Raw genomic sequence first — 72089 nt, forward strand, 5'->3', positions numbered from 1 at the left:
ATGATCTTTCCATTTGGACTGTTTTTTTCTCCTTCTTCTCATTTAATATGTACTCTCTGATTGCCATCTTTCACGTGCCCATTGATTTAGCTCTCACTTTCACACTATTGGATTTGTAAAAAAATGTTCTGGACTCGAAACCTGTACTTTAAGAGGCTCGTGAGAAATTATTCTACTGCCCTGGGGACACTGAAATGGAACAGGTTTAAAAATGGTTTAGAAATCTCACTTCCTGTTTCAATCTCTATGTCTGCTGACAGCAACACTGAGCACCTACTAATTCAGAACAGATGCTTAAGACTCATCCTTGAGTTCTCACTTGCCACCACAACCCCTGCCCAGCTGCCTTTTCCCATATTGAAACAATAATTGAGTTCTAAAACATTTTCTCATAGATCTTCTCTTAATCTATAGGTTTTCTATGGTTTCAATTTCCTGTGAACAGTTACCTAAACCAATGGAAAGATTAACCATTTTCACTGTTGGCAATGTTCTTTTTTTCTTATTTTAAGTGTGTGCTAAAACACGGGACAACCTACATAATTTTTCTAAAACATGATATCACTTCACATTTTTAAAAATATGCACATAAATTGTGTTTTATTCAATATGGTACTGAATTTTTTTAGTAAAAATAAAACATACTTTACAGTCTGGGTTAAAGTCTACTTTTCTATATAACTTACTACTTTTTTACTCTTTCCCACTCTGTTACATACCTACATCTAAGATCTGGCTGCTGCAAATGTTTGCCTTTTTCCAAATGAATATGTTATAATTTTGTAAGAATAATCTGCTGGAAGTTACTATATTCAGACATTATTCTAAGCACTTTAAATGTTTTAATAAATTTCTATCATCACTACAACTTCTTGAGGCAGCAACTATTATTTTTTCTAATATTACAGATGTTAATAACTTGCCCATGGACACAAAGCAAGAAAGTCTTAGCCTGAGAGTTTGCACCTACTAGGCTGTTTCCAGTCTCCCTACCCTTAGACACCTTGCTAAACTTTACCTTACTGACAGGAATGACCAACATTTTGGTGTCTCTGGGCCACAATGGAAGAAAAGTTACTTTGGGCCACACATTAAATACACAAACACTAATGAAAACTGATGAGAGGGGGGGAAAGGGTCTTTAGTAAATTTACAATTTTGTGTTGGGCCATATTCCGAGCCATCCTGGGCTGCATTTGGCCACAGGTTGGACAACACTGACTGCTCTATTTTTTGCATCGAGAATTTTTTAACCTCCTTTTCCCATTCCTGTAAGCCTTCTTTGTCTCTCTAGCAAACTCCTTGCCATTCCTTAAAACCTATTCAAATTACATTCCCTTCTCTAGGCCAGCTTGTTCATACAGCAAACAAATCTAATTTCTTTCCTGTATCTGGGTATATGAAAATATTATAGTTTATTCAACTATATATCCTGGATTTTCCAGGACAGCAATGTTACTAATATGCCATTCTTTTGTCTGAACACATGTCCAAATTTTGCTGGGAACACACAGCCATCATAAATAAAGCATTATGGCATAGCTTAACTATTAATATTAATGTATATATTTTTCTCCTCTGCCATTGATGAGATTCTTAAGCATGAACGTTCCATTTTATTCATACTGCTCTCCTTAAGGCATAATGCAAGATAAAATCTCAAAATTTCACAACCGATTTGAAATGAAATAAGTATTTATGATAAATAAGAAACTATTTAATTTTTATAATTCCAGGATGAAAAAAGGAGGAATGGCAGGTCCTTGAAAAATGTCATTTTGTTCAATGCCGTTTTGTTATAACATTGATGAAGTGATGTAGAAACCTGACCCTTGTTTATATTAATTGGCCTGTGGTAAATTGTTTTCATCACACTCTGTTTTGTTTATAATTGCTGAACCTACCAATGGCATTAAGTGAGGACTTACTGTATCTTATCAACTGTGAAGTGGCATGAGAAAAGTACTGTACAACTGAGTAAATGCAATCTTCATAAGGTAGTACATATATTTCCAAGTAGCTGAGAAAGAGTAGTTATTATAGCCCTGGCTGGTGTAGTTCAGTGAATTGAGTGTGGGCCTGCGAACTAGACGATCGTGGTTCGATTCCCAGTCAGGGCACATGCCTGGGTTGCAGGCCAGTTCCCGGCAGGGGCAAGTTCCCAACAGGGGATGCATGAGAAGCAACCATACATTGATGTTTCTCTTCCTCTCTCCTCCCCTTCCCCTCTAAAAGATAAATAAATAAAATTTAAAAAAAGAGTAGTTATTCTAAATTGCATACCCTATCAGGATTCTTAGGTTTTATTCCCAGAAGTGGAATTACTGGACCAAAATGACAGCATGGATGAATCGGTAGAATATTACAGTAAGTGAAAAAAGCCAGTCAGGGAAAGACACATATCATATGGTCTCACTTATATGTGGAGTCCAATGAACAAAACAGACTAGTACACAAAATGGAAACAGACACAGATACACAGAACAGACTGACAGCTGTAAGAGTGGAGAGAGGGAGACCTGGAGGGAAGAAGGTAAACTGATTCGTCAAAGAACGTATTGGGTTGGCCATAAAATCCATATTTTTTCTGTAAAATAAAACACATGTATTTAATTTTCACCAATAACTTTACTTATTTGGATATTTTGAGTATGTCAGCTGTCTCTCACATGGTAGAATGTTGATCATCTTCAATCGATGATCAACTTCATCTGGTCTACCTGACGAAGGAGCATCATCCAGCGAGAAATCTCCAGCAGGAAAGTTTGCAAACTACTTCTGACGCATTCTATCAGTCACAGCATTCTCCTCATACACTGCACATTTTTTTTGCATGTTGGTTTCATTTTTACCTTTCTTAAAATAATATAGCATAATATGCCAAAAATGTGTAGTTTCTTCTCTTCCGCCTTCAATGTAAAAATGGCTACACAAAGACTTAATTTTGATGTTTATTTTACATGTATGCTGATATGACAGCTGTCACAACATGATCTGACAAAATTGTTTTGAGTAAAAATAAAGATAACAAAGCACTACCAGAGCCATCTTATGGAAAACAACAAACAAACTTTTTGGTCAGTCCCATATATACATATGAGGAGCCGACAAACAAGGACAACAGTGTGAGGAATGGCTGACAGCAGGGGCTGGGTGGACACAGGGCAAAGGGAGGACCGTCAGGACAACTGTAACAACATAAACAATAACACATAATTTAAAAGATAAAACATTGAAATGTATATATTTTATCATAATACACTCACTGATCTACAAAATGAATTGATTTTGAAAAGTAGAATTTTCAGAGGTGTTACATATAACACCCATATAAAACCCATATAAAACTATGAAAACTAGTTGTAGGAAATACTAAGGCTAGAAACTCAAAATGTTCTGTACAAACAGCCTAGTAATATATTATTTCAATCACAAATTTTATGCATTTGTGTATTTTCACTTTCTAGTCCTCTATAGAGTTGTAGGGGAAAAATCTTATTGGCATTAATTACAAAGCTGTATAACTGACAGTCTTAAACATTCCTTCATAACAAAAAAATCTTAAAGGCAATATGAATATTATAATCTGAAGTAATGCAAGTTGCTTTAGGCAAATGACTTGTTTTTGCTAAGTGAGAGGTTCCAGCCAGGACTTTTGTTTGTTTTTACAGGACATGATTGCATCATCTTTCTTCAGAAAATTATGTTGATATTTGCAGAACTCAGCCAGGATGAAGAATTTTCATATGAAGTTCAAAGAGAGCTACCACTTGTCTAAGGTAGCATAATAGGAATCTCCAAGGTAAATTGCAAGTCAAAGGGTTTACATACATTTCAGATTCTATGACACAATCTGTACGAAGCAAGATAAGTGTACTCAGTTTCTTACAGCAACTTACCTCTATAAGTTATTTTCTGAGTGGTCCTACATTCTATATTACCTGCCTTCATGATACCATGTACAGGGGATAGGTGATATAGTGTGAACACAATAAGATAGTTTGAGCAATTTTATTCCTTACAAACAGTATCACCTCATCAACAATGTTTTCTTCCATGAGCAAATTACTCCCTTAGGTAATGGATGTAGTATTCATTGAAAAATCCATACCCTTTGAAATTCGCTGTTTGACTTGGAGACTTAAGGCACAAACATTTGGCAAATTAAATTCAAATGTTAATGACAGTAATACAAGGTAGTAGGCGATGTTCACTACTTAGGCTGAATAGAATGTAAGAGTTAACAGCAGTTAAGAGAAGAGAGTAGAGCACCAGCAGTTTAAGGTAGTTTGCTCCATGTTGATCGGTGCATATGTGTGAGATATAAAATATATATTATGTTTGCTTATATGTGTGTGTTCTAGGTCAGTTCCTTTCAATTTAACTCAGCATTTCTTCATTACCAAATGTATGTTAGATATGTTGACTGAAATGCGAAGTGAGGCGGGGAAAGGAAAGACTGAGGAATAATGTAAAACAGCTCACCTAATTGTTAGGTAGATGTTTGAATGGATAGATAGACAGGTAGATAGATACATACATGGATAGATGTGAGAATGGAGGAAAGAAGGAAGGGAAGATAAAGTCTCCTCTTCATTTAGTTTCAGAAAATAAATGAAAACCAATGATTGAAAGCCAAAAAGCCAGATAAAAATTAAATTTCTTCACTTTGATTAATTGGTATCATCCAACCACAAGGCATCATGAAGTTCCTATTTCATTTGTGTCTAGTTCAGCCTTTGTCCAAGTTTCTTCATCTTGCCATCTTATTAGCATTGTACATATAAGTCTCCTTCACAGCCAATTTTCTCAAATGTGTGTATCTTTTTTAGAAAGGAAAAAAATAGTGAAGCATAATATCTAGTAGAAGTTAACCGATTTTTTCTTAAGTTCTAACTTTTTTATTTGTATCTTCTAGTGAAGGGTCTGAGCAAGAAATAGTCCTTGAAATAACATAAGAACCTTTCTAACATTCAGTTTTCCATAATGAGCGTAACTGACTCTGTTGTAAAAATAGTTGTTTAAACTAGAAAGCCTCTCCTTGCTCTATGTCTTGGGTTTCATGTAAAAATGATAAAAATATACCTTTCCATCTTTTATATTCAGAATTATTGTTTTTTGATATAAACAAATAGAAGCAGTCAAAAGCATTTAGACTCAGATCTTTAATTGAAAGCATGTGCGGCTTTGGGCAACTAACTGTCGTCTTTCCTTTTTATCTGTAACCTTATGTATAATAAAATAAAGTAAAAAAATCTCACCTACTCTATTAATTTAATTATGTCTGTAAATAAGTGTTAAGTATTGATCATATTTTCTTCAGTCTTTTCAAGTTCATATCAAGACCATATTATGTATGCAAGGTATAAACTATGAGTCATATCATCTTCGACTTCCTCTTTGCTTTCAACAATGTGTGTGATATTTCTTCAAGGTGTTACTTGACAATGTGAGGACAGAGTATTTTAGCCAAATACCTGTGGAGAAGGTGATTATGTCTTGTGCCTTCAAGATGGTGCCAACAAACTTATCATCCATCTTAATTTCTCAAGACATGCTTATCTGCTTAATTCCCTGTGGCATGAAGGAGAGATGAAGAATCTATGCTTTAAATGAGCTTGACAATATACACCTTTTAGACTTGAGTATTTTTTTTTAAAAAGGAGAGAAAGGAAGAAAAAGATAAAAACTCATATTTAAATAGCCATTTGAGAGTTCCCTTTACAAATCACAACAGCTAAGATTTCAAGAAGAGCTTTAATGCACCACCAGAGGTCAAAACAATCTGCTATATGAATATTCTCTTGCCCCTTTAAGACAAACATTTTTATAACTTTGTTAATATTATTTTCACAATCACTTGTTAAGTCTGTGCCAACTAGTAGCTTTTTAGAAAATTAAATTACAATAGCCACTAGAATACTGAGGAACAGAAGTATGAGAATATTTTAAGTTATACTACTACTTTAAAGACTAAATGTTGTTTATCCTTTACTTAGAAAACACATGCCATTTTAGATGTCATATTCTTAAGGTACCTAGAAATATAAAAATATCTAAATTAATTAGTGTCAAGAATAACAGAAGTAACTACAATCACCAAAATGCACTATTATAAAACATATAAATGCATTTTAATAAAAGAAATTGGAGGTTAATGTATATTTTACCTAAAACCAACTTCTTAGTAATTTTTGTTTTATAGCATGGTGAATTTATTTAGTGCAAAATATTTAGGTTCATCATCTGTTCCAGATGTTCACATAGTTTTACTGTGCTATAATTTACATGTAGTACGTGATTGATGGATTATTATGTTAGAATCTGGAAGATACACAAAGAAGAAATAACATTTCTTTTTCTGATATAATGTAATATAAAATCTCCTTTTCCACATATAATCTATGTCAATCATATGTATTACATATATATATATATATAATCAATGTCATGAAATCAAAAAGTTAATAATATTTTTAAAGCAGCTTAATTTTCATGAGATATTTACTATCATTATATATCTATTTAAACCATTAAAAATATGTCTAGGGCTTTTTTTTTTTTATAAAGTTTTTTTTTTTTTAAGATTTTATTTATTTATTTATCTTTAGAGGGGAAGGAGAGACGGAGAGAAACATCAATGTATGGTTGCCTTTCGTGCGTCCCCTGCTGGGAGTTGGCCTGCAAGGAACCAGCCTGCAACTCAGGCATGTGCCCTGACTGGGAATCGAACTGCGATTGTCTGGTTCGCAGGCCCGCGCTCAATCCACTGAGCTACGCCAGCCAGGGCTATGTCTAGGGCTTTTTATTATTCTTATTAAATAGAGTAGTGGATTGGTGATATTTATATTGCTCAGCAATTAGAGAAGAATTGTTTATCTACATCTGGCCTCTGTTTTGAGTCCAAATTATGGAAATTACCATTCTCATAGCATTCTAGCATTAGACATAGACAAAGTAGTTGTCTTTCCTTGCTTCCTAATTTGTGTAATGGATCTGTATGCAAACAAAAGTAGTTTAAAAAGCAGCATACTAGGCAAAATTAGCTCCTTAAGTTTTAAGGGTCAGATTTATAATACACGGGTTTCTTTCATAACTTTTGTAAATTAAATGGGCCTCACCAACCACTACTGATGAAGTCTTAGGACCATTTTATTTATTTATTTATTTATTTATCTATTTATTTATTTTTAAAGTTCTTTTTTTTAAAGATTTTATTTATTTATCTTTAGAGGGGAAAGGAAGGAGAGAAGGGGAGAAGTATCAATATATGGTTGCCTCTCGTGAGTTCCCCGCTGGGAACTGGCCTGCAACCCAGGCATGTGCCCTGACTGGGAATTGAACCACGATTGTCTGGTTCGCAGGCCCGCACTCAATCCACTGAGCTACACCAGCCAGGGCTTAGGACCATTTTATTACTGAAATAAGGCTTTGACATAGAAAATTATCTAAAAGATATTTTCCCTTTCTTGGGTGACAATTTGTGCACTCTGAACAGACTCTTATTTTCTTGCTCTATCTGAAGAAGTATATTGATTTTGTAGTTTGTTTTATAAACAAACTACAAAAGAGTCTTCTATTGTCACATTCCTGAACTTGTATTTGGGCATAATTTTTATTGACGGTAAAAAAATTAATATAAAAAGAGATTGAAAGATGTGTTTTAACCTGCAGTCCAAAGGTATGTATAGTATTGATTCTTTTATTTTGAAGCATAACCTTGTTACATAGATCAAGTATGTTTTTATTTTTTAATATTTAATATCAGCCACATTATGAGATCTATTTCTCATAGGAGGAAATACTACATCAACTAGAATATAATTCCAAATATCTTATAGTTAGTGTCTAATTCCACCTTGTAAAAATTTAGATTGAAACGGAAAGTGAATAGATGGTTGAAAATAAACTGTAGCATTTTTGGAAGATGAGACCACTTGAGGGGTAAAGGATGAATTGGCATCATTTTCATAACCTAGCTTCATTTCTGAGCATATAATACATTTTTAATATTGTATTAAACAGTTTAATTAAATGTTAATTTATTTCTCATGTTGCACATTCTTGTCATGAATAGCAATACTTTAAAAAATGATAAGGGATGTATTTATATGACACTGAACTGCTCGGGAAATGTATCACTCTTCATGTTGGTAGTATTACATTTTGTACTCCCATTTATAATATCAAAATAATGTATCTTGATTAATGTTAGTATAATGAGCCAACTGAAGAAATATGATTTTAAGTTATTATTTAATGTTATCATTTGGGAAGGTTACAATCCAGTGCTATTAATTTTCTCATAATTTGAAGGAATTAAAATATAATTTTGAAAGATAAGTATAAATGGCATGGTATAAATTTGCTATAAGATGGTTATAATTTTTCTCACTTGTGGTAAATTTAATATTAATGGGAGCTTTCAATACAACAGCTCGGGCAGGTGAGGATCAGTGTTATTCTTAGAAGAGTCACTGAATAATCATCTTCTAAAACAAGGGCGTCCAGTGGTGTTTGAATCTAAAAAGTCATCAAGCTGTCTACTTTTCACCCCAGCTTATTCTCTATTCTCCTTTCTGAAGTTCCAGTATATAATATCTTACTGGAAATTCTTGGTAGCAGATGTGTTTAAGAAATCACAGTCTCCCTAAATATATACATGGGACATACTCAATTAAACTAAAGTTTTTTTTTTCTGCAGGACATGCCTTAGGGAATTCTGAAACTATTTTATGTGTATATGAAGAAGAACAAATAGGTAAATGTTGCAGATAATGCGAACTGTGTTTGTCATTGTGGGAGAAAGGATAAATATTACAAATATTACTTATAATTATTTTATTATTTATTTTAAAATAAGTAATAAAAAAAGAGAGCTAATAATCCCTTTGATGATGATAATCAGGAGTAGCAGCATGCAATATATATCTATAGACATACATTAATATGGATATACACTAGCATACAATGCGCACATATGTATCTATGCTTGATCCACTGAAAGAGCCAAGATCAATGATACCCCAGGAACAATGAGTGCAACTAGTTTAGAGATTATAGTTTCTAATGACCATCCTGTGATTTAAAAAACTGGGCCTAGAGAAGTATATGATTCCAGAGCTACTGCAGTAAAATTATAAGGTTAGATAACATCACCTTTTGGTGCCCAAAACACAGAAGTGTTTCATAAAAAGTGAGATCTTATCAAAAGGACAAAGGAGCCAATGTGAAGAAACTCCTAAAGACCAAGCTGAAACAATTTAATCAATGAAATAAGTAACTATAGCTGAATAATAACTCTCTAAGTTCATACTTATTGGAAATAACCACTGAATAATAAATGTGGAGAGAAGGGAGAGCTCTTCATTATAAAATAATTCAAATTTTAAAATGTAGCTGTAATGAAGTAAATATCAAATTAGTATTAAGCAGACATCAAATTAATTATTATTTCAGGCAACCTTCGGCCATCGATGGTAAAATCAGTGAGTGAATTTTAAAAATAAGATCTCTGCATAGTCATAATGCATCTCCCCCAAATTAATCTTAATTATAAAAAAATAATAGCAACTATACAGCAGAGAAACTAGCAGACAACAGTTTCAGAACATTATCAAGGTTAACATCACCTGTAGTGGACATATCGAGATCTTGGACCATCTGACTTGGTGAACTGAAAAGGACATGCCATCACTTCTGTTGTATTCTTGTCAAAAATGCAGAACTTTAATGAAATCAGAAAATAGCAGACACATTCAAACTGGTATTCAAACTGGAAGGTATTTTATTACTCCCTTTCAAATTTTTAAGAATCATGAGAAGGGAAGAATGACTGGGAACAAGCATAGGTTGGAAACTAAGGAGACAAAATTTTATTCCATAAAAGAATTTCTTTATACCTTGAAGAACTATTTAATCAACTTAAATTTTCAATGATGGTATTGAGTTTATTTAAGTAAATCCTCTGAATATGGGTTGAATTTTGTTCAAAAATAGTTGGAAATCTTTAATCAAAGTATTCATCAAATGCAACTTGAGGACAATTCAGCTATCACAGCTTTTAGGGAAACGTAAGTATTGATAGTCTTGCGAACAGTCAGGTGCTGTGCAGGGGTGTCAAACTCACTTTCACCAGGGGCCACATCAGCCTAGCGGTTGCCTTCAAAGGACTGAATGTATTTTAGGACTGTGTAAATATAACTACTCCTCAACAGTTAACTGAGAGCTTAGTGCTGCCACCAGGTAGAAACAAGGTACAAGGCCAAATAAAACAAGGTGGAGGGCTGGATTCAGCCCATGGCTGAAGTTCCAGTATATACCACTTGTGCTGTGTTTGCCACTTGTGCTGTGATATACCTCTGTAAAATGCAAGGGAGCTAAACACATGGAATGGAGAACTCGAAAGGTATTCAAGATTGAACGCGATATTACAAAATGACATTTGGAATGTCTCAACTTCTGGTAAAAATATTTTGATGAAATTTCTATTTTGTGAATTAATAAATTTATATTCTGTGGCAGAACTGAATGAAATTGAGAAGGCTCCACTTAAATGGGACAAAATATAAATAGTCAGAGAAAACAGATTTATGAGATATGTCTTTTAAGAACACTTGTTGAAGAAAGGTACTCTGAATGGAAACCAAAAGTGAATAGGAAAATAAATAATTGCACTGAAATATTTATACATTAATATAAAACAAAATAAACAAGCAGAACAGAAACAGATTCATAGATACATAGAATGTTTTGTTGGTTGCCAGATAGGAGGAATGTTGGAGGGATGGGAGAAAAATAGTGAAGGGATTAAGAAGTAAAAATTCACAGTGACAGAATAGTTGTGGGGATATAAGTACTGTAGAGGCAATAGAGTGGCCAAAGCAAATATGAGCATGACCCATGGACATGGACAATGGTGTAAGGCTTGTCTGAGGGAGTTGGGTAGCTGGGTAGAGGGGGACAAAAGGGGAAGAATTAGGACAACTGAAGTAGCATAAATAATAAACTATAATTAAAAATAAATAAAATAAAAATAATATAAAACAATTAGAATTCATATTATAAATAGTATAAACTAATATATTATAAATATTATACAGATATTAGCACAATATTTATTTTCACAAGATATATTCTGAGCTCACTGAGTACCTCAGCATCTGCAGAGTCTTTATGAGTTAAAACTATAATTGTCAGTAGAGAAAATTCAACTAATGGTGCCTATAATAGCAAAGTTAGTAACCATAAAATTCAACTTTAAATAAGACTGCAAGCAATTATATAAAGCAAATATGAATGTATTAAAAAATGTGCCTTCAGAGCAATATAGTACTAGTGAAATGGTATTAGGAAAAGATACAATGAAGTAATTCAGTGACTATGCATCAAAATTATTGTACTTCTTATATTACTTTTAATGTTTGATTAGCAAATATATTTTGTTTTATTTTTAAAACAAAATATATTTGCTAGTCAAGCATTATGTATCAGCACATGTGAGATTAGCATTAAACAAATAACTACATGTATAAATAGAGACACTATGTATATTTGTTGAATTAAAATATAATCTCTAAATTTCCATGTGTATTTATTTTGTATCAAGTTTTATTTGTAATGCTATTTCAACAGTGTACTCAAATTTCCCCCAAGTGGCACCTCCTTACCAAATCATTAATAGATATTTAAATAATATGGTAGAAGAAAGGTAGTGGATAGCTACATATCACTTATGCATGCTGAGCATCCCCTCTTTTAGAAATATCATCCATATAGATCTATTCCTTTTTAAGGGTGCATAGCCTGATTGAACTGCCATATTTATTTCAAACATTTCTGCCTATTTCAGAGACAGAAATGTTACCACCAGCTTTCTTTACCATCTTTTTTTAAAAATATTTTATTTATTTACCTTTAGAGGGGAAGGAAAGGAGAGAGGAAGAGAAACATCAATGTATGGTTGCTTCTCCTGCATCCTCTGCTGGGAACTGGCCCCTGCCGGGAACTGGCCTGCAACCCAGGCATGTGCCCTGACTGGGAATCGAACCGCGATGGTCTGGTTCGCAGGCCCGCGCTCAATCCACTGAGCTACGCCAGCCAGGGCTCTTTCCCATCTTTTTGGCCTTTCTCTGAAGTAAACAGGGTCAAATTTTATTTGTCACCTGATTACTATGAGGATTCTGATCAATACCTTGCAGTGGCATTCTGAGTCCTTAAGATATCAGCTCACACATCCAAATAACCACAGGTCACTAAGCAAGGCCTGGAACACTGTGCATTTGCACTGTAAAACAGGTATTTCCTGAAAGCCACACACTGTTGCATTATTTGCCTCTTTAAGTACTGGAACCACTAATTTAGAATGATAAATTAGAATATGGATTTCCAGAGCAAGGTTGAGATCGAAGGAGATTTGCAGTATCAGGTTAAGGACTGCAACACTCTTGCATAAAAAAAAAAAAAAAAGTCTGAGCTTCCTAGATCTAAAGAAGTTATCTGATACTATAAAGTAGGATACTAAGGGGTTGCTCAAAGATATAATTGGAAGAAACATGAAAGAAATTTCTTGGGAAATGAAAAAGTGTTATATCTTATTTGGAGTCATGATTGCTTAAGTGAATACACTTACAAAGGCTCATCAGTCGCATGCATAAGATGTGCACATTTCATCCTGAGTACTGGTAATTTTTTTCCTAATAACAAAATACAATAAAGCCTCTTTGAAAATTCCAGAAATTAAACAACCATCAAAAACTTGAAAGATGTGGTGATAATGATTCCTACGGCACTTCCATTTAATTCTTCAATAAAATAAGTATCGGAGAGTAATTATCAGAAATAACATTTATATCAGAATTACTATTTTACTAAGCAAAGTATTCCAGTCTCTAGCACTTAATATGCAGTTATGCCAAAGCAAAATAATCTAGTTTCTAGCATCTTTTCCTTTGGAAATAGATCCCCTCCTTGTCTGGTAAAATTCAACTTCAGGAGGATATTTTTTTCACCTGAAATATATTGGCATTATCCAAAATTTATTCACATGGACCTATACCATATAACTATTACAAAACATTACACTGTACTACAACTTTAAGAATTTTAAATCAAAAAGAGCTAAAGCATGGAAGTAAGCAGGTTTAAAGAGGGTTAAAGATAAATTACTTGAAATTACAAAGACCTGCTCCACTAATAAATTCCTGTGTTATCCAGTATTCTGGGGACATTTTTGGACATTCTCTCAAAGTTAAAGAGAACGGTGTATGTTTTCTTTTTTAAGTATATTTTATGGTTTATGCCATTACACTTGTCCCATTTTATGTACCCTTTATTCACTTCTCCCCTGCACCTCCCCTCCCACCAGCTCTCCTCCTTCCCCCCAGTTCATGTCCATGGGTCACACATATGAGTTCTTTGGCTTCTCCATTTCCTATACTATTCTTAACCTCCCTATACCGTTTATGCTTCTTATTCCCCATACCCTTCCCTTCATTCTCCTCCTTCCCCTCCCTGCAGATAACTCTCCATGTGATCTCCATTTCTCTGATTCTGTTCCTGTTTTAGTTGTTTGCATAGTTTGGTTTTTTTTTTTTTTGGTTCAATTGTTGATAGTTGTGAGTTTGTTGTCATTTTACTGTCCATATTTTTGATCATCTTATTTTTCTCAGATAAATTAACATTTCATATAAGGGCTTGCAGATGATGAACTCCTTTACCTTGACCTTATCTGGGAAGCACTTTATCTGCCTTTCTATTTTAAATGATAACATTATTGTACAGAGGAATCTTGGATGTAGGTCCTTCCCTTTCATGACTTTGAATATTTATTTCCAGCCCCTTCTTACATGCAAGGTTTCTTTTGAAAAATCAAAGGCTATCCCATTGATAGCCTTATGGGAACTCTTTTGTAGGTAACTGTCTCCTTTTCTCTTGCTGCTTTTAAGATTCTTGCCTCATCTTTAATATTGTGTAATGTAATTATGATGTGCCTTGGTGTGTGTTTCCTCAGGTCTAACTTCTTTGGAACTCTCTGAGCTTCCTGGACTTCCTGGAAGTCTATTTCCTTTGACAGATTGGGGGAGTTCTCCTTCATTGTTTTTTCATGTAAGTTTCCACTTTTTTTCCTCTTCTCTTTCTGGCACCCCTATGACTCAGATGTTGGAACCTCAAAAGTTGTCTTGGAGGTTTCTAAGCCTCTCCTCATTTTTCTGTACTCTTGTTTCTTCATTTGGTTCTGGCTGAACGTTTATTCTTCCTTCTGCTCCCAAACATTGATTTGAATCCCATTTTCCTTCCATTCACTGTTGTTTCCAGTACATTTTATCTCACTTTGCATAGCCTTCACTTTTTTTCCTCTATTTTGCAACCATCCTCAACTTTTTCTGTGAGTGTGTTGATTACCAGCCTTTTGATTTCTGTTTCTGATAGTTTGGCTGCCTCTTCCTTGCTTAGTTCTATTTTTGTAGTTTTGATTTTTTTCATTTGGGCCATATTTCTTCACCTCGGTGTACCTGTGGAGTTGAAGGGGTGGAGCCTTAAGTATTCCTCAGGGTGAGCAATCTACTTTGCAGCATTGTGGTGCTATATATGAGGGGTGATCAGAAAGGAAGCAATGCCACTTCCTCGGCTCTCAATGGGCTGGCAGTCACTTCCCTACTACCCATAAGCAAATGGGGCCCTTCTGGTGCTGATTCCAGGATGGATGGTTTATGTACATTCTAGGATCCTGGGGTCTCTCCAATGAAATTTCCTGTGAAGCTGGTTGTTTCTCCTGCCACTGCAACCTCCACAGGTTTTTACAACCAGAAATTTTAAGGCTTTCTTTTCTGGCACTGGAACCCCAGGTTGTGTGGTCTATCTCACTCCATAGTTGTTCCTCCCAGTTTATCCACACACAAATGTAGGACTGCCTAGTCCACCAGCAACCACCTTTCCCTGAGTCCTCTCCACCCAGGCTGCTTGTCTCTGCTCCTTCTACCAGTCTGAATGAATGTTTCTTCTTTAACTTCTTGGTTCTCTGACTTTCATACAGTTCTGACATTTCTGGTTATTTTTTAAATTTTTAAATTTATTATTTTCCTTCTTTCAGTTGTGTGAGGAGGAAAAATGTATCTACCTACACCTCCATCTTGACCAGAAGTCAAAAGTGTATACTTTCTATATACTTTTACTAAGTAAGCTACAACCCTTGGTATCTTCAAATTCACTAGCCAGTTATTTTCTTTTCATAAGGCAAGAAAATACTATCTGTCATGTGCTACAGTGTAAGTAACCCTTCCCATTGACTTTCAAGTTTTTACAGATTCAATTTTCCTTGAGAAATCAGTGGTAGACAGAGCTATAATACTGACTCTAAAAAAAGAAGAAAACAAACCTTGAAAAACGAACCATAGCATCGGTCCTTTATTTTGGGAGGCAAAGTTATGTTCTTTTTTTGCACAAGTAACTTTTATTTTAAGAACATTTCTCCTTTTAACAATATTAAACAAAGAAATACTTAAAAGTTATACCTCCAGTAGCTCTAAAGAGTTCTAACTCATTGGAACAAACTAGGTCATGGTCACATCTCTGAATTAATCCCTATGGCCTGAGGAAGGAAGAGTTTTTATTAGCTATTCCTGAATCACATATGCCCCTGGAGATTGGAGTGAAGTATAGAACCACCTGATTTAGATGGAAGCCAAATCAGACATGCAAATAGCTTAGCATTAGCAAATAAACAGATAAAATAAAAAATAAAAGCAATTTCACTTCAGGTTTACCTTTATCTGTCATTGCACTTTTCTGATTGGTGAGATTCAAAATCATGTCTGCAGACCAAACTTTGTGACTGGAGTGTGTGTCCTTTTATCTTAAAGATGAAAGGTAACTAAATACTTCCATAGGCACTCACCATACCAAATATTTAAAGAAAATTTCCACCCATCTTTTTATAACTTTAGGCCATACCATTTTTTCCAGTTAATCTTTTTTCCCAGATGAGGAGCATTATCCGCATCTACTCTTCATATTTAAATCATTTCCCCATCTCTTGTACCATAGGCCTCCCTGCTCTAAAGAACTAGTGTGGCATGCCAACGTGAACAGGCCTGTCCTCATCCTAGGAAATGTTTTAGGATCAATTGACTGGCATCCAACACATTTTGTGACTCCGAGCTGATAAGAATTCTTATGTACAACAGTCATGGAATATTATTGACATTATCTTTTATAGTTTGTTCTTATGACTTGCTATACAACTTTAATTCAAGTGACATTTTCACTTGTGTGTTACTTTTAATAGGTCATATTAATATAGATGAAGTACACAAAAAGCTGAATATACTTAATCAAAGCATAAAAATATTAACATTTCATCACTTCATTGAAATTTATATTGAACAAATGTGGCAATTATTTTGATTATAATTATAATTGTGTTAATTACAATAATCTGTACAACTTTATTGAAAATTCAAAATCAAACCAAAAAATATCTTGTGCCTGATAAGATGCCTTCTTTTTTACTTTATTTCTAAGACATTTTATACCTTTTTTAAGGTATAATATTTTTGTGAAAATAATAAACCCCCACAGTCTTCATGAACAGTATAGCATGATTATTGTACGTGGTAAATTTAACACAATAGCAAAAATAGTTTTATGGGGGTATGCTTTTCCTCCCAAAGGTTTAGGAGCACAGAATATAAATAGAATTTTTTAAACAGGAAGTATTATTCTTAACATTTTATTATGTTTTCTGGTTTGCATTCCTGCCTCCATCATAAGAGCTCCCTACTTCCATGTTTTTGTTTAAATATTTTATTTATTTATCTTTAGAGGGGAAGGGAAGAAGAAAAGGAGAGAAGTATCAATGTATGGTTGCCTCTCATGAGTCCCCCGCTGGGAACTGGCCTGCAACCCAGGCATGTGCCCTGACTGGGAATCGAACCGCGATCGTGTGGTTTGCAGGCCCACACTCAATCCACTGAGCTACGCCAGCCAGGGCCTACTTCCATGTATTTTTATCCACGTTATAAAATCAGGCATATCCACCGACTGCGGTGGAAGCCAAAAGGTGATATGAAGGCAAGAAAAATTATTTAAAAATAACAGGAACCTTTGGTGGTACTGTGTAACGTTTCTTTTAAAGATGAAGAAACACTCTGCATTGATTTTAATAGCTGGGAGAAAGGCTTGAAGACAGGTGGCAGGGGATTAGCAGGAAGAAAATGATTGCTTATGAAATTCTTTCATTATGTTAGACTTAACCTTCTTTATTCACTGAATCTTCTCGGCAACGTTTTGAGGTTTCTGTTGCTGATTAATGAAATAAATATTATTTCATGAAAGCTAAATCTGTGTTAGGTAACTTCCCAAAAGGTATCAGGCTTAGAGTGGTCAGAACCAAGAAACAAATGGTGAATGCATTGTTGTTTTCACAGCTAACACCAAAGTTCTTCTTGAAGGAGGATTTTCTTGGTAAGGAAAATGTTTTTATGGGCCAATCAGTGTAGAAAACACTGACTTTGGGAATGCATGGAGGCAAGAGATCAAACCACAAAAAATAAAATAAATAAAATAAAATAAAGTAAAATTCAAAAGAAGATTTCCTATTAAGAAACTGAGAGATCATTACTTTGGTGTGCTCATGAAAGGGAAGTCAAAAAGGAGAAAAACAAACAAACAAACAAAAAAGAACTAAGAAAAAAATTGAAACCAGAGTTTTTGTAAAATTGGGCTCTATGAATTAAAAATCCAAAGAGAAGATCCTGAATGGGATGGGATGGGAGTAATAGACAGAAAACTGTACTTGAAAAATAATTAAATAATTTTTTTAAAAAAAGAATCTTTGAGGAGGAAGAATTTGAGAATTGTACTGTTGTTGTGAGGGTTTGGTGAGATTTGAATATGAGCCTGGATTTCAGACCTGGAATGATTATGTAGAGGAGGTACGTGTATGTGAGTGTTGTCGAGAATTAGGCTCTTCCACATGGCCCACAAGGAAAGCATTCCAAGGACCTATGCATGGGAGATTGTGCCTTGGCATGGTTTATTCAAGTGGAAATTGAATCTGCTTCCTGGGTTTTCAATGTTTTACTCTCTCTGATCCACTGTTGGAAAAGTCTAGCCGTGTGCTCCGCAAGGCCAAGACAAAGGTCAGTATCCAGAGTTTCTGCTTCGTATTAGAGTACAGTCTGGTCCAGCACCTGGCAAGCATAGTGTGTGCTCTCAGCCATGGTCTGCTAAGCAGTCCTTAACCAGTTAGCTTCAGCTGTTCCAGGCTGCTCTGGTGGTAGAGTCCACATGGATGCTGGCCATGTGGCTGGTAGGGCCACATGACTATAGTGAGAGGACATGCAAGCTCATGGGGTGAGCACATTACCAAATGGGCAGGAGAGAGAGAGAGATGCCTTCTTTTGGAATCCACACCATCTGCTACAGGCCCAGTCGCTGCTATAGCCACAAGGTCTAGTGCTCCCAGATGAGAGCACATGAATGAACAGGCCAGTGCTTCTGCCAGTGGGTGGGAGGGATAGAGCATCTTTGTTCCCCTGGGATTATATTAGTTTGGATTTAGGGTGGACCAGGTGCCCTTTCAAAAGAACAACCCAACTTTCCAGGCTTCTTTGGGCTTTGGATGGATTACCTTCAAACCGATCTCTTCTTTCTCTAGGCTAGACTGAGAGACCTCTTTGGTCACGTGCCTCCTGCTTTGCCATCTGACTTCTACTGTGCATGTGCCTATATTCCTCTTCTCCCACCTTGCAATCCAAAACTTAAGTGGTGGGGTGGAGTGTTCATCACCCTGGCAGAAAAATGCTGTAGTCCCCTGGGGTGTGAAGCTACAGTTGCCTGGCTGAAAAGCAGGCTTATGCTTCCCACTTTATTAAGCTCAATGTCTAAGTCCCTTTTGCTCCCCTTTTACCTAGGTAAACACCAACGATAACAAAAATAAAAAGCCTGAAGTTTGAAGCCTCTCTGTTGTTCACAGAATTTGTTGGGGTTTTTTGTCAGTTTACCTAGATCTTGAGAGTCAGAAAAGGTCACCTAACACTTCTCTTTTATTTTACTTCTTATCTTAATACTAAGAAATAACTTATAATGAAGCATAATTTAAGTACATTTGGTTTGAAATATCACTAAAAACTTCTAGACATTTAGACTTAATTAGTGAAATGCTAAATAAACACATTTCTAAAGTAAGAAAATTATGCAGTTTTATTTGTTCAAAATAAAGTGTTTCTAGGTAAAGACTGTCAGTTTGTTTCAATAAATAGGTAGAATAAATTTGTAATTAGGAGCACTTGTTTGGTTATAAGCACACATTTGTTATAACTCATAAACTAAGATTATTTTCTTAAGTAACATATTCTATAGCACTACTTACAACATAAGTCTCTTTAGAGAAAGAACTTTTCAAGGTATATATTACATATATACCCTGCATTACATAATAGGTAAAACCATGAGATATATATTTCAGAGCATATGGTTCAAATCTTAACCCAGCCACTTTATATATGTGTGAACTTTAGGAAAATGTCTAACTTTTTCTGATACTCTGTTTTCTCTTTAAAACAGTAGCGTTTCAGCTTTGTAGCTCAGCATAATGAATCACCGTAAACTTAAGGATTAAAATGCCATATTATTATGCTCCCCATTTGTTGGGAGAGCGATTTGGATTTGGCACAACAGGACAGTGGCCTCTTGTTCACAGTATCTCTGGCCTCTGCTCTGGCTTTTAACTGGGTTCTGATGGTTTCTTCATGACCATGCCTGCCAGCGTAATCCTCACAGCTGCTCTTTCTCCACGTAGCACCTTATCCTTTGTGATCTTTCTGTTGCTTGAGCTTTTTACACTCTGGTTTCTGCAGGGGTGTCACAGCATCTGACATGGTGACTGGTTTCTGAGAGACCAGAAGTAGAAGCTGCCAGGCCAGCTAAGTGATACCACAAGAAATGGCATAGGGTTCCTCCACTGTGTTTTTTTAGTAAAAATTACATGGCCCCACTAGAATAAAAAAATGTGGAGTATCACTTAATGGATGAGAAATTACAAAGGCATATAATAAAAAAGCATGTTCACAAAGAAATATGGTTCTGGCTATTTTAAAGAAATACACTATATCACATAAGATAACGATGGCTATCTAATGAGAAATTTGTAAAGTTTAAAAGATGTATCAGGGTCTGGCACATATTAAGCACTGAATAAATGATGACAGTTTTATTAGATTAAACAGCTCAGTTTGGATTACCATAAATTCTCAAATGGTGAAATTGAACTTGTGACTATTTAAAAGTAGTGTGATTTGACTGGGGTGCTAAATTAAAATGAGGAGAAAATTTAAATGATAGAATTCTTGTATAAAGTACCTAAACCCACAGTAAAATTTTTGAAAATATTCTTATAAATGCTATGCCTTCACAGATTCTCTGTCATGTCAAGTCTTCTTTGTTGTTCTAATCTCTTCAAGAAAGAAGAGAATAGGCCGTAGTGAGGTTAGAAGACACAAACAGCTGTTAATGGGTAAGGAGATAGAGTCTGGTTTTAAAGGATAAGATTTTTCCCAGAGTTATAGAGAGCCCAAAAATAAACCTATATCTCTATGGTCAATTAATATTTGACAAAAACATACAATGGAATAAAACATACAATGGGATAAACATACAATGGAATAAAAAAAGCCTCTTCAATAAGTGGTGTTAGGAGAACTGGACAGCTACATGCAAAAAAATTAAACTACACCACCAACTTAAAATAGACACCAGAATAAACTCAAAGTGGAAAAAAGACTTAAATAGAAGTTCTCACACCACTAAAGTCTGAGAGGAAAACATAAGCAGTAAAATTTCAGATAGCCCATGAAACAATATTTTTGCCAATATATCTCCTATGGCAAGGAGAATAAAGAAAAAACAAACAAATGGACTACATCAAATTTTCTGCATGGCTAAAGAAACCATCATTAAAATGAAAAAGCAACCTACCATTTTCTGGGAAAACATATTTGCCAATGATATATCAGACAAGGATTTGATCTCCAATATATACAATGAACCCATATGACTCAACGCTAGGAAGACAAACAACTCAATTTAAACATGAGCAAAGTACCTGAATGATACTTCTCCAAAGAGGACACACAGATGGCCTATAGACATATAAAAAAATTTTCAACACCACTAGCTCACTAGCCATCGGAGAGATGCAAATTAAAACCACAATGAGATATCACCTCACATCTGTCAGAATTGTCAGATTGCCATCATTAATAAATCTACGAACAACAAGTGCTGGCGAGGATGTGGAGGAAAGGGAACCCTAGTGCATTGTTGATAGGAATGCAGACTGGTGCAGCCACTCTGGTAAACAGTGTAGAATTTCCTCAAAAAACTAAAGCTGGAACTGCCTTCTGACCCAGCAATTCCACTGCTGGGAATATACCCTAAGAATCCTGAAACACTAATTTAAAAAAAAAAAAACTATGTACCCCATTGTTCATAGCAGTGTAATTTACAATAGTCATGTGTTGGAAGTAGCCTAAGTGCCCATCAGTAAATGAGTGGATCAAAAAACTATGGTACATTTACACAGCGGAATACTGTACAGCAGAAAGAAAGAAGGAACTTCTATTTTTTCGCAGTAGCATGGGAGGTACTGCAGAGTATTATGCTAGGTGAAATAAGCCAGGCAGTGGAAAACAAAACCACGTGATACTACCTATAAGAGGAATCTAATGAACAAAATAATGAGCAAAATAGAACCAGAAGCATGGAAACATGGAACAGATTCTCAGTGACCAGAGGGGCAGGGGGATATTGGTAGGAAGAAGGGGAAGGAACTCAAGGACCATTTATGAATAACCAATGGACATGGACAAAGTATGGGGTAGACTGTGGAGTGGGGGGTGGGCTGGGTGGAGGAGGCCAAGGGGGAAAAATTACAGCCATAATAGAATAGCAATGCAAATTTAAAAAAAAATTTACCAGAAAAAAGAAAAACCAGGATGATGAGAACCAAGGAATCAAGAAATCCAAAGTCCTTTGGTAAATACCAATTTTTACTTTTTATTGCAGAGAAATCCCACATGCCGGTGACCAAAAACAGAAATGGAAGGAGGTGGTCATGGAGTTAGCTTTTTGAAGATAGTCTGAATTCCGTCTGTATATAGAACGGATGGCAATGGTGGTGATGTTGGAGCTGATTGTTATGCATAACATCTGGCCTTCAAACTTATTTAATTGAAAATAAATTTATCTGTCTTTAAAAAAATGAACAACCAAATCTAATGCAAAATTTGGACTGACAACCAGAGCTGAAATAAATATCTGACAAAATGCTAGCTTCAGGTTCTAGCCTATACTATTTATTAGTATCAGACAAATGGTTTCTTTCAGTTTTGAGTTATTTTTGTAATCTCTTAGTAATAATTTGTCAAAAAGACACAAAGCTGAAAGAACAAAAATAACCCAACTAATGTGAACTGTTCTAACTTATTGAAGATCAACATGGGTGGAGTAACTTTTTTTATAATTCTAAGTAAAGAAAGGATATTTCAGGAACGTGAGTCACACTTATGTTTCACTTGGCATCCACAGTTTTACTTGCATTGGTTGCCACCGACTTAAGGAAGTAAAACATTATCTGTTTCCTGTTTAGTGCTAATGTACATGACTAATGCACTAATAAATATTGCAAGAAAATCAATTGTATTTCCTAGTAGGAAGGTGAATAGCAATAGCATTTTATGCAAGATCATAGGAGATTCAGCACTAAACATGATAAGGGATGATTCTGACCTTGACATTTCATTATTTCTTGGGATTTGTGCATCACCCTTAATGTACAGTTAATGTAATTTGAGGTCATTAATATTTTTTATAGTCTTCCTTTTAAGTAACAAATCTCAAGTTGTGACTCTAGCAGAAAGCATTCACAGAATTCTGACTAGAATTCTACACACTCAGAAATTTTCATTCTTTCTGGGAAAATGTGTAAAGCCTATTTATTTTGTATTTGAATATATACTTTAGATATATAATGTCTTACATATATATGGTGCTATGAAAAATCTCAAAATCGGTCCCATTATCATTTCTGTAAAAAAAAACATGGGGTTGAATTAATAAGAAAGAATAAACATGGGGAGCATTGGTTTTAGCAGTATATGCAGTATAATCAACTATCTCAGGATTCTCTGTGCTGGTTAGTTGTATTCCTGGCATCATTTAAAAATGGCTGAGTACCTTACAATGCTAATCCTACAAGGCATCAAAAAAGACAATAGATTCTCCTCAGAGGTTTTGAAACTTTTGCAAAGAAACATTTTCCATTTATTTCAAATCTGAATGGCACTAAGATGTTCTTCCTCAGAAAAATTAACTGTTTTCTTTCCTTATACAAATACAAATATTTTCCCCATGGTATATAGATATATTGACGTGTAGGGCAACGTATCTGTCTATATGTGTGTGTGTGAGCACTTAATTGTTAAGAAAAAGCATTCCTTTGAGCACTATATTATTGTTGTTGAAATTTACCAACCAGACATAAAAAAGACATTTTTGCACTCAAGCAAAATTAGTTTATTTAGCTATTTACACCAAAGGAGACCACACACCAGGGGAAATTGGGCACACACCTCAGGAAGGAGGAGCTAAGAGCACTTGAAGGATTTGGGACACTATTTAGTAATTACATGAAGATTTTCAAAAAGTCGAGACAAATTCTCAACTGAATATTGTGAAAAAGTAGAAAAATGTGTTGATTTGATGTTTTCAAAATTTTTATCCAGGAGGAAAAAGGATTAACTCAGAACAAGATATAGCATTATATATATATATTGCTCAAAGAAGACTAGTCATGTTTGCACCTACATTATGGTCTTGACTTTATCTGTGAGAACTGATGTTTATATTTTAATGATCTAAATCTCAGCAGAGCCAATTTTTACTTCCTCATCATGTTGGAAAAATACAAAAGAAACTTTTAGCTGATACCTTATATCTTTTAGAGGTATGCATTTGTCAAGATTTCAAAATCCTTCAGAAAATGAAAATTAGATATATATACCTATTATATAGAGATATTATATACACATAATATAGATTATATATACTATAACAAATCATCTATGTAAACTTGAATCAATCTATGAACAAACTATTTGCAGTTACAATGAGATATATTGTTATAATAGTGCAGAGATTTATAGTACAATAATTTGCCACACAATTCAACTTCTGTATTTATAGTGATTTGTTTTTGAATTATTAAAAGTTACAAAATACTGTTAATCCTAAATCTAGGAATAAGAGAATTAAGTGCTGAGCCTCAGATACCATATAAAATAATCCAAAGGACAATTGGAAACTTCTTATATTGAAAAAGACAATGAGGAAATGAACAGAACTCCAGCTCATCTGCTCTGCTCAGTCCTCACAGATGCATACAATGTCCTCCGGGGCCTCCCTATGGACTGAAATACCACTTTCCTCTTCCTGCCTTGTCCTTGTTGTGCTCTTCCATTTTTCAAATCCATTCGGAGTGTTCAAATACTGTTACTTCTACCATTTGACTTGGAACAGTATGCCTGAGGCGGTGATAGGCGGCGTATTGAATGTATTTTTAAAAGAGAAAGAGAGAGAAAATAGCAGAACATCATCATGAAATGAGGTCATTCTAGACTGAGGTCCACACTTCCAGGAAAGTATCTGCTTTTGCTCATTCTTAGAATCTCAGTATCTATTCCAGTGCCTGATATACTATAATACTCACAGTATTTGTGACCTGAATAAATCAATCCATGATAAAGAACCTGGGTTAATATGTGATAATAGTGTACTACATTTTGCAGTGATAACAGACACCCGAAGCCTCAGTGATTTACAACAAGAAAAGTTCAGTTTTCATGTAGTCTATGTAACTGCCATGAGTTGGCTTTGAATCTGTTTTGCATTGACTGCTTCAGAAATTAGGGCAACAAAAGAACTTCTGTCCTGGAAAATTGCTGACTGATAGAGGGAAATGGCACAGGTGCTTATAATTTTCTACTACTTTTCATTGACCAAATCAAGTTATAGACCAAAATTAACAATCAGATGAGAAGAATAGCAGTATCTCAGAAAATGCGGGGAAAAATTGTGAATGACTCTATGATTTTCTGAATGTAACCTAGATAACATTAAAACCATTTGAAAAAATAAATCAAGTGAATTATAAGCTCTTGGTTTCTATATGTTGATGACTAGAAATTCATTTTAAAATTTATCTCAGCACTTTCCACTGCCCTGTTATGAGAGAAACTGGTGGATCACATACAGGCATTTATAGATTAAATCAGGGGTTTTCTAAAACTGTATATAATCACTTGAATGCTAAGCAATTTTGGGATTTAGATCTTGTTTTCATATTCATGAGATTAAATCATATAATCTTTTTCTATAATCTCAATAGGAATGATGGACCTCCAAAACTTTAAGTTTTGATGCAATTTGAGGGATTAAACACAGCTAACTTGAGAGATTGAAACCACAGATATCACACCAATAACCTATTCAGTGTGCATACAGTTCAAAGAAGCTGCATCTTATTGCTAAAGTAAGTACCTCCCAGGGTTTAAAGCATGACAGCCTGTCAGAGTCTCAGTAAAATTACTGGAAAGCTGACACACTCAATAAAACTCTTTCAGTCTTTCATAATCGCAAGTGCTTGAGAATGAAGTTTTACCCAATTTAAATTTTTTACTCTTGCTGCCATAGCAGTCATTTTCCTGTAAAGCAACCTCGCTGGTGACACCAGTGTTAAAGAATGAGAATGTCTAAGAAGGTTGTGTTAGATGAGCTTAATTAACAAGGTATTTAACAATTATAATAGTTTGCCCATTCAAAGAGAACGCATTTATGATGCTTCTCTTACTCGTCATAATAAAAATGTGTGTTAAATAGCTGTCTTTCTCCAAACGATAGTCATCCTAAACAACCTGAAGAAGCCTCACCTTTTGCATAATGTCCTTTCCGTTTACCCTAAATCCCACTGATCTATTTTTTTTCTGCGTAGCACTTTAATGTGTGAATCGCTGATATTGTTATTTAATAATGTACACCATCTGGAATTGCTCCCCAGGTAACCTAGCTCCTACAGATATTGTTTCCACACCCCGCCCCCCGACTTTTAATCACACTGATTAGAGCTGGCAGTTGCAGAAAGAGCAGCTACCACAACCTTATCACCTGTGATTAGGAATTTACTATGCTAGACTTCTGGTATTCATAAATTAGTCATAAATCCAATTGAGACTTACAGTTTGAAGCATAGTTTTATTCTTGTGGAATATGGAGGTGAACAGCATAGGCAGAGCCCTCATGGTTATACTTAATATTAATGTTTAATAGATCCAACGGCTTCGCAAGATTGGTATTATCTTTCTTTGTAGATGAGAGAACCGAGTTGGGAAAGTAGAGCAGGAATGAGTGCCTTTTTCAGGTCAAGCTACTCGTAAGAGGCAGAGTGTATAAGTCTCTTTGGGCTGCTGTCACATTTGCTTTCTTACTCTGTGTTAATGTCTGGGGACTGTGGTCTCCCTTTGCTCGGCTTCTGCCTTCCATCATGGTCTACTTACTGCTTGTTGGCTTGTGAATCTCTTCTTCAGGAAAGCTGTTTTTTTCCTCCACATTTTAAACAGTTTTATTGGAGTATAACTGATAACTCAAATCACTGAACATATTTACTGTAGACAAATGATGAGTTTGAAGATATGCCTATACCAGTGACACTGTCACCATATTCAAGGTACTAAACACATTCACCTCCAAAAGTTGTCTTCTTTCACTTAGAGAGAGAGGGGAGAGACGGGGAAAGAGGGAGAGATTGAGTATTAAGAATTTGACTCATACAGAAGTTGACAGGCCCACAATTTGAAGCCCGTAGCCTGGAGACTTGGAACAGTGGGTATTGCACCTAGAGTGAGAAGGTAATCTGCAAGCAAAATTCCTTATTCCTCAGGTAGTCTCAGTCTCTTTTAATGCATTCAACTAATTGGATCAGGCCCATCCACATTCTAAAGAGTAATCTGCATTACTCAAATTTACTGATTTAAATGTGAATATCACCTAAAAATACCCTCACAACAACATTTACACTGCTGATTGACCAAGCCGTTAGGTGCACTGACATCATTGAGTTGGCACATAAAATTACGCATCACGCACAGCATGGTTTCAGAATGCGTCTGTCACTCTGAAAAGTTTCGTTTTTCCATTTTAATTTTCTGACAAGCCCCATGTTCTTCTTATAGAGAAAGAGCAATACTATTTACTGAATACATAAAATAACAGACATTTTTCCTTCTCATTTCACATGGTATTATTTATTATTCTAAGCTAAATTAAACCTCAATGTGATAGAAACTTTTTGGTTTATCTCTTGATATTTAATGAGAGTTATTTGCTATTTGTTACCAAGACTACCCAAGTCAAAGTGATTATAATCAATTCCAAAGTTATATTTTGATTGCAATAAATAGATCAAACTTTCATTAATATTGAAGCCAGAATGCTAAGTCTACTGTTTGTTGCTCATTTACTTTTATTAGCATTTTAAAATTTTAGATAAGGCCTAATTAATTTTAACTACATTCAGAGAAACTGGTTTTATTAGAATCAAAAACAAAAAAAATGATGAAATGTGTACTTTAAAGAGATTTTAAAAAGTATATTGAGAGAGGAAGACAGTGGCCAACTAGGAAAATGACACCCTGACTCTCCCATGCACTTACTCTTAAAACTTTTTGTTTATTTTTTTTAAGAAACTATTTATTTTCCATCAACTTTATTTCCATTCCATTTGAGTTTGTGGAGGAACATCTTAAGACCACTAAGTGGTTGTTACCACCCACTCAGTGTCCTCAACAGTGGGGACTGCCGAGCAGTTTTCAGAGGCTGGTGGAGTGCTCCAGCCTTCCATAGCAGACTGCTGAACAGGCAGGAGCACACCTATACATTCAGACCAGCCTATGAGCTCAGGCTGAGTAGCAGTGAACTAAGGAGTCGGTGCAGTCTATTAACCCTGAAATTTATCCTGGGTCACAACATTTTCAGCAGTGACTTGCTCTTCCTTTTTAATCTCTTCAGGATCTCTGTAGAAGTAGAGATCAGGAAGGACCTTCCATGGGTGCTCACAGGGGACAGTGCTGTATGTGCACAGAACTTCCCAGGACAGCACCAACCGTAGTAGATCCTTTGGGTAAGCTCCCTTATTGTTGCAACGGGTGGCAATGTGCACATAGTGCAGGTAAGAGTTTGCTTTAGACAGAGCAATGGCAGACAGGTAAACATAAGACAAACCTCTGCAAGATGCTGGCCCTTAGCTCTGGAATCAGTAACCACAAGAAGTCCAAGCACCCAGAAGTCTGCCTGGATCTAGTCAGGGAAGGTTCCTGGAGTGAGGTCACCAGCAATAGGAGTGCTTCTAGTAACAGCAGCAATCTTCAGCACAGTTCACTCAACAGTATTCCTGGATGATCTGACAATGACATCAGCAGGATTTTCAATGGCAACAATGGTACAAGCAGCCAGCAGGAGCTTCTGCCAGGTTGTCTTTATATTTATGATGCAGAGGGCATCACTCTTCCTTTTGCAGATATACCATTCCTTTTAGAAGTCAAGGTTGGTGCCACCTAGTGGGTTCCTGCTCCAAGGAATTCGAGGACATCCTTGTCCTTCATATGCAGGACATCAAGGACTCTGGACACTGTGAAAGCTTCCCTTTAAGATGCCTGGACACCAAGAACAATGCTGTATAAGCCCCTCTGAAATTTCCCACTGACCCACCTACCTCCCTATGCTACTCCCTAAATTCTGCTACCCCTGAATGTTCTTCTGTTTGATGTTAAGCAGTAAACCTAAATCATATCTGTGAGAATCTCTCCTGAAGGGTAATACTTAAATGTTTAATAGCTAATTTAAATACATCCAAATACATTCTCCCTCTTTGAACCACTTTATAACAACCCATGTAGGAAACAAAACTGAATAAACAAAAAGATTAGAGAGTTATATCAGATAAATAAAAGTAAACAAAGGATCTATTGTTTCTTAAATGGTGCTCTTAGGCATTACATCATTTTTATGTATCTAAATATATTTAGTTTAGGATATTTAGTGTGTATGTTAAGCATGAAACAAATTTAACTTTTTAATATCCCCCTTTGTTTTATTTTATCTATATGAAAAATATAGTTTAATCACAGCTGAGATCTCTTACATATAGATTAGTAATGCTATCAGATTTTTTGCATATTCATCTATATATGCAAAATATATAATTTATATATGATATATAATATATAATGCATAATTTTCCTTTGAATCTCCCTTTGTTTACAACTTAATGTCATTAATAAGAGAAAGTATATTTCTGTAGTTAAATACTTATCTTCAAATTTGGATCTGTTATTTGTCTTACTTCATGAAAATATTAGAAAATTACCTTAAATATCTAATATCTATACCCATATAAATTTTTGAGTATATAAAATATTAGAAATATTATACTTTATGCTTATAGGCTGAGGTTATTTTAGAATTGGTTTTAAAACACATAACAAAACTATTTCCTCAAAAATGTATGCATAAAACTTCCAGAGATGGAAAATATTACTTAGAATGATAAATCCTTATTAGTTCTTTTTACTATTTTTACTTTTATAAATTATATTCCATTGATCTGGTTATTACAGTTGTACCAAATTCCTCCGTTTGCCCCCAGCACCCCCTATTCCCTCAGGCAATATTCACACCATGTCCATGTACATTGGTCACGTGTATAAGTTTTTTGGCTACTCCATTTGCTATATTATACTTTACACCCCCATGGCTATTCTGTAGCTACCTATTTGTACTTCTTAATCCCCTCACCACCTTACCCATACCCCTACAACAACCTCCCACCTGGAAACCATCAAAACACTCTTTGTTTCCATGATTCTGACTCTATTCTTGTTTGCTTAGTTTGTGGGGTTTTTAAAAAGATTCAATTTTAGCCATTTTATTGCTCATAGTTTTCATCTTTTTCTTAAGTAAGTTTCTTTAACATTTTAAATAATAATGGATTGGTGATGATTAACTCCTTTAGTTTTTTCTTGTCTAGGAAGCTTTTTATCTGCCCTTTGATTGAAAATGATATCTTCACTGGGTAGAGCAATCTTGGTTGCAGGTCCCTGTTATTCATGACTTTGAATATTTCTTCCAATCATTTCTAGCCTTCTAAGTTTCTTTTGAGAAATCAGCTGACAGTCTTTTGAGAACTGGCTTGTAGGTAACTAACTGCTTTGCTGTCGTTGCTTTTAAGATTCTCTCTTTATCTTTAACCTTTTGCATTTTAATTATGCTATGTCTTGCAGTGGGCCTCTTCATATCCATGGGATATGGGATTCTCTGTGCTTTCTGGACTTGAATGTCAATTTTCTTCATCAAATTAAGGAAGTTTTCTTTTATTTTTTCAAATGGATTTCCAATTTTGGGTTCTTTCTCTCCTTCTTCTAGCACCCCTGTGATGTGAATGTGGGAACACTTGAAGTTGTCCCAGAGGCTCCTTACACTGATCTAGTTTTTTGGATTGTTTTTTCTTTTTGTTGTTCTGTTTGGTTATTTTTTGCTTTCTTATGTTCCAAACCAGTGATCGAATTCTCAGCTTAATGAATTACCTGTTGTTTCCCTGAAATTTGTTCTTTATTTCCATTAGTGTATTCCTCATTTCTGATTGAATCTTTTTTATGCTGTTAAGATCCTCATTAAGTTCCTTGAGCATCTTTATAATTAGTGTTTTGAACCCTGAATCTGAAAGTTTGATTATCTCCATTTTGTTCAGCTATTTTTCTGTAGTTTTGATCTGTTCTTTCATTTGGAACATGTTGCTTTGTCTCCTCATTCTGGCAGCCTCCCTGTGTTTGTTTCTATGTATAAAGTAGAGTGGCAATGACTCCCTGTCTTGGTAGCATGGCCTAATGTAGTAGATGTCCTGTAGGGTCCAGTGACACAGCCTTCCCTATCACCTAAGCTTGGTACTTGAGGTGTTCCCTCCATGTGGACTGAATATACTCTCCTCTTGTAGTTGATCCTTAATTGCTGTTGGCAGATTAGTGGGAGGGATTTATCCAGGCCAGTCAGCTGCAAGGACTGATTGTGGCCGCTTACCACTACCCTCCACCCTCCATGGATGATTAGCTCTGCAGGGGCAGGATAGCTGTGCTCTGACGTAGTCTGTAGCTGTGTACTGGGTGCAAACTCTCTGGAGTTTCCTGGGTGGTGCAGGCCAATGTCAGTCCCCACCTGTGTCTTGCCCTGGGTCATCTCGCATGATCTATAAAGCAATCTGAGATGGCTACCAATTGTCCTGGGCTTGGTGGTTTCTAGGAGAAGACAAGCTGTGAACCTAAGCTGCCTGTGGTTAGTGTCAGACATGGGACCACTTGGCAAGAGACTGGGGCTGGGGACTCACTGATGCCAGCTGTTGCTTATTTGAAAGGACTTAGGAAGATATGAAATATGAGACACGCCAGCCATTTATGTGGAAGAGTCACTCTTAACAGCTTGGGTAGGCCCATAAGTTGAGTGGGACAGAGTATTAGGGGATCTCCAGGGCAGAGCAAACCATGTTAGCCAGGTTGATGGAGTCTCACGTATGGCACCTGCTTGCTGGCTCTGTGGCTTTGTTGAGGAGGGCTTAGAAAAGGGACAGTGGCTTCTGTCTGCCTTTGTGTCTGAGAGAAAACTGTCCTGCAGTTCTCTCCTTGATGCCAGACACTTTAGTTCCCCTGCTGCTTTTCAAGCTGCTATCCCAGTGCTGGAGCTCAGAGAGAATGAGTCTGAGTAAGTCCTTGTACAGGTTATTTAAGAGGACTTGCTTGGGACACCAGAATTTTCTCCCACCAGCTCAATCCCCACTGATTTTTGTAGCCAGAAGTCATTAGGATTTATCTTTCTGTCACTGCAACCTGAGTTGAGGAGCCTGGTGTGGGGCTGGAACTCCTCACTCCTGAGATACCTCTTCTAAATTTTTATGTACCACGTATATGTGGGACCAGTCCATTGTGTCTTTCCAACCCTTCTACTAGTTTGGATGGATGTGGTTTCTTTAATTGCGTAGTTGTTGGATTTCCAATTAACTCAATTTATGAGGCTCTATGTAATAATTGTTATATAGTTTAGTTGTAATTTTAATGTGACTGTGCGAGGAGGTGAGCTGTGTTCACCTCTGCTGCCATCTTGATTGGCAATCCCATTTTTTATTATTTAATTGTTTTTCAATGATAGTTGCATTAGTAGTCATCTCTTACTGGAGTTACTAGAAAAGATTTCCATGTGGTCTTTTTTACTCTCAAAAAAACACACTATCCTCAGAAGTATCCCTTTGAAGTGGAAATCTGGCCACTTCTCACCCCTGTTTAATTACCTCAAAAGCAACCAGCTATACACTTCCCTAACTGACCCTTCTAGCTCACCTCCTATCCTTGCCTCTGCGCTTCGCCTTCCTTCATCTTCCCCCTATTCTCCCCACCCCAGTGCCATGCCCACTCCTGCTGTAGAAACTGGACCTGCTGCTTTTTCCCTGGGAACTCTTCTCTCTACCACCCTCTCCTTGACTTAGGTAACCTGACTTTCTCCAGTAGATCTCTCATTATCATCAGCTTTTTAGAGACTCCATGATTGGACAAAACCTTCCTATTATGCACTTTATAAAACTATTTACATCTCTTGTGTTACTTAAAACACTTAAAATTTCCATTTATTTGATTTTTTTTGGAATGTCTATCTTTCCGTCTGATCTACAGGCTTTATGAGAAGAGAGACCCTGTGTATTTTGAACACCAGGATGTACTTGGAATCCATTATGCACCCAATATATAGAAAGTGCCTATTAAATATTTGTTGAATAAAAATTAGTAACTGAATACAAGTATAATTTGTGACTGTGTTGTATGGAGGAACAAGAAGAGAAAATTAAATTTCTTCATGAAACATTTTCTACAGAATATATGAAGCATTTTTCATATGGAGGTTCAAAAATATGATGCATTTTTCAGAATGAGGGATGGCATCCAAATGAAATATTAAGACTATATCTATCATAATTGAAGATAGGTGATATTTTGAATTTCAATTATGAAACAGAACATGATATGATTATGTATTGAAATATTGAAATATTTTAAAAACACCCATTGTACCATAGTCTAAATTTCTTAATATCTATTTATCCCTTATTCCTTTTAGTGATTTGAACACTATCTTTCTCCCAGTGTGTTAGATGGGCTCATTGAACAGTTAATGCCACATTTGCAAACCTCCTCTCTAGCTCCTCGTGGCCATGTAATCCATTTTGCCACCAGCATTTGAACAGAAGTATAGTATGCAACTTCCGAGTCTTGCCTTTAAAATGATTGGGTGTTCATTTCTACCTTCTTTCCTCTTCTTCTGATGGGCTATGTTTAGAAATAACCCTGCTAAGCTTCTTCTAAGTCAGTGAATGAGGGAAACATCCTTGGGGATTTCAAAGCAACAAAAAAGAAGGAACCTGAGTCCCTGGATAACTTCACAGAACAGGGCTGATTCAGCCTTGAGTAGTTTCCTCTGAGTTGTGATGTGGGAGGGAAAACAAAAAGCCCACTTTTGTCTTTTTTAGGCTCTATATTTTAGCATCTCTTTATCAGAGATTCTTAGTTTATTTCCTAACTACTAAACAATCCTTTCAACTCTACTTATGTGAATTCATATGACTTTTAAGCTGTGCAAAGATAAAACTGAGAATTAATATATTGATACTCAAACTCTACAAAATAATATAGATCTATAAATGTGAAAATGTTCTAGTAATCTCTTCTCTGGATTTATGCTTCTTTATGGATAAAGTTCTTTTTTATAGCTAGAACACAGAAAGACTTTTAAAAAGAACTACACTGTTACAGCTAGCAAGTTTAAAACAAATTCCCTAAGCTGACAACCTGGCTGGTGTGGCTCAGTGGATTGAGTGCCAGCCTGTGAACCAAAGGGTCATGAGTTCGATTCCCTGTCAGGGCACATGCCTGGGTTGTAGACCAGGTCCCCAGTAAGGAACACACAAGAGACAACCACACATTGATGTTCCTGTCCCTTTCTTTCTCCCTCCCTTCCCCTCTCTCTAAAAATAAATAAATAACATTATTTAAAAAAAAAACCCCATATTCCCTAATCTGAAATCACGAGTGGAGGTAAAAGGCTTTTCCTAAAGTGAGGTGAAAGGAACAAGTAATCATAGAACATAGACTACAGGACTTTGGGGGTCTATTAAGTGTTTTCTAAGTATTGCTGGAACAAAAATCGATTTTTCTGTGAGTCACCACCTTATCCCTTTTGGATAGCAGTGACATCAAGATTATGATGATGATAATAAGGCAATATTGCACCTTGGGAAGATAATGTGATTTCTAGTTAACATTGAAGCCAGCATAAAAGAAACTTCCTAGAAAAGCACCTTCCCACTATCCCTTGGCCTTGACCAAAGCCACCTAATTCCTCATTTTACTCTTCTTAATAGCTTTTAATTGCAGCATTCATAACATAGATGAGTCTTATTTTATCTGGATCCTGCATAACTTGTTCACCTAATATTTTCCTATATTCTCTTTGACCAAAATATAGACTTCATTTTATAAATTTAAAAAAGAGGAAGATAGGGTCAAGTTCTAGTCTACTTAGGACTTTTGTATCCACTGCTCCTTCTTTATAAAATGTTCTTTCCATACCTTACATCCCACTTCTCCATCAGACTCCTGCAACTATCTGCTCAAATATCACTTTCACACAGATCGATTGTCTCACCAATCAAACACACGTCCATTGTTCTCTCATAATCTGCTCATCTTTCCTCAATGGCACTTACCCAATTGCATGAGAGCTACATGCCTGTTTACTTGCTTAACTGTGTCCCCCACTGGCCTGTAAGTGCTGTGAACACATGCACCTCATCTCTCGTGTTCACCACTGAGTATGTGAAGTCTGATCTGGCATCTTACCAGCTGTCAGCATTCAACCAATTCCTAGTAAACTACAAAACTGCATAAAACAGAAAGAACAAGAAACACAGAAGCACTCAAACGGAATAAAAGGAAATGAAGTTTGGTAAGCAGGTATGATTAATAAAAATTAAAATTCCCGAAAATATTTTAGGTGAAAACCACTTCTTTGGATATGGAAGATGTGGTAACAAATAGGGCATATTGCTTATGATGTTACCACTGAAGAGATTCTCAATATTATCTGTAAGAACAAATCGAAACAAACCTTCTCCAACATTTGATTGATAGCAGTACATCTATCACCTTGAGGATATGAAAATATTTCTTAGTCAACAGGGATAGAAGTCAGATACATGTAAGATAAGCTAGGGTGTGTATAGAAATATGTATCAAGTAAAGGTGTTTGTAAAAAAAGAGACAGAAAGACTGAGAAGAAGAGAGTGAGAGAGAATGAGAGTAAGAGAAGGAGAATAGCGAATTGAAAGAAATTGGGTATGGCCATGAGTGAGTGATATTTCAAATTTATTGGCAAAATCAAAGCTCCTAATTATTATAGAGTTTGATAACATTCATCTATGCAAAGCCAACTTACAAACTAAGTATTGCATGGTGGCAAATTGTTAAGTTTTATGGTTCTTCCTATAAAGATCATAATAGCCTACCATCTTGACACTTCATTCAAGAATCATAGGAAATAGCACATGGCAAGTATTACTATGACCTGATTTCCATATTATATCCCCTCTTAAGAACTGACAAATGACAATGATTAAAGTAGATTCCAGGACACTATTAAGGTGTAGTTTGCATAGACTGTTGATTATCTTACGTTACTATAATTTGAATAGTGTATCTATCTGTATCTAGTTCAGATAACTATGCCTTACATTTCTTTTTTCCTCTTTAAAAAAACAGATTGTTACAAAGACAGTCAAACACAAATGAACTCATCAAGCTACACACAACATTCTCATTTTACTGAATAAATTTCCTTCCTAGATTCTAAATGTTAAGCTATACAACTGCTTCTAGTTTTAATTTTCAAAAACTACCTGAAACTAGTGAATATAATTTCTCTTGGAGAACTGACTTAATGATATTTATAGAAACATCAAATAGATTTCTAAAATCTTTCTGATTGATTCCTCTACATAAGAAAATAGAAAATCATTCAATATGATGAAATAATATTTTGTAAGTCCTCTGTGTTCTGTCACTGTGGGGATATTTGCATGAAAATGGTTTCTTTGTTGCTAAGAGTTCATCTGTTCCAGCTGCTTATTTCTCACCTGAAGTCACAATTCTCTGAATGTACATCCTAATCATCTCTACATAAGCCAATTTCAGTGTCACAAACAAAGGATTATGCCTTCAACTGAGAAATAAACTGCAGGAGCAGATAAAATCTACAACCCAAATACCTCAGTTTATGGAAATGTCCCAATTAACAAAAATTCAGCCGAAGAGAAATACTTTAAGTTATGTATCTTCAGAATTATCTCTCAACAGAGTTTTTCAGGGTTTTTTTTGTGACATTTCAATGTGCTTTGTATTGAGGCTAGTTAAACCTGGTTTATTCGCTGTTAATTATGCCAGATGTCTTTTTATCCTTCTGTTTATGTTTAGCAGTCTGTCCCAATTCTATCATTTTTAATTATCTAAAGCCTTTGTGCTAAGATTCATATAGAAGTAGTAGCTCCTCCTTGGCATCCATTGGTAGTGACTGACTAAAGTAAAAAGACAACAGATGGCTATGTGCTGCATTGCAGACTCACACGGACACTTGAATGAACCTTGAATATCTGTCTATTAAAAATCATGTTCCATAGTTAATTGTAATTCCACTTGCCATTTTAGCTGCCCCTTCACAATGCCATAAATTACAACACTCAGAGATGATCTCACAACTGAATATATTTCAGTCTAATTTGGGGGGAGGGTATTTAAAATACTAAAAAATATAAGTTGATACACTGTCTACTATATCATTATTTCTAGAGGTCAAAACTTGGCAAAACTTGCCAGTTTATGAAATACATGTATTTCCTATTAAGAAGGTCAAGTAACATTTACTCAGCACCTAAAATTTGTCTGACACTGTAGCAAGCAATAGAGACACCATGCTATATCAGATATCAGATATTATGATATCAGATATTATGATCCCTTCTAATTTTTTCTTTTTTCTCAAGAGTAGTGAGGCCTTTGGAGTCTTTTATACACATGCACAGATCACAATGGCTTAAAACTAGAAACCAACGTCAAGGGAAAAAGCTCAAAAACATTCAAATGCATGGAGACTAAATAACGTTTTATTAAATAATGAATGGGTTGATAATGAGAGCAAGGAAGAAATCAGTGTACCTGAAAACAAATGAAAATGAACACACAACAACCCCAAACCTCTGGTACACAATGAAGGCAGCCTTGAATGGGAAGTTCATAGCAATACAGGTCTACCTAAAGAAGATAGAAAAATCTCAAATAAACAACCTAACCCTACATCCAAGAACTAGAGGAACAACAACAAACAAAGCCCAGAGCAAGTAGAAGGAAGGAAATAACAACAGAGCAGAATTAAATCACATAGAGATGAAAAGAATAATTCAAAATATCAATAAACCCAGGAACTGGTTCTTTGAAAAAGTAAACAGAATTGAGCAACCTTTAACCAGACTCGACAAGAAAAAAAGAGAGAGAACCAAACTAGCGAAATCATAAATGAAAAAGGAGAACTTACAAACAATACCACAGCCATGCAAAGGACTGTAAGCAGTTACTATGAAGAATTATATGTCAAGAAATTGGACAACTTGGATAAAATGGACAAATTTTTAGAAACAGATAATCTTCCAAAACTGAATCAAGAAAAAGCAGAATTCCTGAATAGACTGATAATGACTAGTGAAATTAAAGCCATAATCAAAAAAGTCCTAGCACACAAAAGCCCTGGACTAGATGGCTTCAAAGGTGAATTTTACCAAACATTTAAAGAAGAACTAACTCCTCTCTTTCTCAATCTATTTCAAAAATTCAAGAAGGGGAAAGACTCCCAAACTCTTTTTATCAGGCCAATATCATCTTAATTACAAAACCAGGTAAAGACGCAATTAGAAAATTACAGGCTGCCCTGGCTGGTGTAGCTCAGTAGATTGAGCACAGGTCTGCGAACCACATGATCACGGTTCAATTCCCAGTCAGGGCACGTGCCTGGGTTGCAGGCCAGTTCCCGGTTCCTGGCAGGGGATGCATGAGAGGCAACCATACATTGATATTTCTCTCTCTCTCTCTCCTTCCCTTCCCCTCTAAGATAAATAAATAAATAAATAAAAAGAAAATTACAGGCCAAAAATCTGGTGAACATAGATGGAAAGTCCTCAGCAAAATATTGGCAACCCAGATCCAGCAATATGTTAAAAAGATTGTACACCATGACCAAGTGGGATTCATCATAGGGATGCAAAGAAAGTACAATATTCACAATTAATAATGGTAATATACCACACAAAGAAAATGAAGGACAAAAATCACATGATCATATCAATAGATGCTAAAAAAAGCTTTTGATAATCTAGCACACATTTATGATAAAAAACACTCAGTAGAATGGGAATATAGGGAACATACCTCAACATAATAAAGGTTATGTATGAGAAACCTAAAGCCAACATTATACCCAATGGGCAAAAACTAAAAGCTTTCCCCTTAAGATGAGCAACATAACAAGGTTGTCCACTCTCATCACTCTTATTCAACAAAGTGCTGGAAGTTCTAGCCACAGTGTTCAGAGAAGAAAAAAATAAAAAGCATCTGAACTGGAAAGGAGGGAGTAAAATTGTCATTATTTGCAAATCACAAAATGTTGTGTGTAAAAATCCCTATAGCCTCCACCAAAAAACTATATGAGATAATAAGAAAAATAAAGTACCTAGTAATAAACTTAACCAAGGAAGTAAGAGACCTGTCCTCAGAACACTATAGAACAGTGAAGAAAGACATTAAGGAAGATTCAAACAAAAGGGAGCATACGTCATGTTCATGGATTGGAAGATTTAACATCATCAAAATGTCCATAGTACCCAAATCAACAGATTCAACACAGTTCCTATTAAAATACTATGACATATTTCACAGATCTAGAACAAATACTTTAAAAACAGTAAAAAAAGTTATAAATCTATGTTATTACTGAAGAAAATGGAATAAAATCATAAATATAAATTAAGATAAATATCAACTTTACAGTGAAATGCAAGATATATCGAGAAAACAAGAAAAAAACATTAAAAAATATTTGAATAAATTTAGCCATTCCATGATCTAATATGAAAGTACTCCAAAGTACATAGATAATAACTTGAAAAATTAATATACACATTTACAGTAATTATATTTAAATTAAAATTAATTTCTTATTCTAAAACTTATGTGGAACATTTAATGTCAAGTGACTCATGCATCAAAATTAGTATAAGTTGGAAGTGGTTTCAGCATCTTCCAACTTATGGAGGGTGCAGAATCATGCTTAAATGGGCACAATGAATATACATCATTTAGAATCAAATCAATTGATACACACAATTATCACCTCAGTGTTCTAAGTCCTCCCTGACACCAAACAAACAAACAAACAAACAAAAATTTACCTTCTCCTTTCTAAAGTGAAAAAAAAAAGTACCAGTTTTTAGCTTGTAGGGAAGTTGTGGGGATGCATTGAAAAATTGTGAACGACTGGCTTATAGAAAACATTATGAATTTTCCTTTAGTAATAAAGATCAGCAACGTTTTCATATCAATGAAAAAACTTATCCTATTCTTTTGTTTTGATATTCAGTGTTTCATTGTATTTTGTTAAGTACCTAGTGATTAGTATCTAATATGTTTCTAGTTTTTAGACAATATAAACAACATTGAAAGGATAATTTTTCACAAGCTACCCTGTCACATATGGAAGTTATTCTTTAGGGCAGTTGATAAGATTGGAAAACTAGGTCAAGTGATCCATATTTTAAATCATTACAAGTCATTGATAAAAATTTATGCAAATTTGTACTACCTTTAGAAGTATTGGGTTGGCCAAAAAGTATGTCATGATTTTGTCCCATACCATGCATGGCTCTAGTAGTGCTTAGTTGCCTTTAACTTCATTTGAAACAATTTTGTTAGATTGTATTGTGACAGCTGTCACATCAGCATGAATGAAAAAAATAACTTATCAAAATTGATGAATTTTGTGCAGCCATTTTAATATTGAGGTAGGAAGAAAATATGCAACATTTTTTGGTGTATTATGCTTTAGCATTTCAAGAAAGGTTAAAACAAAACTGAAATACACACACACACACAGAGATTTGTGCAGTGTCTAGAGAAGGTGTTGTGACCAATGAATGTGTCAAAGTGTTTTGCAAGGTTTTTTGGTACTATTGATATTTTGTCTAAATAATTATTTGCTGTGGGCCTGTCTTACCCATTGGAAGTTTTTTAGCAGCACCCTTGGCCTCTACCCACTAGAAGTCAATAGTGGGAGATAGCTGACATACTCAAAGTATCCAATCAATAAAGTTATTGGTGAAAATTTTAAAAATGTGTCTTTTATTTTAAGAAAAATCTAGATGAACTTTTGGGGCAACCCAATACAGGAGCATGTTTAATTTACCCACATTTATCATACCTATCTAACATGTTTTTTCTATTTTCCCATACTGAATTAGCTCTCCCATCTTTCTCACCCCGCCTTCTTCCAGCAACCCCCAATACCAAAACAACTCTTGCCCCTAAATGACATTTGGTATCAGTAATATTTTCATGTATTTTAACATATATTTGTGAAAAATATTTCTTGTATGCATTTGTGTTTATTGAGTTATATACAGAAATGACCATCTGTCCATATGTGTATCAAATATTCTTATTTTTATTTTTAGTTTTTGTAAATTTTCTCTCCGTGCATTTGCCCTATTGTTCTATCAGGTATGTTGTGCCTAGTTGTTGGTTTTGTTCTTTGTCTTTTTTCTGTTTGAATAAGTTATATCCTTTCTAAAAATTGAAAAACTAGAAATGTATTGTACTTGCCCTATTTTGTTATTTGTCTTTTGATTTGCTTATGATACTATTTACCACTGAGAAAGTTTGTACTGATGAAAACTTCCTATATACCAAACCTCTTCAGTGGTAATACAACATACCAGCAAGGAGATTTAGGTAATGCCAGAGATCAGCAATAAAGAATTCAAAATGCATTTCATGTATTTATAGCCTTAGAGATTAAAATCACTTCATAAATAATACTCCTAAAATACTATTGGGGACTGGTCTTGCCAATGTTGTAGGGAGAAAAATGTTGCATGTTAATCTGAATTTCTGACTCATTTATAGAGATAAGTTCAGTGGAAGACTGAATCTGTCCAGGAGACAGTGTCTTAGTAAGACATATCATCTGGGTAATTTTGAGCATATGTTTGGCAATGCTGTAAGAAGGACATCTCCAACCTTCATATTTTGATAGCCTTAAATTAAACAATTTTAAAAGTTTAAATGACTTATGTGAAACAGTAAGAGTGAATGATATAAAGAAAAAGATAAATTTTGCAAAATACATATCCACAAGTTTTGCCATTTATTTTTTTAACTAAAAATATGAAACACTATTTGCAAGTGCTTCGGGAAGAGGAAGATTTACAGGCATTAGAGTCTACCATAATCCTAGCACTCACACATGTTACTATCCACTACTCATCACTACCGATCCTGATGACCCACGGTCATTCCCTGCTTCTCTTCATTTAACGTATATTTATTGAGCACCTACAGATTTGAAAGGATTGTTTCCAGAACTAAGATAACAATGCCAAAAGAAGAAAGCTTGAAAACCTCCTGCTCTCTTGAAAACTAAATTCATAAGAAAATAAAGCGTGAAATAATGAATTTTACATTTGGTTATGTTAGGTAAGATAGACAGTAAAACCAGACAGAGAGGAGGAGGGAATCCCATCTCACCAAGGAACTCAGTAGTCCAGAGTCCCGTCCAACAAGATTGCCAGGTGTTCCAAACATCTCACAAAGCACCATGCTAGCACAGGAGGCAGGGAGCCCTGAAAGTTCTGTGTGTATCGTTTCCAGAAAGCCTTTGAAACTGTGTATTTGTCCCATGGTCTGGAAGGTGGGAGGGGTACACAGCAACCAAAGAAAAAGCCGATAAATAACTTAGGGTAACTGCCTCAAATTTAAGTAACTGCCTCCAATCATGTACCTGTTTTACAAGTTGAACAAATGTGCTCTGGAGTAAGATAAGAATTTGGGGAAACAGACCCTCACACCTGTCCAGGTTTAGGTAGTCAAGTCCCCTGAGAGAAGCTGCCACCAGCTTTACCCACCAATCAGTACGTGACTCCCTCACTTCATCCCACAACTATTTAAGTCCTCGGGACAAAGGACCCAATGCTTTCTTCCACCTTTGCATTTGCCACCCTTGCCTTTACCCATGCCCTATTCCTTTCTCCCCAACCGATCTCTTTGATGACAACGTACCACTAATAAATATTTCTTACATGCTAATAGACTTGCTGGTGTGTGACTCATTATTGCATTGGCAAGAAGAACTGTGTTTTCCCCACCACAGTTAAAAAGTTAAACCTCTGAACTAGAAAAAAGTTTATAGGCTAATTGGGTATAAGAGTTGCAAGGCAAATGTGGGTTATCTTCCACTCAAATGATCAAGCCCTTTTCTATTCCATTACATGAATGATCTGTTAAAATGGATTTTTCCATATGAAAGAAGTTCCTAAGGCTTTAGCTCTGCTCCAAGTTTGCAGAGTACTCAGGAAAGAAAACAGTGAATAATGAGAGTCCTTTGTAGTTTCAGGCTATGGAATGGGGAGAAAAGAAATTCAAGATGATGTTCTAGGTAGCGTTTTCTAAGCAGCGTAGCTAAATAGTAGTGTCATCCAGTGCAGTCCATGAGAGTGAAAGAGTAATTATGCTTAGACGACAGGAGAGAACTCCCCAGGGTTTTCCAGACCAGCTATGACTTATCATCACTCGATTGATCACTGAGGTCTGGGTTTTGCAGACCTCTAATCAAAGCCAGGCTTTACAAATCAGGAGCAAACTGTTTTCAATATTGCAGCTTCAAGGAATTCATATTTTTGCCCAATTTTTACTCATCAGAAAGCCTCAACCTCATAGGAGAATCATGACGGAGAAAGGCTTTTTGGCAAGTGTCAGCAAGATTCACTGTCTAATGCTGTCCTATGGGAGGAAAACACAAGTGAAAAATCTTAGAAGCTTCTGTATAACGTTGTACCAGACACACATGATATTAATGACACCAGGTTAGTGTCATTACATGGATGACTTTTTTTTAAGTTTCATGGATCTTTGATTACCAGTAGGTCTCAATGTATCAAGAATGACATCTAATCTTGAAGTCTTGATTTGTGGGAGATGCCACTGGGCATTGTAAGCATGGCACGCTCACCAACATTACCCTTTGCCACCACCTGTCTAGCAGCATTCCAGGTGCACCACTGCACGTAGACACACGGTTTATAAAAACCTAAAAAACAGAATTTCTTAGATATACAAATTTTGGTAATCAGTAATATAAACCAACATTTTCTTTTATAAGTATAAAATATTGCCACTGTATAGATTCAAGTGCAGATATATCATACCAATTAAGGTGTCATAAATCACGTACAGTCTCTGACTTCAGTCGAAGAGTAAGAAACAGAGTGCGTGATAATTCTTGCCATCAGCCAACATTTTGTGAGTTGATTCTATAATTTAACCAGAATGAATTTTAATAATTATTATTTAAATATGGTAGTCATCAAAGTACCACATGCAAAATGATAGATCAACTGCCCTGTATTTCATTGGTAACAAAATTTGGTCTTGCTTCTGACCTGAAAAAAGATACTCACCAATTTTAATTGTTACTACGTTGATTTTTCTTTTTTTTTAAGATTTTATTTATTTATCTTTAGAGGGGAAGGGAAGGAGAGAGGGAGAGAAATATCAATGTATGATTGCCTCTCATGCGCCTGCTGCTGGGAACCGGGAACCGGGAACCGGGAACTGGCCTGCAACCCAGGCATGGGCCCTGACTGGGAATCGAACCGCGATCGTGTGGTTCACAGGCCCTCGCTCAATCCACTGAGCTACACCAGCCAGGGCTGATTTTTCTTGTAATATAGAAGTTTCTAGAAGTTAACATAGCCAGACAATTATGCTAAGTGGAATCAGTGAGACAGAGAAAGAAATACTATATAAAAATTAATTACACATGGAAACTATAAGAAAGCCAAAAGCATAAAAAACAAGTGGAGTGTGGTTTTCACGGCTAGAGGACTGAGGAGATGGGAGGTGGAAGGGTGTTAACTTACAGCTTTAAATGAGTGAGTTTTGTACTGATCACGGTACTGATCACGGTGACCACACATAGGAATAGTCTATGGTATACTTCAAAGTTGCTGAAAGAGTGACTCTTAAATGTTCTCATCACTAAAAAAATAATTCAGTGAGATGATGGAGGTGTTAACTAACTTTCTTGTGGTAAGCATTTTATAATAAAGTCTATCAAATCATCCATTGTCCATCTTAAAGTTATACAATATTATATGTCAGTTATATTCTGATAAAGCTTGAAAAAATAACACATAAATAAAATAGCCTAACTTTGAAATACATTTTAAGGAGTTAGTAAGAAATGCTTTTGTATATGTTTTTTAATATTTAAGTATACAAAACTATTTTGGGACATATAAATTGCTAATTGAGCTCCTTATCTGATTTGAAGTAATCTGGTTTAGGCAATTACATAAAAATGTGTGAAATCAGATTTTTCTAGCAGATTGGAGCTAGACCACCTGCGATAAGACAGAGAACCTAAGCTGTTGGCAACAGCCATGGCTCCACTCCTGCCACTATTTTCTCTCTGTGAGCTCACCCCCACTCTAGGGTAGACTGAAGAGAGACACTGGGGACTCCTACAGGTTAAGTAATCTTGTCTGTTTCATTTTGAAAGCCTCTTCTATGTTGAACGATCTCTGGTTGACCTTATATGAGAAATATAAAGATCCTTATGTCCAGATTTATAGGTTTATTCGCTGAATTCTTGTCCATGGACCAGGCCTCAGTTTAACCAGCTGAGTTATTGTCTGTCTTCCAGACATTGCAGTGTACTCAGATCCTAGCTTCCTAATCCCTTGGTGTATGGGAACATCTAGTGTTCTACTGGCAGCTCTAGTGATTGAAATTATTTCCCTTCACCTCTGTTCTCATGACCAACTTCCATAGGGATGGTTAAAGTGGCAGCTTTTTTATCCAGCTAACTCGCGTGTTTCCCACCAACCTCTCTATAAAGACTCAAATCCTTCCTTTTTACATTAGCTCATTGTTGGGATCTCCCGGTTGTTGGGATCTTACCACTTTCATCTACCACCAAAAGAGGTTGGTAATACTGTTTGAGAGTGTAGGAAAACTGCTTATGATTATGAGACAACTGCTTCTTCTTGTCTTCTCCACATGATTAGGCTAGTTTTTGATGGTACCACTGCTATTGTACAACAGATTGCTGCTTTGTCTGCTTAACCTTTGCTTTGGGGAATGGATGGCAGATAGCTTGTGATGGCTAGCCATGCTTGCTTAGTCAATTAGTCAATTATTGGGGGGGGGTTCTTTACATGGATGCTGATAGCTGTTTGTAGGACAGAAAAGTAGATATTCTCTGAGAAGGGTATCATCTTATTTTAGATCTTCAAGGATCTGTTTTGTGACATTCCTGACTCTACCCACAATCAATATTTATCATGGATACCTTTGCCAAGATTAAATCTGTTGAATCTTAAATCCTAAGTGAGTAACAGCTTTCCCTACACCTGAACATTCTTAAGTGCATGTAGCCTTGTTCTGGGCCTCACATGAAACTGACAACTGTTGAAATCACCCAACAGATGAGGTGGAAGAGTACAATACAATTCTAAATGCTGTGCCTCTTTCTTTGTGGTGAGAGATGCAAGGTACAACCAATCGCTTTGTACCTTAGAGGGCACAGCGGAGTATAACAGACTAATAGCTTCCTAAAAAGTACACATGCCCTTGTTTTCCTTTCTTTTCTGAGAATTTTTTCTTGTCACTCCTGCCATGCCTGTGCCTTTCTATGATGTTTATGGAATTTACCACTTTATGCTCAAGTCCAGTAAGTATTATTCATTAATATAATAGGCCAGCATAATGTTCTGTCATATGACAAGTTCAGGACTACGTAGTTAAAGGTCACAAGAGAGTTACCATGGACTTTTGTTACACTGCTTTTCTTATAATTGTAAACTCTTTTCAATCACCTCTGATGATAAGAATTGAGAAGAAAGTTTTTCATGTATAAAGAGCTTCATGCCAAGTGCCAAAGTGCATATAGATCAGTTATAATAACAATACCATATTTAGCAAAATGACCACATCGGGGTCATCACCCAAATAAGTTTATGCATAATTTACTATGATTCATTTATGTGGTTTTCCTTTCTTTTTTTTTCTTTGAAGAAGACAGATGAGGAAACTGAATAAAGATACTGTGTTGACCACTATCCAAAACATATTCAAGGTTTTGTTAACATTGATAATGCTTCTAGGGTTTTCATACCATATTGATTTAACTGTGAAAGGAAACATTCTATTTATCATTGCACCCATGCCAAGCAAGTATGAAAGTCTCCCAAAGCCTTGCCTTTTAACTTCATCTCATCACAGGTTAATAAAGATGAAAGCTTTTATAATCATCATACCATGTATGTCGGATTTTTATGTCCATAGTTAACACGGTGGAGGTAAAAGTTCCTGGATGCTCAAAGCTGCCAGAAGTTTTCTGTGTACAGCAGATGTTGGGGGCTCATTTTCTTACTAAAGAGTGTATGCTGATTTACTTTGCCTTACCACATAACATTTTCCACAAGTGAAGGAGATAGGAAATGAAAGGGTAGGAATGTGCAGAGACTTTTACAACTCAATACACTGAAAAATACACTGGAAGCCAGAAGTTTTGATAGGGCCCTCCACAGAATGTCTGGAACCCGGCCAGTGTCCCCAGGCTGTGGAGGGAGTGCCTGCAGGAGGAGTAGGCTGGGCATTCAGATGTCAAATCACACTGTAAACCTAAGCAGCTTCAGTGGGTCAGCTTTGAACACCAGACGTTCTTCTCAAATTTATCTTTTCTTAAAAAGTGTATTTTTGTTGTTGTTAATGTTTAAAAAAACTGACCTGATCCAACTTTTTGATGTTCACTTTGGGCAGTAATACATGTGCTCTGATCTAACTTTCAAAGCGTATATACTATAAACTATAATATATTCAATATCATCACATGTTGAATATTTCCTTTGAAAAACTATCATGGGTCTGCTAGCCCCATGCTGCCTGCACACCTGTGTCTGCCAACCATGGCTTTTTCCTGCCGTGACCCCTCTCCACTGGCCGCCGACTCTGCCCCTCTTACTGGTCTGCATGAATGGTTTGTTATTGTCGGACTTCTGTACTGTTCGATTTTCTGTCAGTTCTGGTTGTGTTTTTGTTTCTAAATCTTTGTTGTCCTTAAGTTTGGTTGTGTGGGGAGGCACAATATTTCCACCTATGCCTTCATCTTGGCTTAGGAACCTCCAGGACATCTTGAAATATTCCAGTATCCAAATTATAGAGTACCAGAAGGGGAAGAAGAAGCAGAAAATCAGCAAGTGGAAAAGTTATCTGAACAGATAATAAAGAAGAACTTCCCCAATCTGGCAAAGGCAATAGACTTCCAGGAAGTCCAGGAAGCTCAGAGAGTCCCAAAGAAGGTAGACTGAAGAAGGAACACACCAAGGCACATCATAATTACATTAGCCAAGACAAAAATGAAGGAGAGAATCCTAGAAGCAACAAAAGAAAAGGAGACAGTTACATACAAAGGAGTACCCATAAGACTGTCAGCTGATTTCTCAAAAGAGACCTTCCAGGCAAGAAGGGGCTGGAAAGAAGTATTCCAAGTCTTGAAATCCAAAGACCTACATCCAAGATTGCTCTATCCAATGAAGTTTTAATTTAGAATGGAAGGGCAGATAAAGCCCTTCTCAGATAAGGTCAAGTTGAAGGAGTTCATCATCACAAAGCCCTTATTATATAAAATGTTAAAGGGACTTATCTAAGAAAAAGAAGATAAAAAATATGAACAGTGAAAGGACAGCAAACACACAGTTATTAACAACCACACCTAAAACAAAAGCAAACTAAGTGGACATCTAGTTCAGGAGCAGAGCCACAAACATGGAGATCACATGGAGGGTTAACAACAGGGGAGTGGGAGCAGGGGAGAGAGGGAAAAGGCACAGAGAATAAGTAGCATCGATGGTGGAGAGAAAATAAGGGAAGGGTAAGAGTAGTTTGGGAAATGTAGATGCTAAAGAACTTATGATACATAGACATGAACTAAGGGGAGGATGTGGGTGAGAGGAGTTGTGCAGGGTGGAGGGAATTGAAGGGGGGTGGGAATGGGGCAACTATAATAGCATAATCAATAAAATATATTTTAAAATAGCAATTAAAAAAACTATCATGTATTCCACTACTTCTTTATCTATGCATTTTGAAAAAACCTAACCAGTTAAACCAATAACCTTGGCTTCCTGCTATGTTGCTGGTTTTTCTTGTGTTTCATGAAATCCCATATTGGTGAAATAAAATGTTTGGTTATGTGATTCTATGTTTTCGTATATATCATAGTTCATTTTCCCTCTAATTATTTGAAAATGTATGAAATCTAGATTCACAGTATGTACAATCCTCCTTTGCTTCCTCATAAAACTAATATAATAATTTATTCTTCTAGGGAATGTTTTAAAGTAATAAGTTGTAAATGACAAATATTCAGGTATATGTTTTATTGTAATGCATCTGATGACATAAACTTGTTTTGGATAGAAAGAATGGACTTATATCTGGGGAGAAGGTCATGGAAATAATTAATGTGTGTATATGGTTTCCCATATACAACACACATTTTAGCAACTCAGTGATATATTCTCCTGTCAAAGACACGTATAAGAGTCCCTATAAAACTAGGCAAAATATGAATAATGTTGAATGCAAATACACAGAGCTGACAAATCAGTTCAGACAAGAGAAAAAAATGTATAAATGAGACAGACAGTGAAGCAAGTAAACAATTTCAAAGCTAGGGTTAAAATAAGTGGAATTGAAAGCTTTTTAGGAATGAAATCACAAGGGGCAGAAGAACAAATGGAACCTGACATTATGACTTTCTTTGGCCTAGATGTCTATGACTGTAGATATTGAAAGATATACGCAAGGTCTGAGTGAAATATAAAGTGGCTAGTCTTAGAATTGCTGAAAAGCAAATAATTTTGAAACAAAACAGTTAGCATAGCTGAGTGTCACAATGATTTGTCATTGCCTTTCATATCTGCCCCCAGTAGAAATGTAGAGAGGAAACGTAACTGAGATAAAAGTCAAATGTCATGTCAAGTTTGTTTTAACTTTATGACAAATAGCCCAGCTATACAACCTTATATAAATCATTTAAATTCCCTTTATCTTAGAGTTCTTTGTATAAGATAAAGGTGTTGGGCAGAATAGAGAAGGGCTAGTCTCTATTTATTATTTACAAAATTTTTAAATATTTCAAGAATTTTAGGCATAGGCTGCTAGGTTTGAGTACAGTTCTACCACTGAATGTCTTCTTATTCTTTCTCTGTACCAGCTGTCCCAGCATACTTATGTATCAGCTGTGGTTAATACAAGTATCTTTTTGACATGGTGATTATAAAAAAAATAATTCATGAAACACATTTTTAATCATGCCTATTAAAAACATTCAATATGTGTCAGCAAATGTTGATTCACCAAAAAGCTAACATAATTTAAGCTTCAGGATCTTTATTTGCTGATTCCTTCCAATATTCTGCACTTGATTGTTGACTTAAAATGCGTTATTTTTAAATCCACTAAACCTCATTCAATAAGCTTCCAAACCTCATAAAATTAAAAAGTAGCAATTATTAATTTTTATGACATATTTTAAATTTATTATGACATGTACTTTATTCCACTAGTTATTTACAAAAAAAAGATTTAGTTATCTTACAAAGCTTAGTATAGCTAACAAATAATTAAGGTTATTATCTGGAATAGAATGAACATCAAAAGAGTATATGGTTTGTTACTTCATTATAGAACTGACACCATTTGCAAGGGTGTGTCTGCCTATGTCAAAGGAAGTTGATGAGTTGAGTAAGACAGCTGGTTAGCACTGCTACGTGACAGGGCTTTGTCTTTTTAGACAGGAGATGGTGGATTAGCATTGGGAAAATACAAGGCTAAGAAGGAAGACATTCTTACCTGTACTGGGTAGTAAAAAGTCAACTTGTTGTAATGAACTACAGTTCTGAAGAGGAAGAAAAAATTATATTCATTCTTGACTTTAAGGCTAACAATTCTGTTCACCTGTTCCTGCTGAATTACATGGACTTTGATGAGATAAAAGATAAAAGTAAACTTCTTTTGCTCTTTCATCCCTGATCCTCTTCTACCTGAAACTTTCTTAGAGCAAAATTTGGAATCTTAATTCTCCAGGGAAATTAAACACGGTACAGTTCAGATAAGGGAAACCTGTGGAGACTGTGCTGCAAAAGGCCAACTAGCAGAGCTGCTGGAGGGAAGATGGTGACGATGAGAAAGTTTCTGATTCCGCTCCGTATCTGCTGCCGTTAAGACCACGACGAAGATTTTATGTGCATGAGCCTCAGTTGTTTTTTTTTTTTAATTTGTCAAGACATGAAGTTTCTTGCTCTGCCTATCTCAGACAACTTACTGTCAATATCACATGAAAGTGTGAGGTATACCATTTTAAAACAGAATCTCTACTCATAAAGCACTAAATAATTACTATGGAACAGTCTAAAACTGTTGGTCTTGATTGGTCAAGACCTACCTCTTGATTGGTCTTGTAGCACGGGGCCCCCAAACCAGCGTGATACTTAAGTTCTTATGATATTTTAAAAAGCAGAAAAACCCACCTGGTAGACTAGCCAATGTGGGCATGCCATTTATTACTCACATTACTCACATTATTACTCACATTACAGGTGAGTGCACCAATGGCAGGTCAGTGCTAGAAAGACCACACCTCCTCCAGTCTGAGGTTCATTATAAGACAGCGGGGTCAAACTCATTTTCACTGGGGGCCACATCAGCCTTGCAGTTGCCTTCAAAGGGCTGAATGTAACTTTAGGACTGTACAAATGGAACTACTCCTAGGGGCAGTTTCTCTGATACATGTTTCTCTCACACATCAATGTTTCCCTTTCTTTCTCCTTCCCTTCCTCTCTCTCTAACTAGGGGCAAGGAGCTTGGCACTGCCACTGGGTAGAGACAAGGTGACAGGTCAGATAAAACAAGGTGGAGGGCCGGATTCAGCCCATGGGCCTTGTGTTTGCCACCTGTGTTTAAGGGGTCCCAGACAAAGACAGAATGAGTTGAGGTTGCACAAACCTGGGTGTGGCCCAGAGCTATGTTACATCAGTGTGCACATGCAGAAAGAAAAGGTCAANCATTTTCACTGGGGGCCACATCAGCCTTGCAGTTGCCTTCAAAGGGCTGAATGTAACTTTAGGACTGTACAAATGGAACTACTCCTTAACTAGGGGCAAGGAGCTTGGCACTGCCACTGGGTAGAGACAAGGTGACAGGTCAGATAAAACAAGGTGGAGGGCCGGATTCAGCCCACGGGCCTTGTGTTTGCCACCTGTGTTTAAGGGGTCCCAGACAAAGACAGAATGAGTTGAGGTTGCACAAACCTGGGTGTGGCCCAGAGCTATGTTACATCAGTGTGCACATGCAGAAAGAAAAGGTCAAGAAGCAGTCACTAGACAAGAAGCCACTCCCAAAAGGAGATAATGGAGAAGTTACAGTCCATCCACAAAACTATACACATTCCTTCTGGCCAGCCCTCTACATGGGTAGTGGGAGAACCATGCGTTGGCTCCATAGGTCTTATTAAGAGAGGTTTAATTTCTCAAACTACCATTGTTTATACCTTTTCTCTTTTAAATACTTATTATACCTTTTTGATATAAATACCAAAATTATACCTTTTCTCTTTTAAATACTCACTATATATGATTTGAAGCCTAGATATTTTGAATAATTTCCTGCAATGAGTTTATTGTACATTTGCTCAAGTTATTGAACTGGCAGTGTTTCTGCTATTAGCTCTGTGATTTGGGGGAAGTTATTTAAAGCTCCTGTCTTTCTATTTCTTTATCTATAAAATTAGGTTAATAATGATAGTAGAAGTGCAGAATAAATTTCTAAATTTTAGAAAGTGCTTATCGTTTGATAAATAAAAGACTTTAAGATCTCATTATGCTAAATCATAATACCAAGAGTTTTATTTAATGCACAAATTTTACCAATAATGGAAGTAAAAAAGAATATAAACTTTCACAATTCCCATATTCCCAAAAAATGTTTTTACATTTTTGCCCTGACTGGCATGGCTCAGTGCGTTGGGCATCGTACTGAAAACTGAAAGGTCACTGGTTTGATTTCTGGTCAGGGCATATGCCCAGGTGTTGGGCCAGGTCCCCCAGCTGGGGAGTGCAAGAGGCAACTGATACATGTTTCTCTCACACATCAATGTTTCCCTTTCTTTCTCCTTCCCTTCCTCTCTCTCTAAAAAGAAATAAATAGAATCTTTAAAAATGTTTTAGTTTTTCATGCTTTTTTTAGTGTTTTATATCCTTGAAAATTTTGATAGCATTGTAATCTAATGTTTTATAGTTGTTTTAAAACTTAACATTATATTATAAACATTTTCTGTATTTCCTCCTAATTTACATACCTGTGTTTAATGGCTATAAAATGTCACCCCCATATGACAACCAAAATATTCATCATTGAATCATTATTTGAGATTGAATTTTTATGTAATGATATTGTGTAATGGAATTAGCATAGAGTGAGAAAAACACTATGGTTTTTCTCAAAGGTTTTTAACTATTGATTTTATTATCACTATTGTCAAATGTGCTTATTAAAATAATAAGACCTAAGGAGCTATGCTAAGGTCACCTAAGTCGTGTGCTTGGTCACTGCTCCATGCATATCATTCTTTGCCCTCCATTTCAGCTGGCTCAGAAATTAAAAAATACTTCTTCAAACAGATACTTCCTCCTACATACAACTTGCATGTTTTTTCATGAATAAACCTAAATATAGTTTAAGAGTTAGGGTAGAGTATACACACTTACACACGCACACACACATACATTTATATATGTATATATGCATATATATACATTTTTAATTTATTTTTTAATTTTACTATTTTTTATTACAGTTGTCCTAATTTTTCCCCATTGCTCTCCACCACCCTGCCACAACCCTCCCCCTCCACTCCCACAGTCAGTCCCTACCCTGTTGTCAACGTCTGTGGGTCATTTATACATGTTCCTTGACTAGACCCGTTGCCTTCTTCCCCCACCTCCCCTCCCCTCTTGTCACTGTTAGTCTGTTATTTGTTTCCGTGCCTCTGGTTCTATTTTTCTCATTTGTTTGTTTTGTTCATTAGGTTCCTGTTATAGGTGAGATCATATGGCATTTGTCTTTCACCACCTGGCTTATTTCATTTAGTGTAATATTGAAGAGTATTTATGATACTCTCCAGTATTATGCTAAGGATAGAGTATATTTTTAATGTGTGGAAGAATAACTTTTTGATATCAGTGGCTTCAAGTAACAAATGTATTCTTCCTCCTTTTGCTATAAGGCTCAGAATTCTGTACTGCACAGTATGGCTCCAGACAGAAATGCTCTGACCTCTCAATATGTGCTTCCAGCCTTCATGCAGAAAGGGAGTGAGAACCAGAAAGTTGAGCATGCCTCATTCCCAGTCACATTCCATGGCCATAACCTGCTAGGTGGCCACATCCAAATTCAAAAGATTGGAGAAGTTAAATTCTTTATGTGCATGGAAGCAGAGACAATGAATGATGGAAAGTATCAATAATTTTATTCCTCTTTACAAATCATACCTTTCTCATTTTCTACAATTAGATTTATGTGATATTATTAGAAGAGAAAAGGAGAAATAAGAAATTGTTGATTTCATGATTTTCAAAGTCACCCCATGGGATAATTTTCAGGTCTGACACAATTTAATAGTGCTGCCATTTGTCACTATTTGCTGAGTTCTCGGGCTCTTGACTTATGCTTTAGTAGTTACTACACAGCGACTGAAATTTATTAGCAAGTAGGACATGTAAAGCACAAAATATGTCAACCATTTCTAATCATCTTTTGTGAGTAGAATATATTTTGAAACAAAACAACACATTTTCTAAAAATCAAGTGCTAAGAAGCATAGTTTATTCATTTAGTCTTTTCTTCATCCTTTTAACAATGTATTAATGAATGTGTATTGGGGTAGGTATTGCATGAGGCACTGGCAAAACAAAGGTGTGCAAACATCAAACATTTGGTCTGTTTCATATAAATTACATGAGTGGAGAAAAGGGTTGGAATTAATCAAATGACCACATAATATTGAATGTAGCTAAATGGAGGCTGGAGAAGATTTTCCTGAAGAAATAATATTTGATGAGATCTGATATATACAGAGAAACTTACTAGAGATAAAAAAGGTGGGGGATAAATTTTCTCTGATCTTATTGCAGAGGGAAATATGATGCATTTAGTAAGACTGGAGAAAGCCATTGTGGGACTTTGGAGCTTGGGCCAAGCTAAAAATGACTGCAAGGAAAGAGTGATTATACTCCAATGGACTTGATAATAATTACCTTGGGGGCTGAAAGTCATAAATCACTCCTAGATGTGGTGACAAGTGATCTGACCATAGATTCAGATAGACTTGTTCTACAGTTTTATATCTTTTTTATCATGAACAAATGTGTTGTTGATTTCTGGAGCCCCAGTATTCTCATTGACATGATGGAGATGATGACATTTACCTTATAGGACTATTGTTAACATGACAGAAATTGTGTAAGATGTCCAGTTCATTCCAGACTGTTATTTAGAAATCTCCAAAAACACAGAGACCAAAATGGAATATGACTTGCAAGGAATTAGTGGGGAAAACATTAGTGAAAGATAAAGGGGAGTGAGATGAAAAATACAAGGACACTGAAGCCTGTGATTATACCTAACACATATGAAAGAGAGAGGAAAGGAAAGAGAATTGAGTAAAAAGAATGTCATTCTGCAGTGCAATTCCAAGAATGGTCTGTCCATCGTGATGGTAGTCCCAGAGTCAAAGTTTTTCTGTCGAGTGGCCCATGCCTTGCAGGAATAGACCTGCACTTGTGCCCTCACAGTATTTAGTCAGTATGTGGGAGAAGCCTATGAGAAACATGGTGTTAACATGAACATGATGATGAATCCAGAGAGGTAGTAGCTTGGACATGAGTCAAGCATGCTACCCACACAGAAGATTTGAATTGTGTATTTTCACAATTGCTACAATTAACTCTTTGCACTGTGTAGATCTAATTTACCTCACAGTTTGGGGAGTTTGCTTCTCTATGGTTTCCATCATTTCTCTAAGCGGAAATTTAGAAGGAGAAAGTTTGTGGGACAAACTACCCCCCTTGTTGCTAAAGTTACTTTCAGGGCCCCACCTTGAACTCATTTATCTTGCCTCTATTAACTACCCTAAATCCTTGTCACCCCAATCCTCAGCTATTCCCCTAGTAAGTTGTGGCAGCTTATATGGGTCTGTGATCCGAATCTTTATTACTGAAATGTGGGAGTCCTTGGACGTCATGTCTTTCTTAGGCTGAGCTTGTGCACCTATCCTTTTATGGTTCCAGTGGGGTAAGGGAATACTAGGTGGCACGCAGGGAATCTCATGGCTTCCATACTTATTATTTCCTGTCCCCATCAAAAGCATTCACACTTCTTCTTTATGATCAAGGTCCATTACCCTTGTCATGATAGTAACCCTTCTTATTGCCTGATACCTGGACACAAGAATTCTAAATTTCTTTGGCAATAACCATAGACTGTAGTCCACGTGAGCACTTTCTGCGTCCCATGGCGAGAGGACACTCTTCTAGGGTCCAGGACTTTCATCCTTGTAAATTGTGAGTATGAGGCATAAACCCTTCATTGAGTCATTATGAGTAATGATAAATGGAACCACTTCCACTCTTTATTTGGTGGACCCATGTATATATGGTATTTATTTGTGGGTATATCACCACATGCAACTTTCTAATTTAATGTGCTACACTGTATCCTGAAAAATGGCATCCATTCTTTCAGAGGGTTGTCTCCTAGTTGGCACTTGAGCTGAGTCATTCCAGTTCTTGATACGGTCAACTACTTCCAGGTGGTACGATATTTTACTCTACCATGTAGTCCATGATCCCATGGTCACGGATGCAGCCACATAACTCCCTCAGTGAAGCAGATTATCTGAAAAGGTGCTATTTTCTGTACATCACATCCCCGTGGAGCAGACATTCAATAAGATCTAAATAATGCTGCTGGTTCATAATCTGTGGGTAGGAAAGGCATTCAGTACACAGAAATTATCTTTCCTGATATGTATGAACTTTTGGTCCTTCAGTACAGAAGATAAACTATAATAACCTCATTTTCTACCATCATGGCCACTTTGTTTATGTTCCTATTATACCAATTAAGAGAAGACAATGGTAATGGCTCACTAGAGCTTATTGTCCAAGTCATTTTGTTGATTTTGTTAATGTCTCTTGTTTTCTGGGTGATTTCTGGTGGCCATTAAACACAATACAAAATTTTTACTCTCTTTATCCAATTCCAATGTGCATGTACATGCTTCAATCTCAAATGTCCTTGTTGTCAGTATTCCAGGCATTTTTCTTACAGTCCTGATAACATGAGCAAACTACTGATTATTGCCCAGGAATTTATTCTCTATCTCTATCTCCATTTCTGTATCTATCTATATCAATATCTATCATCTACAAACTTATTATGTCTTCTCCTTAGACCACTTCCCTTTCAACATACTAGAACAGTGCAATTTTCAGCCACATAAACAGAAAGCCCCCTGTAAATCAATTTTGCTTATTTTCATCTCCTTCAGCTGTTTATACTGGGATACTACTAAATGTGGTAGTTCACATTTATTCTTCAGATTCTTGAACCTTTTATATAATCCAAAGGGCAAAATAAGTGTATATACGATAGATATCAGTATCTGTGCATCATTGGCAACTTTAATCATGATGCTAAACTCTGCTGATTTCCTTTTCCCTTCTAGGGCACTTCATTGGATTGGATCTACTATCTTGGGCAGATTGTGAGGGGGCAGAGTTTCAGAAATTTCTACTTGGGCTTACTTGGGCTTTCGTAATGTGATTGGTTTTAACCCACAAGCAAAGAACCAAATGTGGAAACTACTCCAACTGCAAGTATATCAATTCTAATTATACACTGAAGTCTAGAGAAATAATCACTGAGTGAGTCTCTGGATGCCATGAGTCTAATGGCCATGCTTTTTATATCATACCATGGTGCCTGCCAATTATTAATATAATAAACAAATTTAAGAACTTTTATTAAATGAAGTCATTTGGTACCTAAAAAATCTTAGGCACTCAGAAATTGTTGACTTTTCCCGTGAGCCAAAATTAAGCTACTATTATTTTCTAACAGGAGGCATATTTGATGCTTTGGATCTTCAAGTATCACTGAAATCACAACTTCTGGTCCTTAGTATTTATAACACTTGAGTGTTCTCCTTTTCCTATTGTAGAGCTGCCTGTTCAAATGGCCATGGGTCCCTCTTAGAAGACTAGAGGAATAATTATAACTATATTTTCAGTTGTGTTGCAGGGCCCTTCTTCCTAAGGACCCAGATACATTTTCAGTTGGAATTCTTGTCATAAAATTCACTCCGGACTAGGTACTGAGCAAGGGATCATGATTTTCAATTGGTAGAAATTACTTCATCTTCTGTATTTGTATTTTTCTGATGTAGATGTTAAGCACCAGCCTTGCTATATGCCCAACTATTATGCCCCTACTGAAATCATGCTCTCTTCATCATTTCCACAACTCACTCTATGCCAAGCTTTTTGGATGCTCCTTCCCCATGCTGTTGGTTAAAGAAAAAACCGTATCTTTGGCTTTTGACAATATAGCACTGCCATTTCACCCACTTGCTTTTTACTACTTAAGGCTATATTACCCATAGCAATATTATTGGGATTCTCTGGCTTCTCTCTTAACCTCAGAATTAGCCTGCAGAGATTCCATTGAATTTCTTAGTGGTGCAGGTACTCCACGAACCAATGCATTCTCATACTCTTGATGAATAAACTGTCCTCTGGGCTCTCATGGAACATTAATGCCTAAGAGTCTTCTGTCCTTGTATTATATAGATGTGGGCAAAAGTAGAGTTATAATTTTGAGTACATGAGTTTATTCTTTTATTATTATTCATTAATTATTGTGAAAGAGTTTATTCTTATATTATTATTTATTTATTATTGTATTATTTTGCAAACAAACAACTGTAAACCTACTTTTGCCCAACCCTGTATATCCACCCAAGAATTTCTACTACTCTCTGTTCTTTATCTGTTTCTCTGCCACCTACCATTCTGTGTTGGCCATCGGTTTCTTCACACTGCAAAGAGCCACTCCACCAATGAGTTTGCCCCAGCCTATGGGGTACTTGTCTGTGTATGTAATCTGATATCCCAAGAAAGTGTATTCAAATCACTGATTTTGTTTATTAAGGCTTAATTGTAGCCCACATGATCAAGTACATTCTAAATTAGTCTCAGGGATACTCCTGACTCCTATGGAAACTTCATATGAATCACTGCAACCCCTTTGGTATATAATTTCTTCCTTTATCTGGCCCTGCAAATTCACAGATAAATTTTCCTGGATTTAACCTTCATCATCCTGGAAGCCACGAGGAAATAAAAACAAGTTCCTGAGTGGAGCACCTGTTGTCTTGTGGGGATAGACTTCTGCAGCTTTATCCAGCATGGGGGTAATGCTAGATTTTACAAGGGATGAGTGGGCCACTTTTGCAAGCCCTGTGGGTTCAAAGGTCTTTGTGGGGGCAACATCTTCTGGGATATTTTTCTAGATAGTTTAACCCCATATTACTGGGTCCCAGATTTTAACAATAAGACTCTGACTTCAGCATAGTGAACTTAGTTTGGATAGTTAACTGTTACTGAGCTCTGTGATTCTATCTGGGCCTCAGTCTGCCGCCCAGCTGTGACTACTCCAGGAGATAAGTAATTTTTAAGTTACTGAAGAGACGCTTCTCCCTTGACTTTCATGTATAGCCTTCATCTGCTTGTCAATGACCCTTAATCTCTTATTATATGTCTACATAGTATCAACAAAACTCAGCTGTAACCTTCTGACTCTACTATCCCTGTAGGCATGGTCCCCTGGAGACACTGTGATTTATAATAAGAAATATATACTTGGCTTTTGCCATATTTATAGTATAGCATGCTTAAAACCATTGGAACTTTCTAAGTGATGAGGGGAATGAAAGTGTCAATCACATGATTAGAGGGTTGGAAGGTTCCATGCTGCCCTCTGACATCTGGGGAAGGGAGAAGGGCTGCTGTTTGAGTTCTATCACCAGTGGCCAATGATTGAATCAATANCCCTGTAGGCATGGTCCCCAGGAGACACTGTGATTTATAATAAGAAATATATATTTGGCTTTCGCCATATTTATGGTATAGCATGCTTAAAACCATTGGAACTTTCTAAGTGATGAGGGGAATGAAAGTGTCAATCACATGATTAGAGGGTTGGAAGGTTCCATGCTGCCCTCTGACATCTGGGGAAGGGAGAAGGGCTGCTGTTTGAGTTCTATCACCAGTGGCCAATGATTGAATCAATAATGCCTTTGTAATAAGCCTCCATAAAAACCCAAAAGGATTCAAAGAGCTTCCTAGTTAGGGAATATAAAAGAGATTTGGTACACGCAGAGGGCATTGAAACTCAGTGCCTCTTCTTCATACCTTACCCTACATATCTTCTCTATCTGCCTATCTAAGAAGTGAAACATTTCTCTGAGTTCTGTGAGCTGCTCTAGCTAATGAACTGAACTGTGGAGGGGGTTGCGAGAATCTCTGATTTATAGCTGCTCGGTTATAAAGACAGGTGATACCCTGGACTTGCAATTGGCATCTAAATGGGGCAGTCTTGTGGGACCAAACCCTTAACCCGTGGAATCCTACACTCTCCAGGAACAGAGAATTGAGTTGAATCGTTGGACACCCAGCTAGTTTTGGAGAATTTCTTGGTGGTGGGGGACGCATACCACCCCCTGACACACACACAGACTATATTGGAAACTGAGATCAGAACTTTAATGCCTGTGAGTCTTCTGTCCTCATATTATATAGATATGGGCAAAGGTAGGGTTATAATTTTGAGTATCCGAGTTTATTCTTGTATTATTATTTATTAATTATTGTATTATTTTGCAAACAAACAACTGTAGACCTACTTTTGCCCAGCCCTGCATATCCACCCCAGAATTTCTACTACTCTCAGTTCTTTATCTATTTCTCCATCACCTGTCATTCTGTGTTGGCCATCACTTTCTCCACACTGCTAGGAGCCACTCCAACAATGAGTGGCTCTTTGGAATCATTGTGTTCACATGAGAATTCCCATACACTGGGGCATCTTTGCAGGTCACTAACAGTGAAATCTTTAATAATGGGAATACAACCAGCTGCAGCTTTGCTGATTTCTTCTTAACATGTCTGTTTCTCAGTCCACTACTGGCAATGCTTCTGTTTGTAGAGTTCTTCTGAGAAACACATGCCAAGACAAAATTAGTTACAAGAGTTAATTGTTGTAGGAAATACTGGTTAAGACAAAAAAATGAAGGAAATGAAAAAGGTAAGGAGAAACTTTAGCTGCAGTAATGCTGAAAAAGAGGAGGAAAAAGTAGGAGGTTTGAGTAGGAAGGGTTTCAGGTTGAAGTGAACATTCAAGAAAGGTTTGGCAGTGCCAACTAGGAGTTCTAGAGCCATTCACTCATCTGGGAAGTTCCAAATCTCAAGCACATGATCTTTCTTTCTCTTTTTGTTTTATTGTTGTTCAAGTACAGTTGTCCCCATTTTTCCCACAACACTCCCCCCAAGCCTAGCCATCCCCACCTCCCACCCTCAATCCTAACCACCCTTTGGCTTTGTCCATGTGTCCTTTCCCCTTTTTCCTGACAACCCTTTGCTCTCCCCCCTATTATTTATTCCCAGTTCCCCTCTGGTTACTGTCAGTTTGTTCTTTATTTTCATGTCTGTGGTTATATTTTGCTTGCTTATTTGTTTTATTGATTAGGTTCCACTTATAAGTAAGATTATATGGTATTTGTCTTTAACCTCCTGGCTTATTTCACTTAGTGTAATGCTCTCCAGATCCATCCATGCTGTTGCAAAGTGTAGGAGCTCCTTTCAGTTGTGTAGTATTTCATCATGTAAATATAGATTTTGATCCACTTACTTACTGATGGGCACTTAGGTTGCTTCCAGCACTTGGCTATGGTAAACCAATGTCTCAAACACGTGGTCTTTATTTGTATACTCAGAGTGCTCATTCATTGGCTGGAAGCAGCCCATAGCAGGCACTGAGAGTGCATGTGGTGGGAACCTAGCTAGAGTGGCAGCAAATGGATGACTCGGTCAATTATGTAAGGTACCTATCTATTATGTTTTTTAAAAATTTTTATTTATTTATTTTTAGAGAAGAAGGGAGGGAGAGAGGGAGAGAAATATCAATGTATGGTTGCCTCGCACACAACTGGCTGCAACCCAGGCATGTGCCCTGATTAGGAATCGAACCACGATTCCTTTGATTCACAGGCCCATGCTCAATTCACTGAGCTATGCCAGCCAGGGCAAGTTTTTTTTTTTTTTTAAATTAAGCATTCTCATTTTCTGCAACTTACCAGGTTTTTGGGGAAGAATAATTAGCATGTTGACCCCTGGGTACATAGTAATTTAAATGAACCTCATTGGAAAAGTATAGTTTAGCATTTGACATGTGTTTAATCAGTACAATTGTTTCAAATATTTTGACAAAAATTTGTTTGTGACTATCTACCTATTGTAAATAAGCATTTATTGTTATACTATGTTGTTATGGCTGAGTAGAAAGTCATACAGGTTCTTTTGCAAAACAATTGAATCAGCAACTGTGTACATACCTGACTGAAGTCAAATGTCATATATCAGAGTACTTACTGATACTTAACTGCACAAACACTATTTGATGATTCAAATTAATGTGACAACCCATTTTTCTCCTTAGAGATCTCTCATACTCTGTTGTTAAAACATACATTTCTATTAAAAGTATCTAAACTGCTAAAATCAATGGGTTAAATATATCTTTTGATTTATAATTTGCAGCAAATAGTGAATAGTCATAACTACTATGGCCAGTTTTGAAGGTTATTGAATGATAGAGACCAATTTATATCTTCCTCAATGACTTTTTGTCCAGTTTGGTTGATTAATAAATAATTATGGATGAAAATTACTCTACTGATAACTCATACACTGTCCCTTACTAGTTCTATTAGTGCATAATCATGACCATAATATCATAAATCACATATTAAACATCATTCCATATGGATTTTATTCTATGATAGTTTCCAATCTAAATACTTTATTTCCACTGTGATCCATTTCTCACAATTCTTCATATTGTAGCCACATTTTTAAAATTAAAATATGATTATGCTTCATTGATTCTTAAAATATCTGAATAGATTTCTAGTCCCACCTGATGAAGGCTAAGTTTTTTGACATTATCTTCCTGGTGTGTGCTCTGTGTGTCTGACAATTTTCTCTAGGGTCTTCTCACCTCACTTGAGCTCTCCTTCCCTCTATGCCATTCACCCTGGCCTTCTTTCTGTTCCTGCAATATGTGCCATGCAGTATTCTGTCATCCAACACAATTTATCCTCTTTGGTAGCTCCATATAGAGTAGGAAGCATTCTTTTGTTTTTTTAATCAACTTGTCTCTGGTCATTATTGTGCTGCAAAGAATGAGTTTAGTTACTCCAGGTCAATCTTTTCATGAATAACACATTGAGGCTACTGTGAATATTTAAAAGGTTGAATCTTTTGTTTCAGTTATTGAGAGGCAATTATAACACTAGAAAGAAAACTGAGCATGGAATAGAAAACCATGGTTTTAACCTCTGCCTCTGTCTTTTCCTAACTGTGGCACCTAATTCTTTCCTTCTTCAACTACATATATGCTAAAAAGAAAAGTTTACAGTGTTGTGAGAATGAAATGACAGGGTTTATTTTAATATAATTTGTAAATTATTAATAGAGTTCAAGGAACTCCTGAAATCCTGTTAGTCAAGAAAGGACAGGTATTCAGTAAGTGCATATTGAAATGATCTAAATATTCAATTCAAATGAAGCCATGTAGAAATGCTATACGTGATTAAAATAACAAAATATCACTGCATGTTACACATAGGCTTTTGATTTAGCCTGTAAATGAAATTGCTATGTGCATTACTGGTTCATTGCACAAATATTTAAAAGACAGCAGTTCTTTAAATAATTATACTTCTATCTAAAATTTAAGCATGTTTTTTGTTATAAAATGTAGAAAGTACAACGATAATGAAGATAATCCTTCTGAATTTCATTATCCTGAGACAGGCATTTTTGTATTTTGCTATATTTCCTTTTGATTATTTTCTTTTCATGAAATCTAGTATATATAGTATTTATACCTTATTTTGGAATTATTCTGTTGTATCATCTGTTGATTTTTAAAAAGGAAATTCTTTGTGTGTGTGGATCATTTTATTTCATCACATTCCATCACATCAAATCTATTTCTTCTGTGTTCTCTGCTCTTTGAAGAATATCATAGTATTTGTAATAAAATCACCCAAATATCGGGTATTTGCTAGAGTATCATCCTCTTAAACTGCAGTTGTTGCCTAGAACTGTTCACTTTTTTTTTCCTGGTTGGTAAAATGGTCAGTTCAAAAGACGATTAAAAATTCAGTATCCCAAAGTTTTTTCTGTCAATCTTATTTTCCCCACAATGATAGCACACTGGATTTTTTTTTAGAAGAAATCCATTGCTCTATAATACAGAATGAACATTTTTAACATACTTTATTAAAAATACAGTTCTCATATTCCATTCAAAATTCTTTAATTCAGTTATCCATTCTAGAGCAAGCTCTGAATCAGAGGATCAGAATGTTTACAACTTTCCACCATGAGACTCAGGTGCCTTGCTCTTTGCCAGAGGAACCGCTAGCAAATTGATTCTGATATTGTTTTGTAAGTAACTTTTCTCACCAAACTTTTCTCACTTAAATTCATTTGACTGAACTTAACTCCACGGATCCTGTAGAAAAGGTACATCAGTATAAAATGATTGTCAGTCAGAGGTAGTAAAAATAGGTGTTTTGTACTTGATTTTTTTTTGACAAAGAAAAATACAAGACCATTTTAAGACAAAGCTAAATCTTGCCAATATCTAGAATGAATTGGTCAGCCTTCTGCTTTCACTTATGAGCATCTTGACTTCATCAAGAGTAACAGACACATAAATAAAGCAGAATTTGGTGCATTGATTTCAAAGCCTCTGATCTCCCTTGAATAAGCAGAGTTAATTCACTTTTCCTCCTATCAACACATATGCATCATTGTAAAAAATGTTTGCATTTCTCAGCAATGTCCAGAGAAGGCACCAGTTTATATACTGTTCGCTCTCCTTTGACTCTGACAGTTACTGACCTCATCTAGGTTTTGGGTTAAGTGCAGTGGATAGCTTTATTTGCTGGTGTCATGGATGACTGCTCTAGGAAGAAATAAAACAAGGAAATGAAGCCAGGATTCTGTGAGTGCTGACTACAATTCACAGCAGGTAGTCAACCCACAGATATGAACGTTGCCTTTTCCCACAATTACCAACACTTTATAGTGAGATGGGAAAGCAGAAATTTTCTTTTTTATCTGTATGAGACTTATAGTTATGACACTGGTGTTTGATTTAGCCAAACCTTTTTTATTTAATTTTTTAAAGATTTTTTAATTTATTTATCTTTAAAAGGGAAGGGAAGGAGAGAAATATCAATGTATGGTTGCCTCTAGTGTGTCTCCTGCTGGGAACTGGCCTGCAACCCAGGCATGTGCCCTGACTGGGAATCGAACTGTGATCGTGAGGTTCGCAGGCCCACGCTCAATCCACTGAGCTACACCAGCCAGGGCTGATTTAGCCAAACCTTTTGATAAAGGTGATGTCATTAACCACATATAAGCTACTGGAAAAATTAAATTTCAGGAAACATTGTGGTCCTGCTTTTCCTGATTCAAACTTTTGAGAATCACAATAATTTTTTCAGTTGTTAGAGCAAACTAATAGCAGTTTTAGTCCTAATTCCTAAAACAATATTTGTTAGGTATTTTAATAAAATTCCTAACCATTATCTGGTTCTTGGAAAAAATGATATGAGTGGAAATAAAGTACTTCTTGGAACCATAATAACCCTAAAATATTAATTAAAATGTGCCAGCAAGGAAATAATTTTGATTTTAATCTTTTGTATGTTCTCTCTATAGAAATAAAGTCATTTAATTTGCTTCTTGTGGTATTTAAGACACAGACTTGAAATGCAAAGTGCTTAGGAAACTTTGTTTCTCACTCTCTCTCTTTCTCTCTCCCATTCTCCCCACCTAAAATCCAAATTAGATCCACTTCATTGATTAAAAATATTACTTCTAGTGATTTGCCAAAAACTATGTTCCGAAATTTAAATTAGGCTAAGTATTTTGTAGCAGACTGCCATAATAATTTTCCAAAGCAATAAAATCAGTTATCAGAATTAATGATACATAAAATTCATTTTATGATTTTACTTACATCACCTTGCATCTCTCTTTTATCTATTTTCAAATGAACTCCTGTGACTCTGCAATGTGTCTGTACCGCCTATTATTGTCCATGGGGCAAAGAGGACAACTGTATTCAATACAATTCCTTCTCATATTTGTGTTTGTGTTCAGAAGTTGTGCAGAACATATATAAGAAATGGAATAAACTTGGTAGCCTGCTCTCTCTGTGAATACGAAATCCCCCTAAAGTGGCAGTTGTCTCTGTGTGGCCTTCCCTGGGGCTCTCAGTGATGGAGTAGCTGGCAGTACCTGCTGAGTGAATGAAGCAGCCCACACTTGAAAAATCAAAGAATGGACCCCTGTAGTTTAATGGCCCTCTCCATACACCTGCTGAGGGCGCAGGTTTCCCTTTCTGTCCTTGTTAGACTATGATGACAAATGAACTTTTTTTTACTTAAACTATTTAGTACATCATTGATTCTGTCACTTAGCCAATCAGTTCTTCCCTAATGAAGCAGGTATAGAGAACTGGCTGGGTATAGGCCCCCGTGCTGTGGGTTGAAGAAACAGAGAGCTGGTCTGTTTCCCTTGGAGTCTGTCTTATGCTGAGACAGACACATGACCCTCAAGGCAGAAATGAAGTTCTACCATAGCACAAATGAGGGAGTTACCAATTCTACCTAAAATGTTCATTTAGGACATTCTTCCTAAATGTCATGCAATGATAGGTTTTAAACGCTACCAGCTTTGTCATTTACTCTTTGCTGTGAATCTGCAACAGAAAAAAATACAATCGATAATGCTTTAAAAATACTTCAAAACATTCAACTTGCTTAACAAAGAGGCCATCTAGGTCAAGTGACTTGCAGTTCCTGAATGTGTAATTTTATTTAGCCTGAGTTTAGAGGAGCATATCATGAGCATGTTAGAATGCTCTCAGGATCATCGGATATTCTGAAGGAGAACAAGATGGAACACAGTCGAAACAGCACATCCACTCGACCATTTCCATTCATCTCCTGCTACAGCTGTACCGACTATTCAAGTGTATCTTCTTTTTAACCTGCCATTCCTTTTAGCACCTTATCTCTCATTTTAACCTTATCTTATTCTCTTTCAATACCCACAGAATTCTACAAACCAGTGCTTTTTAATTTTCTTATATCATTAATATGAACACCTAAAGGTATTTTGAAGTACATATTCAGTGCAGGCCTTGAGATTCTCCATTTTCAGCAAATTCCCATGTAATACTAATTCTCCTGCTGCTATAGCTCAAGCGGCAAATGATATATGTCCAGTTTATGCTCATTTTACCCATGGTATATTTATAAACACTCATCTATTTTTACTTTTATTTAAAAATAATTTGCCCTGGCTGGTGTAGCTCAGTGGATTAAGTGCGGGCCTGTGAACCAAAGGATCACGGTTCGATTCCCAGTCAGGGCACATGCCTGGGTTGCAGGCCAATTCCAAGCAGGGAACACATGAGAGGGAACCATACATTGATATTTCTCTCCCTCTCTCCTTCCCTTCCCCCTCTAAAGACAAATAAATAAAATCTTAAAAAAAAAAGATAAATAAATAAATAAATAAAAATAATTAGAATTGTGAAGATTATGACATATTTCTCAGGATTCTGGTGGACAATGTTTTAAACGTACCATTGGCATCCTATTAAAGCGCTGTGCCTTTATTATCTTTAAAAAAAGAATACATAGAAAATTGTGGGCAAAGTGCATTGAGTAAGATGCATCATGTATGCAGTTGAATATTCAGAAGTTGGAAGTTACTGAACTGCTTGTTCAAATGTTGCTATTGAGTAGTTAGATGATCCATATCAATCCTCTTCTCAGGTTCAGATCTGCCCCTTTCCCCAAAAACTGATCTTGAGCACCTAGCCTAGTGCCTTGCTAAGGATCAATGCTCATTCATCATTTTATCCATAAAGTTAAAAACCAAACCAAAAAATCCCTCATATAACTGCCCTACTATCCTTGCTTTCCCCTAGTAGGTCATTGATCCCCCTCCCAAGTAGGTCATGATTTCTTATTAATAAGTAAGACTGATATAGCAGACATATGATTGGCAGTGTTTTGATAATACAAACCTAGATTGGAAAAAGCCTCAGAATGTGTTAGAACATATGATATGTTTCCAGGGATGACCAGATTGACATTCCTACATATAGATAAATGAATTATTTATCTGGCAGTTCTTTCTGGAAACAGAGAGGTGCTGGGTTGCATATATATTGACATAAACACTAAACTTTTAAACATTAAAATTGAGAATTTCTGAGAACATATTTGAATACTCTATCATTTTGCTAACATGCTTGAATAATCATTGTGCACACTTCACAACAGCAGTAAGAGAATGGTGCAACTCACACATCCATTCAAAGAACACATCCTATGGTAATATAAATATGCATATTATAGTATTTAAATTGTGTGATTTTATACTCTTGATCTTAGGTTGTGTAGATTAGGTTATAGCTGATTTTTTGGACAGAATGATCTAGCTTCTATCAAATCCTGCAGGGCAGATGACATGTCTGACATGGCTCTGTATTCTTAGTACTTACCACTGTTAATGAAACATAGGAAGTTTTAGTGTACGTTGTTCACAAATGGATTAAGGAATGAGCTATTTCCAGGAACATTGCAGGTTAGAACTTGTGACATAATGAAGCCTTTAAATATACCTAAAGAATGGGGCTTGCTTTTAAAATACAGACTCTACAAGGAAATTTGTTCTTCTTGTTCCAGTTCTGGCTGGGCAAGTTGTTAGAGATATTTCTCAACAAAACATGTCAGCTATTCTTTTACTCATTAAGTGTCTTAATTGGAAACACATTAAAATTGCAGTTGGAACAAATACAAATTTACCATGTTTTACTAATTTTCTCCTGAAATATTGTGCAATTATGAATCCTTGACTATTACAATCATATGTTTTGCTAGACTGTAGAAATACTGCTAGAATGACTTGATAATTAATCAAATATTTTTATCACTTTTTCCGGTGCTTAAATACAGAAAAATGAAAGTATGCAATAATTTGAATGAACTGCATATCTATCTGAATTAATAATAGTTACTTTTAGAGGAAATGTTATTCAATTATTTTATGTATACTAATTCTGGAATACACAATAATAATTCAACTGTGCATTTCCTTATCTAGAAATTTAATTCTAATATTTTAGTCTACAGAATAATCTGATAAGTGAAGGAAATTATACTTTCTAATAATCTGGTAGATTTAATGCCCTCCCCCCAATTTAGTTGTTTACCAAAGGAAAATTAGATAAATAAAAATATTCCTGTTCAACAGACATTTTTGGGTCCATAAAAAATAAATGAATTGTTCTCTATACATTTCCATAGAAGAATGTCCAAGGTATACTGTTAAATGATATAAAAATGTTATAAGAACCATATCACATCATTTAATTTATATAAAAATGAAATTAACACTGATAATTTCCTATTTGAAAAAGGGAAGGTTAGTTTTTGTCTTCTACACACACACAAAAGAATATTTGCCTTTTAAAATATGTATTCTAACAGCAACATCAAAACTATAGGTATATTTAGAAGCTTTGTTATATCAACCATGTCAAGATGACTTTTGATAAATACTCTGAATACTTCCCCCCGCCCCCAATTTGGTTTGATTACTCCAGAATTAGTGCTGTGAATGTAAATTCACAAATAGAAATTTATATATTGTTCATTTTTAGGTATCCTGGATTAAATTTACAAAATAAATCCAGTCTATAAATATGATTTTGTCTCTGCATATAATATAATTCAGGTGCCACACCTTCTAACTCCTGATGTTTCTTTCCAGGAGGAGGGAGTTCCCAAACAGAACACTATTGGCCTTGTCTTCTTCCCTCTTCCCCAACTCAGTCCTTTCATTACTGAGTTTAAGAGCAGAATCTGCCATTTGTAAATTGCTTGTTATTTCTTCTCTCTTCTCATAGGATCCAATCTTTTCTCAGAAAAATCCATTCTTCTCTAACTCTTCACATTATAAGTTTTATAGGAACAGACACTTTAGAAATAATCGAACGTTACCTATGGATGGGGAGGGGGTATCCCAAATTTCAGTCTTCAGCATTAAGAAATCACCTAATCTGCAGATATTAGCTTTATTACTAAAAAGGTGTATTCTGACCTCACATCTTCGGTACTTTTTTGTCTTCTCATTTATTTCAAACTTTAGGTGGGAGAGATGGATGTTATTTATCAGTTACTGAAGTCCATAATGATTGTCTGATGAGATTCTGAATATTGAAATCATAGCTCAAAATATTTTCCTGAAAGTCATGTTGTTGGGTTGTTTCACTTTTCTTGGTTTTATCTAATTAAAAAAAAAAAACCCTAAAATATATTACTGGAAATTTACAAGAATAAAATAGAATAAATGTAATAGCATATAAAGGAGAAAATAGAAGAAATACAGTAAATTATTCCAACACTCAAGAGTAACTGTAGTTAACACAAAGTCATAGTATACAGGGTTCTTAATGACTATTTTAAACATTGGTGACTACACTAAAAACATAATTATTACTGGTGTAGTAAATTAACAGCCATGGTATAGCATTCTTCTTCCTTAGAAGATAACTAACAAGCTTAATTTAGCTCATCCCATTATTCTTTAAGTGTTGAGATGAATCTTTTTTAAAATTCCCTTCTATTGGGAATTTAATTTGTTTCCAATTTCTCACCTCATACCTAGTGTTGTCCTGAATATCCTTGTGCCTAAATCATTGTTTTTATTTCCTTCATGGAGACCTTACATAAAGAAATTGCTGAATGCAAATTTCCACAGTAAATTCAACTTTCCCCAAAGTAACCATTTCCAAAAGAAAAGGAATTTAAATTTCATGAGAATTTTAAAAACCTTAAATGTATTTATGTTTTTATTAGACAGAAGTTGTAATTGTTCCTTATAGAAAAATGAAAATATAAAATAATTTTCAGTTTCAGAAAATATATATTAACTTTAAAATGTTTTATAAAATTTTTAGTTTTAATACAAATCTGGGCCCCGGCTGGTGTAGCTCAGTGGATTGAGTGCAGGCTGCAAACCAAAAGATCACCAGTTCAATTCCCAGTCAGGGCACCTGCCTGGGTTGCAGGCCAGGTCCCCAGTGGGAGCCGTGTGAGAGGCAACCGCACATTGATGTTTCTCTAACTCTCTCCTTCCCTTTCCCTCTCTCTAAAAATAAATAAATTATATATATACACACACACACACAAACACATAAACCTGGGCTCCCAGCCCATCATTTCTATAGATATAATGCAATATGTTAAGTGAGGTAACTACAGTGTCCTAACTGATATTTGTTCAAGACTAATTACTGCAACATGTACATATGCTTCCCATTGAATCTTTTAAAGCATTCACTGACCTAATAATGCAAAATTATGTTTAAGTTGTGCTGGCTTAAAAAGGAAGACAGGGTCCAAAAAAACCATTTCAAAAGCAAAAGTTCTCTGGCTTTACAATGATCTCTTCTGGGGAAGGTATTCATTCCTTCTCTATTCTCTAACTCAAACATCTCACATAATCAGGAAATCTCCAGGGCACTGAGCAGTGTCCTTCGAGTTGGGTACCTAGACTACCACAGAGGGCATGGTATTTTCATCCCTCAGTCTGGAAAATGGGTGACAACCCTTGACTCCACCCTCACAAAGCATTAGTTTGTTCGTAATGTCTAACAAGTACTCACACATCACTGCTGCCTCATCTAATAAGTGTTTCCAACTTTAACATTTCAAAAACAGATTTCTTTACTCCTGCTCTTCTGTAAATATATTTCTTAGATAACATCTTCCACCTTTGAGAGGAGCATTACTATTCACCCAGTCACTAAAACCAAACCAAGAGGTCATCTTTGATTTCTCTAGGTTTTTTTTTTCACTCACAATGTCCAATTCACATTATATCTTATCAATTTTTATCCAAAATATGTTGCACATATTTCTACTAATTTTCAGATTCACCACATCTCTGGTCTAAGCCCCAGCCACATCTCACTTAGATTTCTATAATTTACCCACCAGGCCTTCTTGTATCT

At 35.9% G+C, this 72089-nt stretch overlaps 1 pseudogene; it reads right to left on the bottom strand.

Moving 5' to 3' along the window:
* Positions 1–27862: 27862 nt before the first annotated feature.
* On the bottom strand, positions 27863–42110 carry LOC118978593 (40S ribosomal protein SA-like; annotated as a pseudogene).
* Between the last annotated feature and the right edge of the window lie 29979 nt (positions 42111–72089).

This window comes from Sturnira hondurensis, unplaced genomic scaffold (genome assembly GCF_014824575.4).
Source record: "Sturnira hondurensis isolate 20B ecotype Veracruz unplaced genomic scaffold, ASM1482457v3 Scaffold0022017, whole genome shotgun sequence".
Lineage (NCBI taxonomy): Eukaryota > Metazoa > Chordata > Mammalia > Chiroptera > Phyllostomidae > Sturnira > Sturnira hondurensis.